Below are 72,089 nucleotides of genomic sequence, written 5' to 3' on the forward strand. Positions count from 1 at the left end.
TTTGGGAAAATGTCTTATTTTGAGTTTTAAGCAAGGAATTGAAACTTCCTTCCTCTTTAAAAATATTTTTTAGGCTGTTGCTAATTTCTGTTGAACTAAGTGCTAAGTTTTCAAATCTGCCAAAATTATGAAGACATTTATGAAGAAAAAAAAAAGCTTAACACATAGCATACGTTATCTGTAAATAATACAGGTGAACCAAACAACCTTTTAATGTTCTACTACGGTCAAAGCCGTGCGGGTACCGCTAGTAGCAAAAGAAATTTCAATAATAGTTTACCAAATTTACTTGATCCTGAAGTCTGGTCAACAAAAGATGGAAATTTAACGCATTGCATCTTTAGTACATTGCAAAGGAATGATTGAAATTAAGTACAAACATTATCGTCGAAGACATATTTTCTACGAATTACATTTAGATATTTCTGATGAAATAGAAAATAAGAATTATAAATGAGATTGAGTTCTTACTATTTCAAAAACAAAATTTGTTTTAAATATTCATATTTTTAAAATTTATTATCTATTTCCACTTTCATCCTAATAAAACCAAAGAGAAAGTTACTAAAAACTAAACCAGGTAACAATCAGTCTTTTGCGTTTTTAAAAAAACTTTTTTTTTATAAATTCGCAACTCCAGAGCTCGAACACGCTACCTTGCGCTGATTAACAATACTACCGAAAAAGGTAAAACATTCCATTCCACGTGTTTTCTTTGGGGTAAATTACAGGCTTCAAACAGTTTATAGTGTAATGTAATTTCAGATGAATTAAAAAGAAAACTTCCTACAAATACGATGAAAAGCTACTGTCATTCACTAAGCGTCGAAGCAAGTTATAAGTTACGGCATTTGTTTGTTTTGCCTTTTTCATCCGCCATTAGAAAGTGACTTCAGCGCACCCTATAGTTTATTGGAGTTGCGAATCCTGACATTATGTAACTATATACGAATCATTTTCAATTATTTCATACAATTCAGGAACGCTATCAATGTTATACTTTTTAGTTTCACATTAGAAATGAAATAATTCTCCATGTATACGTTATATGTATCTAAAAACATCATTAGCTAAGAAATTCGGCTTTTTATATTTTTCAAACTGTTTTCCTCATAATCGTGGGCTAATTTACTAAGTCCGTTACCAAACGTTTTCAACTTATTTTAGGTACACGAATAAGTAAAAAATATCCGAAACATAGTAGCATTGCTCAGGTTTTGCGTTTGTTTAACCAGGAGCATAATAATTTAATGCTTCGTGAGTGTTTGAATTTGAACAAAAATAACTTATCTTAAGATATTTGGAGGAATCAGTAAATCCATTATCAGCATCATTGTAACGGATTTGATTGCCAATGGAGTTCACAATAACAGCCAAATATCTTCAAAAAACCTTCCATGGCAAATAATAACACCTTCAAATATGGTAAAAGCTTTAAAAGAAATAAAAGTATATTCAAACAAATGGAAACAATAAATTTATACTTTTAGCACTAAAGATTTGAATTGAAATTTATTAACAACGCTTTTATATTTTCAATGACCTCAAGTAAAGAGTTAACAAGCTTATATATTATCAGAACAGTGTTTTGATCCCGGACCGTTCGATTAAAACCCCAATGCTGTACCGAACAAACTCTCCTGTTTACCATCGCAAGAATATATAACTTCCTAATTTATCCAAACAAATCCCGCCCCCCATTTTTAAGGGCATTTTCTTGAATGCACAATAGTGTCCCCCTTTTTTTAAGAGCACATTTTGACCGTTTTAAAAGAAAATAGTCAAAATGTGAATTGCTTATATTTTTGCCAATAGCAGTAAAAAAACATTTAAAAGAATATCTCATTGTGACATTTAAAGGAAATTAGGACGCCCCCCTCCCCCCCCCCCAAAAAAAAACAATTTGAGAAATAATACATGTGAGATTCCACATGCAAATCTGTTACAATAAAAGTTTTCATAAAATGCCCTTTATTTAAAAAAATATTGTACAACTTACGCTTAAAATTTCTAGTTAAATACTTTGTGGCATAATCCAGTAGTATTATTTACATCAGTTAGAAAGCTGTTCAAGCTTGAAATCTATATTAAACGTAACATAAAAGAAAAGAAAAGAAACAGGAAAGAAAATGGAAAATGCTCGTTTTCAGAGTGATTTTAAAGAATAGATAACTGAAAGTCACAAAAAACAAAGTTTGAATTAACCCTTACAGGCGCAGGTCATTAAAATTTTTGAAATATAATAAAAAAGCACAATGGATGGAATAGATTGGTTATCTGGACATAGATTTTACAGTCAAAAATTTTTTTAATTCACTCCCTCCAGCTGGGGGTGGTGTCCCCCGTTTGTGACCACCGCCCTCCTAGAGCAGAAATTGTTTTCTAAAGTGGTTATGTTTACCTCGTATGACAATTGGAGTAATTTCAAATATTTTAAGTTCTTAAGCATTTTTACTAATTATTTCAATAATTTATGCCATTAAGAATATTTAGAACACAAAATCCAACATTTTTACTATAAAAATTCCGAAATAAAGATGAAGTAAAATTAAAAAAGTTCATATAGATTATCTAAAATTATCTAAATAAGCAACTTAAAATGTTAAAAATATTTTTGGCACATTGTTCTTGCTTTATGTACATTCTTTTTGTGATATAAAATTTTAATTGAAAAAATACAACTGTATAACACCATTTACAGAAAAAATAATATCAAAGCTAAGAATAAAAAAAGTATACAACTGTCTGGTAGGAAAAGCAGTTCTCAAACGTGTGCAGTCATGGGCCTTCAAATTCACCTATTCTGGGTGAAGAACCCAAAATAAATAAAGAAAAGCCCGTTGAAAACTATTCTTTTGGGTCCCCCTTCTCTGAAATGTATCAAATTACATCTTTCACCCACAACAGTAAGATCAATGCTGTAGAAGGGCAGTGTCCACATTTGGGGACACCTGAAAAGAAACTTTATTTATGCATTCAAAAATGAATTCGAATCTTTTGCAAAATTATGATTGATTAGCTCAGGATTCCTGAGGGAAAATGGTTGACTACTTTAGTTTATGGTGTAAATTTTAAAATCTTGAGAAAAATATTGTATTTGAGCTTGAAAATTGAGGTATTTTAAACAAGAAATTAAGCCAACAAAAATAGTCATGTTTAATAGTGCTGCCATCTGTGCGCATTAAAGAGAAATAAAAGCAAATAATGCAGCGATTTTTGGAGTTTTAAAGGAATAACTTTTTTTTAAAGAAATTTTTAAAATTGGTGTCCTTTTTTGTGACCACCGCGCCAGAAAGGGTTAAGTTACTTCTTCTATGCCTCTTAAAGTTAGACAAACAAAAAGCCGGGCTGATGAGTGCTAATAAGCATGAAACTGCAGTCTTCGGCTGAAATTGACTGAGCTGGCGGTGTATTTCATGTATTTCTGCCTTAGCCCCGGCTATAGGGCGGTAACTTACTGAATATTTCTGCCTTCCCTTCAATCTTCGAGTTGAACCGAACCATTGCTTCTGTCACTCGTCTGGTAAGTGCTAATTCTTTGTATTAGCTACCAGTTTGTTTGGCACTCTTGGCTTCCTTAAGTGGTTTTTCACCTCCAGCACACTCTCTTCTATGCTAGGCGGATAAGTGCTGATAAGTACGAAACTGCAGTCCTCGGCTGGAATTGACTGAGCTGGCGGTATATTTCATGTATTTCTGTCTTAGCCCTAGTTATTGGGCGGTAACTTACTGAATATTCCTGCCTTGCCTTCAATCTACGAGTTGAACTGAACCATTGCTTCTGTCACTCGTCTGGTCAGTGCTAATTCTTTGTATTAGCTACCAATTTGTTTGGCACTCTTGGTTTCCTTAAGTGGTTTTTCACCTCCAGCTCACTCTCTTCTCTGCCGGGCTGACGAGTGCTAATAAGTACGAAACTGGAGTCCTTGGCTGGAATTGACTGAGCTGGCGGTGTATTTCATGTATTTCTGCATTAGCCCCGGCTATAGCGCGGTAACACTGAAAAACAAAAAGTTATTTGTACATTCTTTCATGTGTTACAAAACATCGTATTTATACGCAAAGTAAGTACATTGTGCTCATATCAAGCTTTCATCTTTAACTTTTACATGAACATGCTGATTGTTAAAACTAATAAAAGCAGAGCTCTTCTTGAGCGATTGGTGCTAAAATAACTCAGTATCACATCCTATCAGAAGAAATAACCATTTCAATAGTTTGTCTCTTGCGACAAAGAAGTCATTCTCAACCAGTAAAATACCCCAACCCTTGGCGAAATTTTCTTTAAAAATGTAATCGTCACTTGAAGTAATCTATCTGTGTGCACCATCATTATTCGATACCCCGGTTTACTTCTTGGAACTTAACAACCGTACTCTATTTAATGAGATTGGCGCTCAATCGTAAGAACATCTTTGGAATGGTGCGAATGAAAAACCATTTACACAAACAATTATACATCTACTTATGCACAGATGCACATTGGCACAGACATATTTCAAAATGTCTGTGCGTTTCTTTTTATACATGGGTGAAACGTCTTTACTAAATCTTCTATTCAGTCTCATTAAAACATTGCAATACATCAAAATTCGAACATTATGTTTTGATTGAATTCCAATATTTTTTTCTACATTCTTTATGCAAAAAAAATTAAACTCAGTGGCGCAAAGCCCATGGGTCCAAAGCCTATTGTGTCTTTTTCAGATTTCATGATCGAGGGCTCTGGAGGGCAAGGCATATGCTCCGGTAAGGAGGTCATCAAAACGAGGTACCCCCCAGGATTAAGTTTCCAAGCACGCTTAATACTCATTTTATCCCCCACTGTAGGGATGACAGGCTAAACCGACTGTGCCCAGCTCGATAAGAACAAAACGTAAGCAAGAAAGAAAGAAAAATAGCAATGCTTTTGAGCAATCACGATTGCTTATTGCTTTCACTTGATTGTTTTTGGCATCCTATCACTTTATTTTCCACCCGCCACCCTCAGTACCATCACCGTCGACCGGCTCCTCACGATGCTGCTCCTATAGCGAAAGCATGTCCTACACACTAGTGCATACATACACAGCTACACACACACACGCACGCATACACACACACACACACACACACGCACGCATACACACACACACGCACGCATACACACACACACACACGCACGCATACACACACACACATACACCTACACACATACACCAACACACATACACAAACACATACACACACACAAACACATACGCATACATACAGACACCTACACATACACACACAAAAACACATACACTCACATACACACAACTACCCAGACATTCATGCTTGCACACAGACACAAACACATATGCCTACACACGCATACACATAGCCCCCCCCACACACACATTCATACACACAACTACCCACACACTTATGCCAGCACACAAACACACATGCCTATACACACATACACATACCCCCTACACACAAACACACATACCCCCACAAACAAGCACATACGCCTACATACACACACCCACTCGTGATTGAGAAAAACATAATTTGAATTCAAGATGTCAAAATTCAAATTAATTTTTTTTCCTTTCTTTATGCAAGAAAGAAAGAAAATATAGCATTACTAACCGAAACATCAACTGAATAGCGCTATTGATCAATAATTGATTAATTTATAAATTAAAAATTACAAAACATTGTTTTGAGTCCGTTTACAAGACTGTTAAAGAGGCTTCAGTTATAGAGAATTAATAATAATCTGAACCGGCGAGAATAGAATATGAGATACAATTCTCTACCTACTCTAACTTAATAAGATCGTATTATTAATACTATTACAGAACTGAACCTAAGCAGATTCAACAGATTTAATTGTTTGATGCGATTATGCAGTTGATGCGAAGGGGGCCGAAAGCTAGCTGGGTAATGAATTGAAATCCCATTATGTAGCTTTCTTCTTTGTTTTCTCTATTCGCTGTTTGTGAGGAATGCAATTTCAAATGCCGTTAAAATAACTTAAGCTGCTGATGAAATGTGTGAACAGTTTCTATTTTACAGATGTATATTCAAGGAAACAAAATGTTGAAATAATAAGGTTAATGGGATCGTTTTCAAAATTTTAAAAGTGTTTTTTTTTTTTTTGAAAGAGCAAGCTTAAAAACATAGGATTTGACCATTTTTTTAAATAAATAATTTGACAAAGTTTAATATTTTTAAAAACAAATTTTAATCGGTGCGCAATTTCAATTTCCTTTCTTACGCTTCTGTACGTGACGCCACAAATAATGAAATGCCGTTCAATGATGCCATTAGCGCTGAGAGCAATATTTAATTCGCTTTTTTACTCACATGTGTTGGCAACGATATGGTTGATAGCAAGCGTAGAGCGAAATATTTAATTCGCTTCTTGATTATCATGACGTGGAAGCGCGGTGGACAACAAGCGTCAATATTCAGCGTGCTAGTGGAAAGAGAGCGAAAGTTCATCACTTGTGGCGTCATAAAGACCACGCCTTATTTGAAAAACTGAACATTTAAAAAAAGTAATAAAAAATTCAAAGTTTTGAAAGTAAAAGATTTTTCTCGCTCCATTTTTTTTTTTTTTTATTTTTTATTTTTTTTTTTTTTTTTTTTTTTTGCTCATTCTATCAACTTTGGCAAAAAATTATGCACGGAGGAAAAATGGCTGGCTCCGACTCTTGGAAATTCGACTCTGACTCCAACTCCTGTATCAAATAATAAGTCCTACTCCGTCTCTGCAAATATTGGCAGACTTGCGGATGTTTTGATTTTATTTTCAAGCTAAAGTTTTAATTTATGTATTCAGTTTTTCGCGGAGAAATTCGGAGTCCTTTATGTTTCTACAAAAAAAATATGCGCAGACGATTTTTTTTTTTTTTTTTTTTGACAATGAAAATTATTTTTTTTAAGTTGACATTTTATTGGTTTTATTTGTTTTTGAAACTACATTAATTCATTCTTAAAATTTTTTTTTTTTTTTGCAACAGGGGAAAAACAAACGATTTTTTGAGCAATCACGATTGCTTATTGTTCTCATTTGACCGTTTTTGGTGTCCGTGCCTTTTTCAACTTGGAACAGAGAAGCCTATGTAGCACCACCGCCCACCGTCCTCTGCTGGCGGCGCGACACGGCTGCTCCGGTTTTGAGCTACCCGCTTCTCCTGGTCGGAGGCGTCCATGCCCTACACACACGCACGTTCACACACATACACACACACGACTACACACACACGACTTCACACACATACCCTCACACACGCCTACGTGCATACACACAGGTCTACGCACACACACAACTATGCACACGTAACCGTCCAGGAGGACAGGCAGACTTGGGGGGACAGAAGCCGTTTCTAGAAACAATAACTCCAATGAGTAGGGTCCTGTCTCGGTTCGTGATTGCGAAAAACATAATTTGAATTCAAAATTTCAGAATTCAAATTATTATTTTTTTTTTGATATGATTATTTTAATGAGCTTTTAATTTGAATTCTTTTTTTTTCCTTTTTGAAGGCGGTTGAAGATTTTTTTTTTTTTTTTTGATGAAAAAAATGTATTTAGCTGCTTTGTTTAAAAGGTGCTGCTATTTTATTTGTCCTTTTATTTATTTTTTACGTTTCTAATTCTTAAGATGAGCAAAGCATAGGGTCTGGTGGGGTAAAGTGGTCATAAAATCGTAGGTTTTCAACTTTGGTGGATAATAAATACAACAAATTATTTAAACACTTCAACTTTTTTTGTTGTTATTTTACATTGCATTATTAAAGAACACAGTACATTGAAGTTTAGAAAAAAATATTTTAATTTAATTAGTTTTATAACACTTTCTTTTCCCTTTGTATTTATGACCACTTTACCCCATGGGATGGGGGAAAGTGGTCATAGCCTGGGGTAAAGTGGTCATAGTTAAAAATAAATGCAAAACCATATTAAATAACCCTAATATTTGTATATTTCAGTTATTTTTATGGTTACAAGTATATGCACTAATATATGTGTGTATACACGAGTATATACGTGTCATGTAAACATGAGTAAACACGTTCATATATGAGTAGATACATGTGTACATCAGCTACATGCATGCACGTACCTACTCAAGTATATACGTGCATACACAAGTATATAAGCATGTATACGTGATTACCTAAAGAAGTGTTGACGTATCTATACGAGTATATATGTGTCATGTTTATATACGTGTCACGTGTATATATGCGTATAAATGAACGTCATATGTGTGTGTGCACTTGTATCTCGAGTATACACGTGCATACCTGAATATATCCGTGTATAGTAGACGTATATACGCATATATGTACAGGTGTACATGTGGGTACATACATAAGTGTACATAAATGTATATACGGATATACACGAGTTAATTCCTGGATGTATCCAGTGCGTGTTTGTACGTATCTACTCACGTATATACATGCATATATGGAAGCACGAGTATATACGTATGTATACGCGTAAACACAATTATATACCTGAAAAGACGTATATACGTACACTTACGTGTATACACCAGTACATATATGTATACACGAGCATATACGCTTATATACATGTATGCCTACAGAGTGAATCCAAGCTCTGGAGCAAAAATTTAAGGGGTGTGAGAGGGGAGGATAAAATGCAAAGAATAATAAGGAGCTTATGGTCGCTGATGCGCTACATGCACCCAAAGCCAGAAATTGATGGATGCAAAACAGGTCACAAATTTTTTACACAAAGATGATTTTCCTCAAAATTTTAGTTTTCAGAATATTTAGAGCACTTGTTAAAAGTTACGGCCCGTAGTAGTTCGAATACACGCATCGCAACAAAGGCGCAGCGACAATGAAAGTTTTTCAAAAGTCTCATTATTAAAACAGAGAAGTCTTTGTGATTACGACGCCTGTATTACAGCTGCAGGCCACAAATTTCTTCAATCGCTTTAAAACTTTCTTACGACCTAAAATATTGTGTAAAATTGTCTTAGTGTAACAAATTTGTGACCTGTCCACAGTCTTTGGCTTTGCGTGCATGTAGTGCGTCATCATTGTGTTTGTGACCATATGTTCCTTATGATTCTTCCTTCTTATCCTCCCCTCTAACACCTTTTAAAAATTTTCCCGAGTTTAAACTCGCCCTGTATACTTGTATATCGTATGCTTGTATGTAAGTGTCTACTCGAGTACGTAAGTGTACAAACGTGTCTACCTGAGTATATATGTGTTCGTATACATACGAGTAAGAGCAAGTATATACGTGTGTAGTCGAATACATATCTGCATAGATAAAAAATACCCATATCGCAGATACCCGTATACGTATTTACTGATGCATTTATGTGAATACGTTTATGTACGCGCCTACACGAGTATATACGTAAGCATACGTATATACTCGTATATTTAACCCTACTTACTGTAAAAACAATACATATTAAGTGAAATTAATATTTAATTTATATCTGCCTTATACTTAACTATTAAGTGACATTAGGAGAACAATATTCGTTAAGCCTAATATTATGACCACTTTACCCCATCTTACTGAAATCGTTCTAAAAAATTATCTAAAATATATTCAGCTAACTGCTAATGAGTAAGCGATCTTAAGACATGTAGGAAGCTTCCTGTGCCGTCAATCTGTTCATAATTCCAACAAACAAAATTTCCCAAAGAAGTTAAAAGAGGTGTTTAGATTTTTAAAATTTTCATATTTACACAAAATATTTTTTTTTACCAAACAAAATTTTGCCAGTTTTGAAATTTTGTATTCAAAATGTAGTTTCTAACTCACCGAACCTAAAATAAAATTTTCACATTCATTCGAACATTTATTGCCAAGCTATAGTCATTTATTTGACGTATGACCAATTAACCCCATTGACCACTTTCCCCCACCAGACCCTACTTTATTTCCCGAAATCAGCTTAAAATATTTAAAAAATATGTTTGAAATAATTTACGATTTTGAGAATACTGATCAGATACTAGAAAGTCGATACTGGTATACGGGAAAGTAGGTTCGTTTAGTTCTAGACAGAACTTCTTGCTTGATTCTGCCTTGTACACAAGTTCTGGTCTACACCTTCATACGCAGTGATCGAATTAGTATATGAAACTTTATTTTTATTAGTTTTTTGAGACAAGAGAGAAAATAGGAAAGGTGTGAGCTTAAGTAAAAGATCTTGAAAAATCACCTTTCTTCTTTTCGGGGGGGGGGGGGGCGGTTTAAAAGAATAGTTAAAGTTTTAGGCAGAAATATAAATTTTGTACAGCTATTTTGCTGCTTCTGCTTCCCTTTCTTTCCTTTTTTTTTTTCCTTTTGTATACACACTTTTATTTATTTTTTATTTTTTTATTTTTTTCTCCTCTTGCCATAAGATTTTATTTTTTTTTATTGCGAGTGCATAATTTGTCAACTTACTCAGTTTCTAATATTTTGTGACAAAAACGAATTCCTAATCTAGATGGCGTTCATAGAAAAATGAGTTATAAAGTGAATACCTAATAAATTATAATGAAGTTTAAACCTTGCATCGAAATTCCAACCTGCAAATCATATCGTGCTTTTAAATAATGGATAAAGTATGGATGTTGTTGCTGCTAAAAGCGTGTGCTATTCTACCCTGTAAAGGCAAACGGCAATCTGTACCTTTTTGTTTCTCATATCCTTGCATTTTCGTCATCTATTTTACTTAAGCTTTTTTATACAACTAGCTGCGTCGCCCAGCTTTACGTTCTACCTCGAAAATAAAAGTTGTGTCAAGTAACGCGTGTTCAAAAATTGCGTTTTAAGAATAGAAAAGAAATACTGTAAAATTTCTCGTCAAAATAATGATAATTAAATTTCTTTAACGACAAATCTAAAAGTCCCGCATAAATCAAACACAACTCTCTGTTAATATAACTAAAATCCTTAATTATCTTCTGCTGGCAATAAAAATAAATAATAGTAAAATTTTACCGCAAAGCAAATCAGTATTTTTATTTGTTCACAGTCTGGAAACAAAAAATTCAACAGATCTTTCTTCACGCTAAATTAAACTGATCTCAAACAAAACTTGGCGACCAAAAGACAGGCGATATATTGCCAAGTGTCCGCCAAATTATAACACCACTTGAGTTTACATCAAAATTAACAATGATTTCCCCAAAAAAAGGGGCAAAAGACCCCCTTTGGAGCATACGAATGTAACCAAAAAGGAAGGTGCACAACTAGACCCCACTAGGAGTCTACGTACCAAATTTTAACTTTCTTGGACATTCTGCTCTTGAGTTATGCGACATACATACGCACATACACACATACGCACTTAAGCACATACATACGTATACATACAGGCGTCACGAGAAAACTCGTTGTAATTAATTCGGGGATAATCAAAATTGATATTTCGGGTGTCTGTACGTTCCTAGGCACATATCCACGTGTGGTCGGGTTGAAAAAAAAAACTCAACATTCATTCGGGGGCGAGGAAAATGGAAATTAAGGCCGATTTTTGGGTGAAATTTTTTTTCGCGAATGCAATACTTCATTTTTTGTAAAAGGAAGTAAAAAGGAGGTAATTTAACATAAAACTTTTAAAAGTCTTTCTTTTTTTTCTACATAACAAAACCTATAGTCATGAAAATAAAAATCGCTTTGGAAATTTTATTAGCAAAATTTAGACTTCTTTGAAGTACGTTCTCGTGATGAACATAGCGGAAACATGCTAAGTTTTATGCTTCGTTCACGTTTCAACAAATTGAATTGCTTTTAAGATTGACAGAAAGCTTCAAATTTTAAACCAACATTTCTACTAACTTTTACATTTGCCTACATTGTTTTCCAAACTTTTTATTGCTCAATAAACATTTCAGATGCTTCGAAGAAAATGCAACTCAACTTCTTATTTATATCCAAGATTATCAAACTTGGGACTTCTTGAAACTTGAAATATTGCGAAAGAATTCCTTTCGACTAGAAACACGATTTCCAAGCACGTTTTAAAGGAAGTTTGAGTTTTTCTAAGGTAAAAAGAATTTTTAGAAAATAAATGAGCAAATAAATATCCCCCCCCCCCCTCCCAATACTTTGGGGTTGGATTCTACAAAGACATGCATAAATAAGGAAAATAAACAGTAGGTTGTTAAATTTTTAACTGGAAAAAATGCTTTACTTTATTCGTTTTTAGCCTACTTTCCCGTAACAGTGTTTCTTACATCTTTTTACGAAGTAAAGGAAGTATTGTATTCGCGAAAAAAAGTTAACCCAAAAATCGGCCTTAATTTCCATTTTGCTCGCCCCCGAATGAATACTGAGTTTTTTTTCAACCCGACAACACGTGGATATATGCCTAAGAATGTATAGACACCCGAAATATCCATTTTGACGATCTCCGTATTAATTACAACGCGTTTTCTCGTGACGTTCATATGTACGTATGTATGTGCCTATGTGTGTATGTGCGTATGTATCTCACATAACTTAAAAACGGTATGTCCTAGAAAATTGAAATTTGGACTCCTAGTAGGGTCTAGTGGTGCACCTCCCCTTTTGGTTGCATTCGGATGTTACAAAGGGGGTCTTTTACACCTTTTAGAGTGGAGGTCATTGTTAATTTCAATACAAACTCAAGTGGTGTTATAATTCGGCAAATACTTGGAGATATATCGCCAAGCTTTTGGCCAACTTAATGACAAATTTGGCGTTTTTTTTTTTTTTTTTTAAGAATATAAGCATGAAACAAATACAGAAAGCAAAATGCGAAATAAAAATATAGATATTTTTTAATCTAAAATAAATTAAATAATTTCATATTAAAAAGTAAAGAAAAGTAAAGTATAGTATGAAATTAGGGTTAGGTAAATGATGGTGTTTCCTGTCCAGTGTTCTCTTTGGAGGGAATAGTAAGATTTAAAAAGAGTAATAATTTTTCGTTGAAAAGTCGAGGCAAGGACCCGCAGTGGTCCAATTGCCTGGTCTCGAAGAATTTCCGACGTGGCTCCTCTAGATTTCATCTTTTAGGGCTACGTGAAAGATTACTGAAGGAAGATCCGTGATATTGAAAACCTTCATGTCTAACCGTGGCTATTGCTATTGAGTCTTTCCACGTCAAATCATCCAGGGGTGGACACCAGAGGATTCTCAGATTTTGATGAAACTCCGTGAGGTTGTTCTATATTTAGATATAAGAATATAAATGGAAATTTTAATCTTAATATATCAATTTCCTAATATTTCAAATCCAGCAACCGTACATACATATACAGTTTTCACTATAAAAATTTATTTCTCGAGATAGAGAGGTGTTTCTCTCTTTTTTTTTTTGAGCAATCACGATTGCTTATTGCTTTCATTTGACTGTTTTGGTGTCCTATCATTTTATTTTTCCCCGCCAGCAGCCTCTGCAGCATCACACGGGCTTTCCACGATGCTGTTCCTATAGCGAAAGCAGTCGCCAGGTTGCATCCATATTCTACACAAACGCACATACATGCACAATTACACACATATACACATTAGGGTGCGTCTTATTTTTGAAGATGTTATTTTTTCATGAGGCACCCTGTCATTTTGTTCCTTTGGATGAAAAAAAATTCACATACCTTGAAAATAAAAATTGAATAAAATTTAGAGGTTGCTATCATTGCTGCAAAATTTAAAATCTTCCTTTTTTTCTTTGCATCTATTATTATATTATTTATTTATATTTTCTTTTTGTCATTAATTTTAATTAGTAATAAACTAGATTGTTACTTACTTTGAAATTATTTCATATTTTATTAAATCATGTTAATTAACTGTAGCTACAATCAACTCTCCACCTCTTAACTAACTGTTGGTTAGCAGCTCAAAGAAACACAAGCTGTCAGTTAAGAACTTAAAAAGAAAATTAAAAGAGTTCTATTTCAATAATCAAAAACAAAATTATTGGAATCCATCATTAGCTTATTTGCTTGACCTTGCTCTTGCTGATGATACTTTACGCAAAATTTCACTTCCAGGCGAGAAATTATTTCTGACTGAAAGAAAACTAGGTCTCTATTTAAAAAGGCAACAGAACTTGCGTGAAAAGAAGAAATTTTGAAAGAAAGAAAATCATGAAGAATCTGAATCAACTGTAATGAAAGCAGTTTTTTTAGCCTCTGTTGTAACTGAATGTACTTTGCCTGATTCTGAAGAACAAAAATTTGCAACCAAGTTTATCTAGATTTGGTCTTTTGTTGTTGAAAAGCCTTTTCTTTTACAAGAAGGAAACTGTTGCTTCAAGTAATTTTATTTGACATCTACGTGTCATTTCTGAAGAGACAAACTCCAAATTGGTCTGTTTCTTAAAGAAATCTAAAAGAACAACTCCTCCAATGAAACAATGAACAGCAGATGTTATAGAATTAAAACCAAAGGAAAAAAGAGGATTTCATTACTAACATTCAGCTTTTTCACCATAAAGGTCTTTTCATCAAGTTTTCTTGAAGAGATATTATCAAATAGTTTGGATGATGAGTAGCAATCAGAAAAAGGCTTGTATATTTCACATTACTAGAAACAAAGGGGGAAAATTACGATATTGGTGAATGTAAAAGACTGAAATTGTAAACCAATGACATGAATGGCGTAGTGGAACTTTTGTATGGTTTTTGTTTGACATTATTACACTGCATAGAAACCATGAAATGCTTATTATTTTTCTGTATGTATAGGAAATAAGCATTTCGGTTAGGTTTCTACACTAACCAACCCAATTTCATGATAATGTCAAATATTGCAATAGAAAATTGGGAATATATTTTTACCATTTTTTTTCCACAATGAACATAATTGTAATTGTAATCGCTGGTAGCAACCATAGACATGGAAACCGGTTCGCTCGCGCTCTCTTAACTAGATGGATCATCCTGTGGTAGAAAAGTGATTCCTTTTCAACCAACGATCGTCCGCCATTTGTAGGGCAAGAACTTTCCACCACGCATCACATAAGTTTACTATCGGTACGTTTTCCGCAATTTTCTGGGATTTTTCCGTTTTAAAATAGTACTTTCAGTGAAAGATTTTTTTTTTTTTAATTTGAAAAAAAAAAATCCTCAAAATCGTTTTTCTGTTCGAAATTAACTACTGGAGGTAATTTTAAAACAGAAAATAGATTTCGCATCTTCTTAATTTGTAACTCATTCGTCATTCGGAATTATGCGAAACATTAAAGTATACTTTTGTCTTTAACGAAAAATTAATTTTTGGGTAACGGATAAGTCAGTTTTAATCACTACGAGGATTTTTTAGGCTGCATCTCGTATCTTGTGTGAATTCTCGCATATTTTCAAATAAAAGGATTTTAAATTAACTCGGGTATATCTGTGAAGTTTACTGCATAAAATTTGCAATTCATGGGTAAATTTATATGTACTTTTGGTTAGTGATAAATTATAAATTTAAGAAATCAAAATTGATATTGAATGGCTTTTAAAGTCATGATAACATGTTTAATTACTCGTAATCAGAATATGTACTTTAAATTGCAAGAAGTAGAATTTACAAAATATTTTTATTGAACAAAAATGGCATAAGGTAGATAGATTTGTAAATCTCACATCCACTTTCGGATCAGAATCAATAACAAATATTATGAAATAAAATAATATGTAACACTTGCAACTAAATTGTTGATAAAACACGAAAATTTGCTATTAATTCTCGATTATGTGCAGTTTTTAATGGTGACAACTTTTCAACACTAATTTTTGATTGATCTAAAAGTTTTATGTCCTTAAAAATACAAAAGACTTTAGTTTTCGAGCGGTATCTGCCTGCATGCGCGTGAAAAATGTTATCCATTTCTCACTGAAACTTGCTAAATTTAAACTTTTCTTAAAACTACGAGAGACCTACAAACTTCATATCTCGGTTACGGAGACACGAAGGCAAAATATTTACGAATCTAGACACATGCTGTACTTAACTCTTTCCATTGCTACTAAATCATCAATATTTTTTCGTTATTACACTATCGTATGGTTTCCTAGTATCTTTGAAACTTAAAGTTGAAGCATTAGTTATCGTTATATTGTTATAAAAGCTAGTAAATTGCATAAAACTATACGTAATCAGCTTATATGTTAACTTGTTAACTTCATGTTTTTTTTTAAGCAAAATTAAAATAAAATACTGTTTGGTATAAGTTTATTTATGCTTTTTATACTTAACGGATTTTAATCGTTATTAAAGAGTATGGTTTTTGTTAATTTTTGTCTGATTCTACTACGCTTACAGTTGAGATTCTTAGAAATATGGTGACATCTAGTTTTAACATACAGTCGAACCTCCATATATCGAACTTCCACAAATCGAAATTTTCTAGAAATCGAAATCCCAGCAAATTTCTATGTTCATCATATAGAAAAATAGTTTCTATATATCGAAAAAATCCCTATATATCGATTTTTTTTTCGAGACATTCGTGGATTTTTTTTCCTCTTTAGACTGTTTGTCTCACGAAAAATGAAGGTTAGAGAAGAAAATTATATTCACTAAAGGTTGCTATGGAACACATAAGGAATCTGGGGCTATGGAACACATAAGGAATCTGGGGTTGAAGAGTGTGTAGTTAAGCCATTGTTCCGTTCTGAAGTTCTTAAATTCCCTCAAGTTTATTTAAAATCTTAGTTGTAGTCAGTAACACTAAAATCAGCTACAAGTTATCTCTTTTGTCTGTTGATTATCATTCCTAGTCTTCTTAGCTTCAGTAAAAATCATTCAAGTTAAGAAGATTGATTTTTTACTTTTCTCTCAATCACATTCTTAAAACGAAAATCCCCTAACTTTTCGATCAAGTTGAATTGCCGAAGAATATGAAGATGTATGGTGACGTAAAAATGTAATTTCTGTTAATTTTTAAATCATTGACTTTCATTTAATCCGATGCTCGTATAAATTATAAATTGGGTTCCATACACAAAAATTAGCTTTTAGTTTAATGTTTTAAAATACTTTTATGATAAAATAAGATCGTTTCCATATATCGAAATTTCTATATATCGAATTTTTTTCCGGCAATTTGCTACTTCGATATATGGAAGTCCGACTGTATTGGTTTGCAAGTAATTTTATTAGTTCTATGTTCCCTATCTTTATCATCATTGCCATGATTGATCTCTTTAAATCATGAAATGCAAGTAAAATTGGCTAGCACAAAATTGACAATTTTGGTTCTTATTTTGACCATTTTTGGTAAACCTTTGTTAATATACTTACGGATACTTTTCTGTTTCTGAGCAAATTTTAACACTATCCTTAGTCGGTTTCGTCAACCCTCCATTATTTTTCCTATCAAATAGAGCAGTATGCGTTACAATATTTTTACTCCTGTTGATTATTTAACATTATAGTAGCTCAAACTAAATTCTACGCTTCTAAATACAAACTCACTCTTATATGTAGGAAGTTACATTGCTTCCTTTCTTTGCTATATTCGTACACTTAAAGGCTGAACACGAAGTCGGCATGATTGAGTTTCATCCACCTGAAAAACTCGGAGAAACGAAGCAAATGCTGTTCAACCACCAAAATATTTGCCCTCACAATGGCGGTCGAGTCTACTCCTAGGGAGAATCATTTTCCCCTCCGAACTTCGGTAGGCTGATCCATCTAGTTAAGTGAGCGAGAGCGAACCGGTTCCCATGTCTATGGTAGCAACCTCTAAATGTTGTTCAAATTCTATGAAACTTTTAAGTGGGTGTTTTTTCATCAAGAGAAAGCAATTAAAGGGGTGCCCCATAAGGAATTCAAAATTTTTTCAAAAAGTGCATAATAAGACGCACCCTAATACACACACACACCTACACACATACACAAACGCATTCACACACAAACACATACACACACCTACACATACACACACACCTACACAAACGCATTCACACACAAACACATACACACACACACAAACACACACACACACACACATTCATGCCTGCACACTAGGACTGGGCGATATCAGAATTTTAATACCGCGATATATCGCTCACCAAATATCGATATTTTCGATATATCGCTATATTATGGGGGGGGGGAGCGGTGCAAAGGATCGAAAAACAACAAAAAACATTTCCAAATATAATATTATTTCTCCAATTCAAAACTTTCCTGGAGGGGGAGGGGAGGAGGGCGTGCTCGATAGTATAGCTCAATGCATGACAAAAGTGCTTCGCAACGAAAAAGTTTTAAATATTCAATTCAATATTTTGTTTAAATCTTCCAATTTGAGCAGTCTCAATAATTTGAATGTACTATGAACTATATTTCGTATTTATGTCTTAAATAGTTTGTTTTTAGTCATTTAATAGCTTTTGCTTTAAGACTTTTTACTTTTTAATTGAGTAAGATTAAGTAAAATACTAATAATACATCTTTAAAGAATGCAGCTATAAATGCATTGCAATTTGATATGTAACTTAAATATTTTCGAGGGAAAAAATTAAATTAAAAAATTTATTTATTTATTTATTTATTTTATTTTATTTTATTTTATTTATTTATTTTTTTCTTTTTTGAAAAATCTCAATATTATCAAAATTAATGGGGTAAACTTCTTTTTTTTGGCGTTTTTAAATAAATTACAAGATTTTTTTTATTTCAATGAAATTTTTCATAATTTTTAAAATCCACGAGTTATGTATATTATTCATTTATGTTACATTAGTAAATAAAAATATCATGCTTAAAAATTGTACTTACTTTTTATCTTCATCCGACGGTTTTAGGTAAACCATCTTGGTAAACCATCCAATAAATGTCCATTGGTAATCCATCATTGGTAATCCATCCAATAAATCGAAAAGCTCAGCTTTTTCAATCATACTTGGTACTTGTTACTCTTCCGAAAATGCGTAGAACTTTCACAAGGAACATAAGCCCGTTTATGGTAGAACTGAATTATATCTTCGTTAATGCGTAAAACTTTCACAAACAACACTATGTCATCGCATTAATGTTAATGCGTACAACTTTCACAAAAAGCACTATGTCCGAGCATTAGCAGTAATGTCTGGCAAAAAGTGTTCAGTTTCAGGGTTGCTGGAGATAACGCTTTAAAATTGGATTACCGTGTTATGATCGGAATAAAAAATATCAAAGATAAAGCTACTATTTTCATTCAGTTATGAGTTACGCTCTTTTTGACACGACAACTCGGATGGAAATGATTGAGCTGGCGGCGTATTTTATTTAATCTCATTAGGTTTTTTTTTTTTTTTTCGTTTTTCATTTCTTTTTCAATACAAACAATTCTGTTCAGTATATTTCGCAAACCTTTTATTCAGCGTAATATCAATGGTTTACGTTTAATTAGAATTATGAACCGTGTTGATACCTCCATTGGTTAATTTTTAATTGTTGCATTAAGATGCTTTTTCAACCAAAACGCATTCACTTTTAAAGCCCCACGAGAGGCCATATCAGCCTTTTCAGAAACTAGAGGAGCGCGGTCCTTAGAAGGGCCCCGTTATTGAAAACTTTTTAGGGGGATGGGATCCGGAGACCAATCTGACAATGGGTCTACCTTGACCTTCCGCGGCCCTGGTGTTAAATTTCCCTTGTACTAATTAAAAATAAAATAACTGATTGAAGAATGCAGTTAATTTCTTGAAATTTCAAGCCCTCATCCATCATACAGAACTATAAAAAGTTATGTATTTTGGAGTCAGTATTTAAATTTCTGCGTAATTATGTCCCGTATTTCTGTTTCAACCGATATATCGGACGGATAGAAATCTAAATATCGTTACCGTGGTAATAGTTATGTATCGATATATGACGATAGATCGGTATATCGCCCAGCCCTACTGCACACAGACACAAACACATATGCCTACACACAGATACGCATATCCCCTACACACAAACACACATACACCCCCCCCCGCACACACAAACACACACGCCTACATACACAGACTCGTGATTGCGAAAACCATAATTTGAATTCAAGATGTCAAAATTCCTTTTTTTTTTTTTTTTTTTTTTTTTTTTTTTTTTTTTTTTTTTTTTTTTTTTGGTGTCAAATCATGTTTTTGCTGGATGATTTGACTTGGAATCATCCTACTGTGAATACGGAAATGGGAACACGGCTAGAATTGGACCGGCTGGGAATTATATGGCCAATGAGGAAGGTCTCGTCAAAGTGTACTAATTTCGTGATAAAACTTTTGTAAGTATTGGTATCTACACTCTTAAAAATTCAGGAAACTATTATGATAAATATTACTGTAAAATAGAGTGTTAGCAGTACAGAACACATTTACAGTAAATTATACCGAAAAAAATAAATAATTGCAGCGCCAATTGATGAACCACGTTACTTACAGTGCAAAGCATATAACACCGTACTTCCCTTTACTCGATTTGCTTTAACTGTTACGATGGTTAGTAAAATCGCCTACCGGATGCAAAGGTCCCGAGTTCGAACCCGCTGCTCGCATTTCGCGTTTTTTAACTCTCGTTAATACTTACTTAAAATTTTACAGTAGGTGAGGATTTTACGGTAAAAGTTACTGGCAAGATGGATGCCAGTATTTTTTCCGTAAAAAATGTCAGAATTTTTTTACAGCGCAATTTTACAGTTTTCTTATATTTTAAAAATCTAATAAGTAAAGCGACCTCTCGAATTGTTTCGGATACCTCATATTTAAAACATGCATAATTATTCTTGATCTACAAGACAAATCTGATTCAAACAGCTTTTTAGACAGCTGTTTGTATCGAATTCGCCATGACATCTGCCAATAGGAAATATCATCAAATACTGTTCCACCGTGGAGATCCACCGAAAATTCACTAAACATCCCTGACATTTATATAGTCAAGCTTACACGAGAGTTGAAATCTTTTTTTTTTTTTAATTTTTGAGAGTTTTTTTCTTTTTAAATTTTATCGAAACTCTGCTCAAATTAACTCTTTTTGTTTCATTTTTTAAAGATAGCTTTCATTTTATTTTTTGCGATAATATACGTTAAATTTAATCTTTCGATGCAAAACCTACCCGGTAAAATGAAACGTGAAATTCGTGTAGTGCGACCGATTTTCATAAATATTGTCAAAACATTGAATACGCACGTACATGGTAAAATTATAGGACATCTAGATGGTAAAATAAACTTTTTTTTTTAATTAATTGAGATTTTTTTTTAATTCAAAAAAGATGACAACACACAAGCTCATAAAACCTTTATACTCTAGGAATTTCCTTGACATTACAGAAAGCAATATTTTAGGTAAAATCTATTGCCATTCGTGCTTGCCTGCTGAAACAATTCTTTCTTCTATCTTCTCCCTAAAATTCTGAAAAAGTATCAAAAATGGAGCGAGAAGAAATTGTTTTCCAAAAACTTTAGCAAGACTTCGTGCCCTAAAGGAAAAAAATAATATGCATTTTCCCCCAAATATATCGCTTGAAAACCTTCGCTGCTTTATATACAGGAGAGTTATATGCCTCCATTGAAAAATATGCTAAGTTTATGAGAGACATTGACTGAAATGTCTGGCAAAATTCACGAGCGTTATTCAGCTATGAACTTTACCAGTATTATTTACTTCACTTTATTTATGATGCATTGATTTAGATATTTTTCATTTATCAATTTATTTATTGACTAGTGGAACTCGCACGACTTTGCCCGTAATAGAAAATTAAAAGGTCTTTTGGTTCACCTGTATATTTACAAATAATGTATGTTGAATTTTCTCGCCAACTGGCTTGTGCCCATGTGACGGTCCCACGTTATGATAATTTCGTAATTTACTCATCTCTCTTATGATAATTTTGTTCTTAAAATTGGAATAGAAAAAGAACCGCATTGAATTTTCAAAAAATTGCTTCGAGGTGCGCACCCCCATGCTACAGACTAACTATGTGCCAAATTACATGAAAATCAGCCAAACGGTCTAGGCGCTATGAGCGTCACAGAGATCCTGACAGACAGAGATCCAGACAGAGAGACTTTCAACTTTATTATTAGTAAAGATTAATCAAGAAGATTGCTTAAAACCTTACTCTGCACATAACACGACGTTTATGTCTCATGTCTTTGCTATTTCTATTGTCTTTGTGATATTGGTCAAACTAGTCGTATGACTCTTTTCAACTTCGTTGAATATCAGATCCAAAAAACGAAAATCACAAAAAATCTAATTCTATTCCTGTTTAGAAACAAGTTTTTAAAGTTGCAAATACTTATTCACAATCCAGGTATACAAACCCTATCAAGGGTTTTGTTTTTATTTTTTACCTCTTTCATAATGAATCTTTCGTCAGGTCACATCAGAAATGCATAAATCTCCAAACTTCCCTCGGCTGCCATAAAATAAACGACCTACGGTTCTAAATCACACGAAACCATAAAAAGAAGCTTTCCACACTAAATATCTTGTTAATCGCACATTACACGCTGTTAAACAATTTACCAGCGTTGCCTAAAATGCCATAAATATATCTACCTGCTTTAAAGTTATCACATTCTCTTCACAGATTACGTAAGAATGCAAAAAAAAAGGGGGGGAATAAATAAACTTGCTCCCTGCTCTGTTAATATTGTGCCCAAAAGCATTAAATCACTCCCTTATTTGTAAGGGCCCGTAATGTGCCCTATTTTTCATAGCAGCAGACACGCAAACAGTCGCGACCATTTACCATTGATATATGTCGTTTTAGGGCGGAATTCTTGAATGAAAGCCATTTTTCAATAGAGTGCCATGCAAAAAGCTACTTTGGCGGAGTACAGATATCTACTCGTATATCTATATAAAGGAGTGAAGCATTTTTCAAGCGATATATCTAAATGTCTGGGCATGAATTTTGTCTTCAGGGCACGATCTCCACGAGAAAGTTTTGAAAATGCGGTGCGGTTTTTTTTTTTTTTTTTCCTTTTTTTGGGAAGTAGTTTGTTTTGAGTCGCCTTCTTTACTTTATTTCGGCGTTGTTTCTAAGGAGTTCCGAAGTGTATATGATAGATTCGGGGTTAGAAGGACGCACGTGGCCCGGACGAGATTTCGGCGGGAAAGATTGCTTTCCATAGCCTTCGGCGAGGAGTTACCGAAGCTATTTATATTTTATGGAAATGAAAAGTATGTATGTTCTTTGGGGAGAAACGTGACAAATTTTCGGAATTAAAAAATAAAATAAAAAAGCTTTCAAAATGTTTGCTTAGTGGGATTCGTCGAATAACTATACTACTTGAAAGGACTAGTATATTTTATTTTATTTATATTTTATTTTTATTTATTTATTTATCTTTTATTTTTATTTATTTATTTATTTATTTATTATTTTTATTTATTTATTTATTTTATTATTTATTTTGTATGTTTCTGTTTCTCTGAATTGTATTTTAATAACAACCGATGAAGTAACCACGTTTTTACTGACATATATTTAAACAATGATATTTATAACCACGCTAAAACCGACATGAAGCTTTGACCGTTTAAACATTGCCAATTTACTTGTGTTCACAGAAAAACACCTAATTTCAAGGAACAAAAAAAGTACTTTTGTGCAAAAAAGTAAATAAAAAATTTAACAACGGTAAATAACACACATTTTCAGAGAGCTACAGACGCGTGTTTTGGGCTTTGTTGGGTGTCTTTTGCTCCATAGATCACCTCTTTTGCATTGAAAAAGAGGTTCATCGTAACCCTGAAACACGTGCCTGCAATTATCTTCAAACTTGTGTTATTTATCGTTAATGTAGTTGTTTTATCCTTAGTTCTAGTTTTATACAGATCAAGGAAAAGAATAACTTTTCCTTTTAATAATTCCAGATTTAAAAGACTTTTCGAAAACAATATTTCACTTAAAACTAATATAAGCGATTTTTGTAGGAGATTAATAAGATATTGATTTTCTGAGAAAGTTGCAAATGTTTCCTTTATTTTGAGAAGCTCAAAAATTGTTCTGTAAACTTTAACAATTTAAAGTAATAAAACTACAGCCTCACCACCGATGAGATGGAAAGCAAACATCCGGTTTACAGGCGGAAATGAACGCATCTATTAGTTTTCAGGAATACTAGCTCTTGCATATGTCTGTTAGCCTCTAAATCAAGCATAGAGAGCATTGAAATTGGCGGAATATACGTATCACATTTTACTTTTTCTCCTCACTTGAAAAGTCTGTCTTAACTGGACGTTTGCCAATTGCATATTCTCCTTGGACAGACTGTATACGTGGCACACAAGCTTGATGGCAAATATTAAATTTCATAACGAGACAACAATGAAAATGTTATCTTCGATCTTGCATGCTTATGAACTAGTTGCGCTAGGTTTTTTTTTTTTTTTGAGCAATCACGATTGTTTATTGCGTTCAATTGACTGTTTGTGGCGTGCTATGATTTTATTTTCTAGTCAGCACTCTCTGCAGCACCACCGTCTACCGGCTCCTCACGATGCTGCTAATATAGCAAAAACCGTCTCCAGGTTGCGTCAATATCCTACACTTACACGCATACATACACGCACCTACACACAAACACATACACACACACAAACACATACACACGCTCAAACGTATACACACACTCAAACAAATACACACGCATACATACAGACGCCTACACATACACACACCTACACACAACTACCCACACACTCATGCCTGCACACAGACACAAACACATATGCCTATACACACATACACATCCCCCCTACACACAAACACTCATACACACAACTACCCACACTCTTACGCCAGCACACAGACACAAACACACATGCCTACACATACATACACATACCCTCTACACACAAACACACATACCCCCACACACACGCCTACATACACACACACACACTGGTGATTGCGAAAAACATAATTTGAATTCAAGAGGTCAAGATTCAAATTATATATTTTTTTTAACTTTAAGAAGCAAAAAAAAAAAAAAAAAAGGAGGTCAAATTTGAAGGAGCGAGATGCATATGTTTAACAAGAGTTTTTCAGCAATCGGTGCTCTGGTCACACGTATTTCTTTTAAAAATATCCCAATAAATCAGAATCTTCCATCTAGACTCTAGGTGCTAAAAAAATCTGTTAAAATTTCCAAATTGCATAACTGAATTATTCTGTAAGGAGTACCAACTGATTTTCGAAAGTTTAGGTCAAAAATTAATATATTTGCCAAGAAAGTTCTGCTCAGAATGAATGTCAACCACTACATGACACCTTTTAAAGTTTGAGCTTTCAAGTTTTATTTCAACCCTTTACCGATTTATTCAGCTCAAAGACAATCCTTTACTGATCCAAGTTTCGTTCGAATCTACCAAGAAGTATGGAAGTGTACTACTTGCAGACCAGCACATTCCACATACACACTGAAAAATGGCGCAACAAAGTATTGATATGTCGGAAAATTAGAATAACAATCAGTTTGCCCGCACATGATTTATCCAGGTGAATAATATTATGACATCGAAGTTAATCTTCTGTTTCAGAGTAACTTTCTAGTCGCAGCCTCGTAGAAAGTCCACATCTACGATATTTTCATCTCGCATGACATAAAATTAATCGCTCTATTTATCAAACAGACGAATAATGACTAATAATGACCGCGATGGAGCTTAACGAGCAAGACATGAATATGCATTGATTTCGAATTTTCTTGGACCGCTACTCAATCATATCACTCATAGCGGGGAAGGCAAGAATTTTCGAAATCAGAGCAAACTATCCGCCCCCCCCCCTTCTTATTATTAAGTCTTCCATTAATGACTTCGCTTCATTTCGGCTCGGTCTGCCAATTTAGAAGCGGTTGGCTTAACCGCAACTGTAACGGATATTAATCCGATCGTTCTGTTGCCAGTTGCGGACGAAAAGGTTTGTAAATGTTAAATCAATCGAAATGTTTACGCCCGAGGCTTGCAGACGAAAGATTGAATATTTCGCTTCACGTTAATGGTAGAATTTCGCAACTGATCGATATGCATTAAACGAAAGACAATCTAAATAAATATTGCCACACAACAGTTGCATTTGAAGTCAGATTATTAAGAATTTAGTACATCGCAATTTGTACATCGTATTTTGGTATTTGTTTTAGTTCCGTGGTGATGAGGCAAATAGCTATTTTTGGCACATAGAAATTCGAAAGATGATATTTAAGGGATAAATTGATCTACGTGAACGATTTTTTTTTAAATAAAAAAAACATTCGAGCTATTGCAAAAGCTTTCTCAAAGCATAAAAAAACTCCTTGACATCTTTAGAGCAGTGGAACTTATTTTAGAAGTCAAATATATGAAAACAGTGAAAACCAAATTAGTCATCAATTCCGTATCAAAAAAAAAACTTACTTCGATAAGGTGAAATTGAAGAAGGCAGGAAAAGAAGGAATGTGAAGTATTTTAAATTTAAAACTTATTATGTTTGACATTTTTATTTAATACTAGTGGCACCCACACGGCTTTTCCCGTAGTAGAAAATTAAAAGGTCTTTCGGTTCGCCTGTATATTTACAAATAATGTACGATGAATTTCTCGCCAATTGGCTTGCCCATGTTACGGTTCCACGTTTGAAATAGAAAAAGAACAAAATGGAATTTTCAAAAAACACTTCAAGGTGCACACTTCATGCTACAAACTAATTCTGTGCCAAATTTCATGAAAATCTGCCGAACGGTCTCGGCGCTATGCGCGTCACAGAGATTGTGATAGACAGAGAGAATTTCAGCTTTGTTATTAGTAAAGAAAAACAAAACATTAAAATAGGGTAAAGACCCCAGTAATTGGCACTTTAAGAGTTTATCTTTAAACTTACTTCTGTTTTCAGTACTTAGAAAAAAATATTCTCTTGCAAATATTTTTGTATCCACTAAAATCAAAAATGTTTGAATCAATACTTTTATAAAAATATGTATATGAAAAGTTACCAAAATCACCAGTAATTGGCACCTGAGGATCCAGTAATTGGCACATGTTAATAGAACTGGAAAATCGCTTTATTTTTTACTTTTAAATTACATACAAATTTTATCATCATAAGAAACATGAGTAATGTTAATTTAAAGTAGGTAATCTTTACTAATAGTAAAGCAGAAAGTCACTCTGTCGGGATCTCTGTCTGTCAGGATCTCTGTCTGTCCGGATCTCTGTCTGTAAGGATCTCTGTGACGCGCATAGCGCCTAGCCCGTTCAGCCGATTTTCATGAAATTTAGCAAAAAGTTAGTTTGTAGCATTGTGCACCTCGAAGCGATTTTTCAAAAATTTGATTTTGTTCTTTTTCTATTCCAATTGTAAGCCCATTTTTCATATAAATTTGATAATATGGGGACGAGTTTGTTTTCTTTATCTTTATCTTTACTAATAATAAAGCTGAAAGTATCTCTGTCTGGATCTCTGTCCGTCTGTCTGGATCTCTGTGGCGCGCATAGCGCCTAGACCACTCCTACGATTTTCATGAAATTTGGCACAAAATTAGTTTGTAGCATAAGGATGTGCACCTCGAAGCGATTTTTCGAAAATTCGATGTAGTTTTTTTTCTATTCCAATTTTAAGAACAAAATTATCATACGATGGATGAGTAAATTACGAAATTATCATAACGTGGAACCGTAACATGGGTACAAGCCAATTGGAGAGAAAATTCGCCACACAGGCGAACCAAAAGACCTTTTAATTTTTCTATTACGGGCAAAGCCGTGCGGGTACCACTAGTTTTATATAAATTAATGCTAAATCACTCTTCTTCATGTTGGAAAAGTATTTTAGAGAAATAAAAACATAAATTTGGAATGTTCCATGGAAAAGATATTGAAATTAATGCTGTTTCATCCTTCGGTTTACAGTTTTGATTTTACGAATGCTAGCAAGTTAGATTTGCCCCAAGTATAGTTAAAAACTCATATAGCATACTTTTTTGCATAAGTTCTAATCATTTTTATTTATCAAATGCAACAAGTCGGTTTTCTTTCTCTTGAAAAACCACACGCTGCAGGCGACATTGAGATACCGTAGGTGGCGAACGGCGGTTAGCGAGCGAATCGAGCAGAGGACAGAGCCCTCAGTATAAAATTAATTACTGACTAACTTTCATTTGGATTTTTTTCTGGTGAAAGTCACTCCAATTGACAAAAAGCCGCAACTTCAAAAATTGATGATTTTGATGCTTTTTTTGACAATTACTGTACAAAGCTACCGATTTCAATTTTTGCTTTATCATATTCGTAATCTACGCAAAAAACTGAAGATAATGACACCTCACTCAGCTTTATCGCGGAAATGACGCTATTTCCCCAGTACTTGGCACACACGCCAATTACTGGGTACTAGCAAAATTGAAGCACCAGTAAATGGCACCCATCATTATTTTAAAATTCCAAATAGGGACGAAAATATACTTCTACATAATTAAAGTAACACCTTTCAACTAAACAAAACTTTTGAGAACGAAAATTTAAAATATATTTTAAATCAGATTTTAATGGATTTATGTGCATGCTTCCCTTACGCCAGAGAAGAAGCTTTTGCAACAAAAATGACTGATTTGACGCAAGCCGCAATTGTTTCTCTTTCCTACGTACTACTGCCATTTAGTAACATGAGTTGAAGTTAAAATCTTTAAAATTAATGTACATTCAGTTGGTATAAGCCTTCTATTTTAAAAAAATTGGATACGAGTCTTTTTTTAGGACATTTTTGTTGGAAGTGCCAATCACTGGTGCCGTGCCAATTACTGGGGGTGTTACCCTATATTCTTCTTAAAATGATACTTTGTTTCACATTTACGATTCTAAATTTTTCGTTCAAAAACGAAGCATTGAAAATACGTTTCGCAAAAATATTGAAGCGCATTTAAAATTATGCTTGTTAAGGCATTCAAATAATAAAATAAAAAAACTCATATAACCGTTCTTAATCAGTTAAATGCAAAGAATTTTGCAAATGAAAGCAAGCATTGAAATGGCGAAGGATACATTAGTAAAGAAATGGCATTCACTTTTTGCATGGATCCCATGCAATCGCAAGGAAGAAAATATTAAGATGCATCAAATAGAAGTGCTACAAGATGACAGAATAAGTGACTGAAGGTATTCTTTCATGTAAAGCAATCACAGATTTCGTACAGCTTTTGAAGAAGAACTTTCACATAATATGCGGGATATGAATAATAAAGGCAGCAAAGTGAAACCCGTACAAACTGGGAAGCCAATGAGGTGTTACTTATTGTTCATTTGCAAAAGATGAAAAAGGTGCTTCGTCAAATAGACTACAAAGACGGTTGTTGCAGTGTTAAATCATCGACCTGTTTTCAAAAGATGAGCAGCAAGGAAAATAATTTCACATCTCGAGTATGGAAACTCATCACTTTTAATTTCATCATATGAAGATATACAGGCTGTTTTCGTTTGACCTGCAAAAAACCTCTATTTTCGCAACCGTTAGTCCTAGACGCATAATTCCAGTTTCAAAGAGGATCAAAATAAGATGCATTAATATGTTGTAAGTTTGAAGCAAAAAGAAAAAAAAATGAAAAATTAATTTGAATCTTGACCTCTGGAATTCAAATTATATTTTTCGCAATCACGAGTATGTGTGTGTATGTAGGCGTGTGTGTTTGTGTCTGTGTGCAGATATGAGTGTGTGGGTAGTTGTGTGTATGGGTGTGTGTGGGGGGGGGAATGTGTATTTGTGTGTAGGCATATGTATTTGTGTCTGTGTGCAGGCATGAGTGTGTGGGTAGTTGTGTGTGTACGTATAGGTGTCTGTATGTATGCGTGTGTGTGTATGTGTTTGTGTATGTGTGTGTAGGTATATGTGTGTATGTGTTTGTGTGTGTGTAGGTATATGTGTGTATGTGTTTGTGTGTGTGTGTGCATGTGTGTGTGTGCGTGCGTGTGTGGGTAGTTGTGTATGTATGCGCGTGTGTGTAGGACATGGATGCAACCTGAAGACGGTTTTCATTATAGGAACAGCATCGTGAGGAGCCGGTGGTGCTGGCAGAGGGTGCTGGCGGGAAAATAAAATGATAGCACATCAAAACAGTCAAGTGAGAAGAATAAGCAATCGTGATTGCTCAATAATTAAAAACATATGAAATCTAACTTTTTATATGGCTCCATAACCCTAACGTTACATTTGGAAAAATCACACGCAAAAGAAAAAAAACAACAATAACAAAAATCAAAATATTTGGGACAAACATTCAAGAAGAAATTCAAGTTTTAAAGTCGAAAGAACTGTGTTGAAACATCACTACCAAGAAGAAAGTCTCATCAGTGGCTACCTTAAATGAGCGACGACGTACTAGAAAACGGCCGAATTAAATCCTTATTTGGCTGTTTAGCGGTGTCAGCACTCCCTATGCGAGCGCCTAATTCAAATTAAGTTTCGAATTCTTTGTCATTTTTTTTTCACTAATGCTACTGAACAGCAGAGTTCACTCTGGATTTAGTAAAACTACTTTTTATAGTTAATCAATTATGCATACGTAAACGCGTTTCAGTAATATTACACTGTAATGAAGAATAAAAAAGAAATGAAAGTGTTTGAACTTTAATAATCTACAATGGATATAATTTACAACATAAAAACAGGTAAGAAATTTTGTTTTCTTTTTCAAGCCATCAATGGCTCGTTCTTTCTCTCAAATTACATTTTTGCAATGAAAGAAATATTTACAGAACTTTAACATTTTAGATACTTTTTTTTTTTTACATTTTGCATAAAATAAATTCTGATCACTAAATTTTTTGTCATCATTTCAATAATTTTAATAGAATGCAGCTACTAACTTCACGGAAATTTGTAAGAATTAAGCTAAAAACTTGTTTTAATTGATTGTGAAAGATGAAACCTCTGCCGCCAAGGAAAGTAAACAAGAAGAAAATATTTCACTCAAAACTGACATATTTTTAAATATTATATTCTGTTTCGCAAAATATTCATTTGATTACTTTGTGTAGCAGATAGTGACGCATTATTTACATAATTTCCATGTATATTTTCATATTTATGCAGAACGCATTTCATATTCAATTATACATTTTTTTAAAATACTTTATTGTAATAGCCATTACGGTTACTAAGTACGTGAACGCTTCTACGATAGTGGATGGGAAAATTTTAAAGTATATCGTTCTTGTTTAAATATGAGTCTAGGATAGTTAAAATTTAAAGTTTCCATTTATGTTTACTTCGTTATGAAATTGATAATTAAGACATTATTTTTCGAATCTAATAAGACTCCTTAAAAACCATATGAATATTATACAATGTATTGAAAATTTTGTTTACTGTAATATTGTTATTCACTACGTTCTTCCTTATATACGTATTTGCTTAACTTAAACGAAAAAAAAAGAGCGTTAAATTAAAAAAAAAACTTTTGATTTCTCCTTTGATCAATGTTGATATGTTTGGTGAACTACTGTTCTCAAAATAATAGCTTCGGTATTTTGAGAAACAAAAATTAAAGCGATTTTCATTGGAAAATTTCCTCTGAGTCAGCCTTTTTCGGTCATGTGACGAAACCAGTGATAGGGCTTTCTATGTAGGAGGTGGTGACTGAAAACGAGATGGAAAAATATCGCCCGAACAGGAGAACACCGATTGTGGTAATTACTAAAGCAAAAAAAAAAAAAAAATTTCGAATTTTCAAAATTAATTTGAATTCTAAAACTTTTAATTCAAATTATGTGTTTCGCAATCACGAGTTGAGACAGGACCCTACTCATTAGTTACTACCCCACTCGTTTGTTTCTAGAAACGGTTCCTGTCCCTCCTCATGGGCGTTTACGTGTGTATAATTGTGTGTGTTTGTGCGTGCGTAGACCTGTGTGTATGCACGTTCGCGTGTGTGTGTAAGAGAGAGAGTGTGTGTATGAGCGTGCGTGTGTTTAGGACATGAACGTCACCGACCTGGAGCAGCGGCTACAGGGGGACAGTGCTCAGGACCAAGGATTCGCATCGGAGAAGCGCCGGCAGAAGGCGGTGGGGTTGAAAAAGGAACCGGACATCAATCAAAGGACGGTCAATTACACGAAAGAATATCCATAAAATAATGTCGCTTCTCATTTCTCAAGCAGATGACTTTAAATATCCAGCCTGAAAACCTTCAAAACTGCCGTTTACATTGTATTTACCAGCCATCCCAGTCTTATTTAGCTTCTTCACTTGTATATTAGTTCTTTTTATTTAGTTATTTTATTGTTTGTTATCTTATTATTGTTATTGGTTTTTGTAATTATCAAAATTGTTCCAGCGAGTGTCGTTCGTGATCTGTTATGTTCCCCACAGTCACCACATCCGGTTAAACCCTCACCGGGGTTGGTACGGTGGTGATTGGTGGGGTTCTTATTAATGAAATAAAATAAAGGACGGTCAAGTGAAAGCAACTAGCAATCGTGGTTGCTCAAAAACAGTATACATTTATCCTTTTTATTCAAATTAAAAATAAAAAGAACTTGTATACTATGATATGTAACAGCACACTACAAAAGCTCTGTCAGGTTGATTGAAAAATCTGTTATTAAACCGCTATATGGCTCCAGAAAGCATGGAGTGTAAAGTGGTATTGGTCGCAAAACGCTGCGTTTCATATCTCGAAAAATATAGGTCATATTAATGTCAAGTTTTTGAGTTCGAATTGTGTTTTGATGCTTGTGATTTCCCTACATGTGAAAGGAATGAGTTAAAGGCCATAATATAAAGTTGAATTTCGTGTGATTTCTCTCATTTTCTTTTTCGCTTAAACTTTCAATATCATAACTCGGCACTTAATTTTGACCATTTTTGCAGTTGGAAGTATGCATCTTGGACTAACGGTTGCGAAAATAGAGGTTTTTGAAAGTTAAACGGGGCACGCTGAATATATACGGTGTTCCAAAAATGACTGATACATTTGAAAAATCAATAAACAATAAACGGGCAGCGATAGAAATATACCGTTTGTTGCCTTATGCTTGGGACAACAGTAAATGTTCAGCCAAACAAACTTTTAAAAGTAGTTACAATGTTCCTGAACTGTAGGTATTTTAATGGGCAAAAAAGAAAACGCAGTCTGTAAGATCGCCAAAATGACCAGTCTAGTTAAAAAAATTAATAAAAACCAAACGAGCAGCAACAGAAAAAATGCTTGGAAAACAGGAAAATTTCAAATTTGTTGTAGAACATTGTAATTAATTTCGAAAGTGTGTCCGTCAGAAAATTTAGTTTTTTAACGATGCCCGTTTAGTTTTTATTGATTCTTCAAATATACCCATCATTTTGACAATCTAACAGACTGTCTTTTCTTTTATACCTTTAAAGATACCTGCAGCGCTATCTATTGAGGAACATTGTATTTAATTTATAGAGTTTGTCTGTCTGAATTTACTGTTATCCCAAGCATAATGCAACAAACGGTACGTTTCTATCGCTGCCCGTTTAGTTACTATTGACTTTTCAAATGTATCAGTTATTTTTGGAACACCGTGTATATATATATATATATATATATATATATATATATATATATATATATATATATATATATATATATATATATATATATATATATATATATATATATATATATATATATATATATATATATATATATATATATATATATATATATATATATATATATATATATATATATATATATATATATATATATATATATATATATATATATATATATATATATATATAAATTGTCTTGGAAGAAAATGCATCTCTCACATAAGTGTCTAACGTATACGTATATAACGCCCTGATCCCTTACTAATGAATCAGTCTTCTGATTTCATTACAAATCCATTACTCAAAGCAAAATTCAATTCTGCTTTAAATTCTGTTTAAAGTAAACAACGATGCGAAGTCCCTTGAAATCTATTTTTTAAACAAAAAAAATCTACCGGGGGAAAGAAAGAACGGGAAACTACATTTATTTTCTTGTTTACACAAATTTCGAAAACTTCTTGAGGTAATTTGTCTCTTCATTTATGCACATCCGTTTTATCGGCAGGAAACAACGAAATTGATTTACGGTAAACAGATTTTGATTTTCCTTGTTTTCGAGTTGTCTTTTTTTTTTTTTTTTTTTTTCCTTTAACGAGATAGGAAAGGTTTTGTTTATTTTATATTTTTTAGCCTAAAAGAACTTTGTCCCTTTAATTTGAAGTCTGCTGTATTTTGCATACGATACTGAAATGCAAATTTCATTTTCGATTAAAAGACGAGCGTAGTTTGAATGCCGCGCATTTCTAAGTGTTTTTGGAACTCTTAGTTCATTTATAATTAATTGAGTAAATCATATAAGAATGACATTTAAAAGATCCTTTTAACATTCATTTAGCTTTTACAGTGACCTCTCACTTATACGCGACCAAAGGGGACAACGAAATTTTCGCGCACAAGTAAAATTCGCGCATAAGCGAAAACCCCAAAAATAAGCTTAAATGCAACAAGTTTACATCAGTTATAGTAACACTAATAGTACACTACTAATATTAATGAATAAATATGCACATAATTTCAGTTTATGCATTGTAATTTTTAGAAAAATGAAGTTTGTACGTACAGTTATTTTTTATACACTGTACAGCAAGTAAGCAAATTCCCCAAAACCTAAAAAATGTCACGTGATCAGAGCTATAGTCTACGAGGATGCAAAATATCCTCGAAAGGCAACGTCAATGCTTACCGCTTGACCACGACTTTTAATGACGACCACCCTTTTCGTATGTAACCCGTTCTCTCTTCTCGATGTCAATCACAAGACTAATTTCATCCCCAATTGCTCACTTGTGCAAAACAGAACGCGTGTTTGGAAGAATTCGAACAATGGAATAAAGGCGTGCGATACATTCCAAGAGACAGAACAAGAAGGGTACAAATCTTATGATAAGCAAAGCGCAAATATGTGATTCGACTAAAACTTGAAAAAATTTTATCGCCATAAGTGAAAGGTGCATTTTAGGTTTCGCGTATAAATGAACAAGAGTTAACATTGTTTCCCTATATCGCTGGCCGGGCCCGTGAGAAAAACATGTATAACAGAGGTCGCGTATAAGCGAGAGATCACTGTATATTCTTTGAAAAACTATTCCAAAGCAGATTCTGATCGTACGAGCTCGGTTGCTTCTACCTGGAGGAATACTGAGTCTAAAAGTTCTCAAGTGGTAATGGCAATTCAATGGTTGAAGTACAAATGAATAAACTGATGTCAGTCAACGGATAATGAATCACTTCTTCGAATGTCGAAGAGCTAATGTGCAGCTCTACTGGGAAAATATATACAGACGTCCTTCGTACTGTTACGGATCCGGTGCGACTTCCACTTTCTTGAAATGACAACACAGTTCTTGAGAAGAACACAGGAGATTTATTTACACTATGTACAGGAAAGATCGTTAACAATTGCTAAATTTATCATCAGCAAATAAGCAAATATCAATCAACACCGTAAACTCAACGGTTACACACGTATTTAGATCCAAATACGTAAAAAAACAAAGCGAAATGCTTCGCAATAAACAGAGCTAATACACACAGAGTAAAATAAATGCTCTCAGCCCAACGGCTCAGATGAGACTGACTTTTTATGCCGCGGAGGCTATTTATAAATCCTTGAAAAGTTTCCACAATGTTCCATTGAGAAGTTTCGATAACATTCTACAAATATCTCGTACTTTCTTTTTATTCATTCATAAATTTTATCAACGGAAAAATAGGGGGACCGTGTACTTCAGTCGAATGTCAGGGGGTTGTATATTCATTACAAGAAACTATTTACAGGTTACGTTGCTACAATAATTTTAGATGAAAGATAATTTAATAAACACCAAATTTAGCTAGATTACGACAAATTAATCATAAAAATAATTACTATTTACAGAATTTGTAACAGTATAATACAGTATAATACGGTGCAACAAGGTTTCGACATCACATTGTACGAAATTTGAGTTTGCAATAAAATCAAGATTATCCGCGGGTGACTTTTTTGAATATTCCTATTTCACCCTTCCCCCCTCCTTTCCTATGACAATCAACCTCCTGAGGTCACCAAAACCTGAATCGTTGAAAGATGATTTTTAAACCTGTACTTTAGCTGAAAAAAAAGTTTTTTTGAACCAACCTAGAGTCCAGGACACCCCCTATTTTTTTAGACTTGCTAATAGTTTTATGCTGAAAAAGTTTTAGCTTCATACTCAAATTTTAGGAGGGTGCTGCTCAATGACCCCTTTAATTTAACATTAGCCGTAGCGTAGAAAATGCCACAAATTTAGAAACATTTAATTTCTCCGCCAGTTTTTTTTTTTTTTTTTTGTAAATAATTATTTTATTGTTATTAATGTATATGATAATGTGTAGAATTGTTTTTTCAGTTCAATGATTTTGTTAACTCCCCCTCCCCATACTTTTGAAGTTTGGGGGAGGGGGTTGAGCACCCTCTTTCTGTTGAAATAGGAAGCCAAAATTCTTCCAGCATATTACTATCCACAAGTTTAAAAATTTTGAGGGGTGTCCTGTTATCCAGGAGAAACTTTTTTTACGTGTATTTTTGAACTCGCTTGCTGTACTTACTGATTTTTAAACCGTCACTACTTACGTGCGTACACAAATAACAGGACCAGTTTGTTTGAAAAAAATTTCCTCCTCTTTAGTTTTTGGTATAACCTAGTTTGATCGGTTTTAGTAAAAAGTCCTGTAGGATTTGCTCGTCCGTTACCTAAACACAAAATTCCATTTCTCATTAACAGATGGCAGTAATGGCATCACATTTTATTTCAAACGATACAAGTTCCCCCTTGTTGGTTTTAAGCCATAAAGAAGTTGTAAGATTATTGTTGAGAACAAAAACCCATGTGTGATTATTGGGAATTCTCACCTCCGTGAACTTTATTTCAGGCATGTGAATTCATGTAAAAAAAAGTGCACATGTTTTCATCTGCTTAACATGTGCATGAGTTTACTGCTTAACATGTGCATGAGTGAGTCCTTATAGCGACGCAGAAAAAATTTCTTTCCCTGGAAAATGTATCCTTTATGCATATATTAATGTGAAATTCCGCACCCTTGTGACAGACCTTATCAATGTCATTATTTCTGAGGTGAGAATAAGGGATGGAGGGGAAATGCATCAATTTTAGACAGTCTACCAAAATTATAAATTACCAGTATATTCTCAAATTTACTAATTCGGAAATATTTTAATACTTCACTTATTTTAACACAAATTTCAACTAAAAGGATGTGAGCTTAATATTAGATTCAAACTAATCATTAAAATAACTCATTGTTTGAACAAATGACAAAATAACTTCTCTGATATTAAATTGGCCTCTATTTTCAAACACTATTTTTTACATGAAATATACCGCCAGTTAAGTCAATTCCAGCCGGAGACTGCAGTTTCGTGCTTATTATCACTCATTAGCCCGGCATAGGATGACTTTGCTGGAGATGGAAAACCTCTTAAGGAAGCCAAGAGTGCCAAACAAACTGGTAGCTAATACAGAATTAGCACTGACCAGACGAGTGACCGAAGCAATGGTTCGGTTCAACTCGGATATTGAAGGCTTTTCTTTTTTTTTTTTTTTACCGTGAACAAGTTTTTTTTTTTTATCAGTAAAATAATTGGAATTCAGCTGGTTCATTGTTTATGGTCACTTCTGGCAGATAACACTAAAAAGCAAGAATGAAAAAAAAAGAAAACGAAAAATTTTGAAATTGAAAATTATTTTCGTTCAAAAGTTACACATTCTGGAGAATGAATGACCCAAAAGTGACTGCATCCGAAAACCATTCTTTTTTTTTACGGCAAGGATTACGGTAAGTTTGCCTTTAAATAATTTTTTTGCTATGCACTCAGTTAATTCTCTATCTATTACTTTGCATTTGCTTTTTTTTTTTCGTAACTGTTCTTCCTCTATTTGGTCAATGAAACTATCGATTCAGTTTCAAGAGTCGCATCAACTACTTTTATTTGTATATTTATGCATCAAATTCATGGTATTTATGTAATTGCTTCCACACCGAAGCGAACTTACACTATTTTGTTATCTATTTATTATTTTTTGGTAAACTTATTTCTTGTATTTGCTTTTGCTTGCTTTTTTTTTCGTAACTGTTCTTCCTCTATTTGGTCAATGAAACTACTGACTCAGTTTCAATTGTCGCATTAACTACTTTTATTTGTCTATTTATGCAAAAAATTCATGGTATTTATGAAATTGATTCCACGCCGAAGCGAACTTACAATATTTTGTTATCTATTTATTACTTTTTGGTAAACTTAATTCCTACTTTTCCATTTCTTGTATTTGCTTTTGCATTTATCAATTAACTACTAAACTGCATTCACTTGTTTCAATTGTCCGTATATGTGTTTAAAACTTCCCTCATTTGAGTGCTCTTAATAGATGATTTTAGATGTCTTTCTGCATAGTTATCAGAGCAAACTATAAATGCTGTCGAACCTCCATAAACGAATCTTATCGAAGCAGCAAATTGCCGGAAAAAATTCGATACATAGAAACGATCTTATTTTATCAATAAAAATCTCCTAACAGATTAAAATTAAAATTAATTTTCGTACATGAAACCCAATTTTTAATTTAATTGAGCATCGAATTATGTGAAAGTTAATAATTAAAAAATTACATTTTTGTGCCTTCATACATCTTTATTCTTCGGCAATTTAACTTGATCCGCAACAATAGGGGATTTTAGTTTTGACAATGTAATCGAGAGAAACGTAAAAAATCAATCTAAACTTAAATAATTTTTATTGAAACTAAAAAGATTAAGAATAATAATCAACAGACAAAAGGGATAACTTGAAACTGATTTCACTGCATAACTGTTTGCAAATAAGATTTGAAATAAACTCAACCCCTGATCCCTTGGGAGTGAGTTTCGTAGTAACCTTTAGTAAACATAATTTTTCTCCCCTAACCTTCATTTTTCATGAGAAAAACCGTATAAAGAAGAAAAAAACTTGAGAAATTTCGATATATAGAGATTTTTTCGATAGATAGAAACAATTTTTCTATGTAATGGACAAGTAAGTCTACTGGGATTTCGATATATAGAAAATTTCGATATGTGGAAGTTCCATATATGAAGGTTCGACTGTATACTGTCTATTTTTATGAGGAGTAACGCTTCCGTCTCTTCTAACGTTTATGTAAACTCAAAACTCTACATTTTACAGACCAACCATATTTGAGCCTCTTTTCTCCAGTGTGTCGTATGCTAACGTTTGAAAAGTTCCAAATGGTCGAGCTCTCGGTGAAAATATGCAAAAATATACACCCAATGCGTGCCAATTGAAACAAAGTAATATTTTCATTTTCCATTTCATTCTTTTCAAATCGTTATAAAAAGCATTCATTTTTTTTCTCCTCGCTTTTACGGTCAATTGGACTGGCAACAGCAGCTCACGCAAATCACGCGAGTTCCAGCCTCACGCGAGACTTGATTGATCGGCATAATTTCGACGTCAAGCCGATGTTTTAGTTCTGTTTTATTTGATTTCTTTTTTAATAAAAAGAAAGTTCCAATGCAGGAGAAATATCTTCAGAGCCTTTTGCGATGTACCTCCTCCGTTAATCGTTATCAATATTGGTCTTGTAATAGCATTGTTCGCGTACATCGATCTTTGTAGTGATTATCGATGACAGCTCCCAGAAACGCGTGATTCATATTTTTAGAAAATCATGACTCGGGTCGTATATACCATTTTTTTTCTCCTTACGCTAATGAAATCTGTTTAATGGTTTACGTACGTTCAATAATTCACTTTCTTATATGGTCGAAATTCATTATTCAATTCGTATTTCTGTACTGGAAAGAAATACTAATTTATTAGTTTTATGAAGAAAAATGCCTCAAATAAATTGACTAATGTTCGAGCCAAGTTTTGAAATTTATCAGGAAGTTCTGAATTTATGTAGCAATTAATATAATAAATAAGCTTTCTTACAAAAGTGGAAATGAAATTTAAACGATAAATTATATATATAAGAAAAATAAGATAGAAAGAGAAAGTATAATCGCTAATAAATATATGTTACACACAGGGGCGGCATTTCAGCATTTCCTTTGGGGGGTCGAGTTTCTTAAATATGTATTACCACAGTGCGGTAACAAACACATATTAGCTAACAGTGGGCTTGTCAGACGTCCCGGTTTGACCGGGATAGTCCCGGTTTTCAGACAAAATTCCGGCGTCCTGACCGGTTTACTTCACGTCCCGTAAAAAGACAAATTTTTAAAAATTTTATTTTTATAATTTATTTTTAAAAATAATTAACTGTGAAGAAATATTTAGGATAATTACTTTATCATTTGTAACAGTCACTTGAAAATTGATACCGGATTAGCTTGTGAGGATTTTTACAAGATTGAAACCGGAAAAGACTAAAAAAGTCCTATAAAATGAAAAGTATATCTAAATATTGTTCATTTTTTTTTGTTCCTCATTCAAAGTGTTTTTAAATTGAAATAAAATGTAAATATTTACATCTTATTTCAGCTTTAAAAAAATATTTACATTAAATATTTGCATCTTAGAAAGTGAAATATTCAAACCTTATCCCTTTTTATGTCATTTTTCATAACTCCTGTTTTAAGTTTATAATTAGTAACCATTTATTCATAACATTAAGAATAAACTGCCCTTTAAAACACCAAAAATCAGCCACAGGTGGGTACCTTTTGAACACTAGCAACGTTTGGGGGGGGGGATACATCCTGGTGTCCCGGTTGAACATTTCAGAAGTCTGGCAAGCCTAGCTGACAGGAAGTGGTCATAAAATCGGTTTAATATAAATAAAAATTAGTGCTTAGAAGCAATTAAAATTTTGATTCATTTTCTAATAAGTTTTCATGTAAAACATTTCGATACTGAAGTTTTTATACCTTTTGGAAAAGTTTTAATGCATGATTTTTTGGAATTCGGAAGAACAGGGAAGTGTTACTATCAGTGCCCATTGTCATGCTGTTTTGTTAGTACAGCTAAAGAGAAATGGTTTTTTCTTTTTTTTCTTTTTTTTTTGCCCATTGTGCTTCGAAAATCTTTCTCTAACCTAACAAAAATCTTTCTCTACCAGCTGAGCTGATTGGAATAGTTAAAAAATAATTGAAGATTGAAGTAACAAAGTTATGCATGAAAACACTTTTTATATCTTGCTCTTCAAAATCACACCGGCAACTTCAAAAATTGTGAGGGGCTTAATTTTTCATCATTGAATAATCTAGTCTCGTCGGCGCTCTCAGCTTCAATGAGATGTCATCTGCCACCAGCTCTGTTATTCACTATTCCAGGTTGAAGAGTCCATAACAAGGACGGAACTGCAATCTCTGGATGTGATAACCGGTCTGACGGTATATTGCTTGTAATTTTTCTTGCCTAGTGCTAAAAACTTTACTCATAATTGAAACATTTTATTTTTCGTTTTCAGAAAATCCATTCCAGATAATATAGAGCCAACCATGCAGAAAAATAATTATCATCAAATCTTGTGTTAATTTTATCCGAAAAACAATCTATTACTTCATACAAAGTATTAAAAAATCAGTGTTTGACTTCACATCGTCATGTGGAATTTTTTATTTATTTATTTATTCTATTTTTCAGCGCCTTTTTAAAATTGGCTCGGAGGAAGAATTTTTTTGAAAAAGTTTCACGATTGATTGAAATATACATCTATGTAAAATAAAATCTATTTTCAATTTCAATTGCAGATTGAACTATGGTAGTATGAACGCACAGATCAATTGTAGATTGAACTGTGGCTTGAATAGTCCGAAAATTAAGGGTAGCCGATTGAAGATGTTTTGATGGAGTAAAGCATTTTTAAAACACTTTTCTCAATACAAACAAATTGAATAAAAATTCAAACGAAGTCATACATACTGAAAAGCATGAGCTTTTCACCATTGAAAGAATCGTTTTGCAATGATTCTCACAGTCGTGAAATCACTGCTTTGAAGTTATAGAGAAAGATTTTTATGGTTTTAACTCTTGAAGACCATCTTGTGTCACTCCGAGATTGCATGACTATAGAGCCCCATAAAAGGTATTTGTTGATATGGTTTTTTTAAATTCAATAAGCACTTGAATTTTTAAGAAGTTTCTATGAAAGCAGATAATGCATTTAGCAGCTGAAACGTGTTTCTAGCAAAAGAAAGCGATGAACACTTGTCAAATAAATATACACTTGAAAAATGAGCGTAGAAGTGAATGTAAAATATCAATGAATTTTCTTGAGAAAACCATGCAGCCACACCACTTTGCACGAGCCTCTCATATTGGACATACCATCGTTACACTGGGCACACAAGTATGAAATATTTAGTCGTGAAAAGGCCGAAAAATACTTTGAATTTCCAAGTCATCATCCAAATAACGAAAAACATTTTTTCTAGTCTGGGAATGTGTCCAGTTTCATCAAATAGTTACTGAGAACCAGCGAGATTTTTTTAATGAACATTGATTTCCGACTTACATAAATTGAATTCACCCATTTTCTATCATTCTGCTCAAAAAATTTGGGGGTGCGACCGCCCCCTCTTGACCCCCCTATTTGCCGCCCCTGGTTACACATGAGAAATATTTTAGGGCGTGAATCAATAGTCAGAAAAAAAGCCGCAATTTTCGAGTAATTACGTTACAGTAAACTCCCGATTATCCGCTGGCGGATTATCCGCCAGTCAATCAACAATAAGGAGCATGTACTTTCGCAGCAAAAAGCAAATACTGTCCAATCACGGATTGTATGGAATTTTCAAATGTCCAGATAAGACGAATCTATCTGAATGAGAAGGAAAAGTAAAGTTATTACTGTCCAAACTTGGTACTACTGTCCAAACTTGGTATTACTGTCCAACCACGGATTGTATAGAATTTTCAAACGTCCAGATAAGACGAATCTATGTGAATAAGGGGAAAAGTAAAATTTTGATGTGCGTATTCCGCTTATTTGAATGAGATTCTGCTTCTGCAAAAACTGACATCGGTAAAAAAAATAAAAATAATAATAGATTCGTCCATTTCCGGCTGTAAAACGGATGTTTGTCTTTCCATACAACCCGTGGTCAGACAGTACCAATGGCTGTTACCCCTCCCCCCCCCTCAAAAAAATTGTAAATATAAACTCAGTGCTTAAAATACACCGCCAGCTCAGTTATTCCATCCGAGGACTGCAGTTTCGTGCTTTTTAGCACTCATCAACCCGGAATAGGAATCACATGAGCTGGAGGCGAAAAATCTCTTAAGGGAGCCAAGAGAGCCAAGCAAACTGGTAGCTAATGCAGAATTAGCAAACCAGGTGAACTACCGCAGCAATGGTGCGGTTCAACTCAAAGATTGATGGCAACGCTAAGGTATTTTGTATTTTGTTATCCCTTAAGAGATTTTTCTGCGGTCGCTCATCTGGTTTGCTAATTCTGCATTAGCTACCAGTTTGTTTGGCTCTCTTGGCTCCCTTAAGAGATTTTTCTCCTCCAGATCATGTGATTTCTATCCCGGGCTGATGAGTGCTAAAAAGCACGAAACTGCAGTCCTCGGATGGAATAACTGAGCTGGCGGTGTATTTTAAGTATTTCTGCCTTAGCCCTGGCTTTAGAACGGTAACTTACTACAAAATAAACTCATTGTTTTTTTTTATTTATTTGTTGTGCCTTCTTCACCGTAGATACACTTGTTCTATGTATATTGATGTCAAGTTCTGTTGTGCAAAAATACAAAACATTTGTACTGCACTTTATATATTTTCACTGTTTGTAGAAAATATTATGCATCAATACAGCTAAGTTTCTGCGGAAGGACAATTTTTACCATATTTGTCCCTCACTTTAGCCTCTTTGCGGTTTATCTGTGATTTTTATTATCCGTGGCACTTGCGCCCCCCAATCTCGTAGATAATCGGAAGTTTACTGTATTTACTCACGTTTAAAAAATTCACGTTTAAAGTAAATTTAAAGATGCATTATGAGATACATTAAGAATCAGAATTATCAAATGACTATCCATTAAAATATTTATCGAGTTAGAAAATCACGTCGATAATAATACAAAAAAAAAAAAAAAAAAAAAAAAACAATTCGAAAGTTATTAAAACTTATATATAAACAGACTGACAAAAAGAGAGATAAATATCACTGCAAAAGTCATTTTCATAATTATTCATAATATATCATAATATATGGAATATTTCTAACATACAATCCATGGAATATTTCTAATGTATTGGGAGGATACAAAAATAATGTTTGTTTAAGACGGAAAAAAGAAAGGTAATTATTTCTTGAATTATATCTCCTTTACATATTTGTCAGAACATTTTGAGGATTTTGTATGCTTGAAGTGTACCAAAAAAAAATTGTTTTCTTCATTTTTTGATAGGCTTGCGTATTCTCATCATGATTTAAACTTATAGAACAGTTTCAGTTCAAAAAAATCTTCATAAAAGCCTTCAAATAAAACGTTTGCAATTTCTGGGCAGATATTGTGAAATTCGTACTGCTACGTGGTATTAGATATTTTAAACCAAAAAAAAAAAAAAAGCTTTAAAAAGCTTTGGGTTGAAAAAAAATTCAACATTAATTCATGGTTGAGCAAAATGGAAATTAAGACCGAATTTTGAGTGAAATTTTTTTTTCGAATACAATACTTCCTTTTTTGTAAAAGGAAGTAAAGAGAAAACTGATACAAGTATTTAACCACTATATTATTTAAAACTTGAATGCAAAAGGAATAACCCAATCACTCTCTTGAATTTTTCAAAAAAAATTCAAAAACTTGAACCCAGAAAATTGTTTATTTCAGGAAAAACAAGAAGTTCTGTCTAGAACTAGACGAGCCTACTTTCCCGTATACCCATACTACTTTCTAGTACCTGAACAATGTTCTCAAAAATAGCTAAAATCGCAAATTGTTCCAAACATATTTTTCCAATATATTTTAAGCTACTTTCTAGGAATAAAATATTCCTAACTCATCTAAAAAAAATTAGATGTGTAAAAAAAAGAAAAAAAACGAACAAATAAAATAGCAGCACCTTTTAAACAAAGAAGCTAATACACTTTTTTCCATTTAAAAAAAATTCTTCAATAGCTTTCAAAACGAAAAAATAATAATTAAAATTAATAAGCTCATTAAAATAAATACATCATATCAAAAAAAAATAAGTCGTTTCTTTTTCCCCAGTTGCCAAAAATAATTTTTTAAATGAATTAATGCGCTTATCAAGATAAATAAAAACAATAAAATTTCAACGTAAAGAAATGTTTTTCATTGTTGAAAAAAAAATCGTCTGCGCATATCTTTATGTAGAAACATAAATGACTTCCAGTTTATTCACCGAAAACTGAATACCTAAATAAAAACTTTAGCGTTAAAATAAAAACAAATCACATCAACAATAATTATTTCACAGTTAAAACCATAGCATCGGAGTCGGAGTCAATCTCATTTTGGGATAAAGGAGTCGGAGTCGAATATCCAAGAATCGGAGTCAGTCATTTGTCCGTGTATAAATTTTTGCCAAAGCTAGGAAGTCATAGTCGAAGTCAGGGAGTCGGAGTCCGATTAATTGTCGGGCACAGGAGTCGGATTCGGATTCAGGTGCCCCTAAATTCTCGGAGTCGGAGTCTGGAGTTCGGTGTCAAGAGCTATTTCCAACAAAATTTGTTTGAAGTAAATCCGCCTTCAAGTACGGAATCTACATCGACTTTCAGTTTCCCCGTAGGCGCTAATATGTTAAGGGATTTGAACTGTTGAAAATTGAACAGAAAATTGTTCAAATCAAAAAGATATTTTATATGCAAGTTTTTCATCAAAAGCTTTTTCCTACAAAGTTTGTTTGAAGCAAATTCGCCTCATAGTTCGGAATTGCCTTGAATTTCCCCGTAGGAGCTAATGTTAAGTTTTTTTTAACTGTTGAAAATTGAACAAAATAGTTCAAATCAATAAGTGAAATATGGGAATGAGGTGTCCTTGCCGAGATCTTTCGAACAAAAAAAAGTTTGTTCGAATCGGACTATTCATTCAAACGTTATTGGGGGGGGGGGGGGGGGGGACAGACAGACAGACCGACAGACAGACATTTTCCCCCATCTCAATACCCTAGTTTCCAATTTTTAATTTTTCGAAATTTATTTATTTTATTTATTTTTGACTTTTTTTTGTTTTTCGGGATATTTTTAAGATGCATTAAGCCTTCTTTCATGCTTTTTTCTTCTTTTTCTGACTTTTACTGGGAAAGTAGGCTAAAAACGAAGGAGAGTTCTTTTTCGTACCATTGGGTATGTTTTCAGGCGGAATGTGTTCATTTTGTTCCTCTTTACGCAAAAAACTCCCAGAAGCATCTAATGAAAAAGTCAATTTCCTGTTGATTTTATGGATAGTAAAAAAAATAGATCCAAACGGCATCATCCACTGATGAGATCTTTAGTCACACGATATAATGCAATATCTTTCCTTATTGGTTTACATTTATGCAGTTAGGTAAAATACCGATAATAAAAATAATGTGTGATATGAATAAACAAAATTAACGCTTCGTAAAAGGATACAAGAAGTTCGGTTTTGGTATGCACTTTCGTTAGTTATTACGTTTTAATATATTTGCACAAAATCTGTTACTCAACGTGTAATTTATATATCACTTTACTACTAATAATATTATTGATTATTTATGTGAGCTTCTTTTTTATTGCAAAAGTTTTGACGGAATTCCAAAGCATTTGCAGAAACGTAAAAAAGTTAGTCTCAGGTACAATGACATGACATGTGCCTCCAGATCGGTTGTTAACTACTATGGATCCCATAAAAAGTTCGAAATTGCAGTCTCTGATTGTCATCATTGGGCTGTCGTTATATTGCATGTAAAAAGGTTAGTCCCCGGTCTTCTGCATAAGTCATTGGTTCTTTTAATTACCGCGTTTTCGTGTTGCAACTACCTTTTTCATTGATATTTTTACTCCATAACTAAAAATTACTCTCGCTGAGAAAAGCGTGGTTCGCTCGGTCGTCATTTGGAACAGAAAACTTTCGTTAGTATTTTAGTATCCATAACTATAGTAACAGTCTATTGTGAAAGACGTATTTTGTCGCTGCCGTTATTGGTGAACTTTATAAGATTTGACGCGAATAACCATGTTTCTTAATAAATTACAGTTGATAAAAAAGGTTTAGATCAAACGAAAAGTACTTTTTGTAGTTTAGAAATAATGACAATACATTTCTACAAGATACTTTATTACGTAAAATGATTGTTAGCATGAAGTTTTAAATATACACAGAAATGATGAAAAAATATCAGAAAAAGTGCATAAGCTTAATAAAGTAGAAATTCTTCTCAACCGCAGGGACCGGCATCGGTCAGTGGAAAAATTCAACTAGTCTTTGGAGATGTTTACTTGTCCACGTCAAAAAAAAAAAAAAATTAATTTGGATTTTTGGCATCTTGAATTCAAATTATGTTTTTCGCAATCACGAGCGTGTGTGTTTGTGTAGGCGCATGTGTGTGGGTACGTGGGTGCGTAAGTGTATGTATGCATGTGTGTGAGTGAATGTTGTGTACGTGCGTGTAGGTGTTCGTGTGTGTGTGTGTGTGTGTAGGCGTTCGTGTGTGTGTGTGTGTGTGTGTGTGTGTGTGTGTGTGTGTGTAGGCGTTCGTGTGTGTGTGTGTGTGTGTGTGTGTGTGTGTGTGTGTGTGTGTGTGTGTGTGTGTGTGTGTGTGTGTGTGTGTGTGTGTGTGTGTGTGTGTAGGCGTTCGTGTGTGTGGGACATGGACGCCACCGCCCAGCAAAAGTGGATTCCGGGAGTAGGGGAAAAATGAGAGTTCAACGTCAGGAGGAAGTGTGAAGTGGAACCACTTCCTCCCCACTTCCTCCCACTTCCTCCACTTCCTCCGACCTTGGGGTTGCGCCTGAATCTTGAAGAAGATGACCACCGCGTTTTCGCCCTTCCTCGTTTTCGCTCGTGAAAGGTTACGAATAGTTTTCGCGCGTTTTTAGTTTCGATTTTCGGTTGGCAACACTTGTTGTCATGACAACCAGAGTTTTTAGTTTTCGGTTGGCAACACCTGTTGCTATGCTTTAACTTATGCGGTGTTTAACGTTCATGGCGCCATCTATTGAGAGGTTTATTTTTATTTTTCTTATTTCTGCGAATTTAATTATTTTTATTTTTACAGAGTGTTGAAGTTGGGAATCGAACACCCAAACTTTGAGTTAGCAAAAACGTATGCTAACCACTATGCTATATTTTTCATTACTCTTTCAGTCTTAATGTGAATCTGTACCATGACAACGAATATTACAATTAAATTAATTTTAAAACCATCAGTTAATTCACTCTTTAGTACTAATCATGGCATATCATTAACTGTATTTCAGCTCATAATTGAAACTATCATCATTATTATTATTTTTCATAATAACAAAGTTTTCACTTAAGTAAAGATTTATTTAAATACAACCATTCGAGATTTTAGATTTGGTTCAATGCTTTATGGACTTGAAATATATTTTAAACTTTGATTTTCTTTTTCATGCATTTCAAACTTTATCATTTTTATTTTTTTCTAACTTGTTAAATTTTCTTAACTAATTTCATTTTTCTTTGTCAAATTTACAAATATTTTTTCTAACTTGTAAAAATTTCGAAGAAATAATTTTCTTAACTAATTTTTTTTTTGACTTTCATACAACAAAATATTTTTTCTTACTTGTTAAATTTTCAAAGAAATAATTAACTTAAATATTCTTTCACACATTTTGAACTTTAACGTTTTTTCCTGTCATTTAGCACTTTGATTTTTTTTTTCACTATTTTAGCGTTTTTCAATTATTTTCAGTCTTTAACTATTTTCTTAACTTTTTAGTCTTTAACTAATTTCAAGCATTTCAGACTTAGATTATTTTTTCGTGATTTCGATTTTTTTTTAGTATATTTTAGAGTTTGATCATTTTCTCGCTTGTTTTTACTTTATCGTTTTTTTTTTCCGATATTTTTAAACTTAGAAATTTTTCACAAGTAGTGACAGGAATCGAACCTTCAAATTTTTTCAAAACGTTATCATGTCTTCAATTTTTGCAATCATGTCAAACTTGCAATCAATTTACTCGTAGTAGTAATTAACACTTATCATTAACAAATTTTCTCAGATTTTAAAAAATCAACTTAATTAATTTTTTCCAGTAAGCAAATTGCGCACTCAAGTTACATTCCAACACTGCATATATGTTTCAAGAGTTTCATTGAATTTATCACATTCCATTTAATTAACTCTAATAATTACTTTTTCATTAATACTTAACTTAATCATTTTATCATACATTTATTCCAGTTACAAAATTATGCTTAAAAGTTATTTATTTTTCTTAGCACAAGAGATTTTAACATGTTCCTACTAAAATGCTTTTCACTCTAGTTTGAGTTTACTAAAATAGCAACTCATTTACGATTTAGATTCATTTAATCGTCTTTGATTCTTTTTTCATTGTTAATATTTTAAATTATCACATACGTTATTATTTTTATACATTTATCCATTTAATTTTCGAAAATCTACAATCAATTTACTTTTCGTATTAATTAACACTTATCACTATCAAATATTTTCATGAATTTTAAAAAATTATCTTCTTAAATAATTTTTTACTGTAACCAAATTTCCCACTCAAGTTATATTTTATCACTACATATGCTTTTCATGAGTTTCACTTAATTTATCGCATTTCATTTAATTAACTCTAATAATTATTTTTTATCATCGATATTTAAGTTAATCATATTTTCCTTTCTTTATTTTTTTTTTTCATGCAAACACTCTTGATGGAATAAAACAAAATTTTCAACTTTCATGAATTAAATCCCCTCTGAATATTTTATTTTACTTTACCATACTTTACTATTTTACTTACTGCGTTTTACTATTTATCATTCATTACAGCTTTTCCAAAATATTACTTTACAACCAACCAATTTCATTAACAGAATTTTCATTACAATTTATAAATTTCACTTTTATTTAATTATTTTTACCTACGGTAAAATAAAACACATAACACAAAAATGTTAAACATCAATGAAGTACCCAAGAAATGTTAAAATTATAAGTCGAGTATCAAAACTTCATGTCAGCAAATTTTAAAAATAGACTTACCGAAAAATAACTTCTACTGAAATTCATTTCAAAACTTGGAATCAATTTACTCTTAGCATTAATAAACACTTATCATTAAGAAATTTTCATGGATTTTAAAAATCAACTTATTTAATTTTTTTCCAGTAAGCAAATTTCGCACTCAAGTTACATTTCATCACTTTATATGCTTTTCAAGAGTTTCATTTAATTTATCACATTTTATTTAATCAACTCTATTAATTATTTTTTTGATTAGTATTTAACTTAGTCATTTTATCGCATAGTGTTTTACTTTATTATTTTTTTTTCATACAAGCACTCTTGTTAGAATAAAACAAAATTTTCAACCTTCATGAATTAGAATCACTTTGGCTATTTCATTTTCCCAATAATATTTTACTTTAACAACTAATTTCTTTAACAAAATCGATATCATTTATTTTAGTCTTTATCCTTTTCGAACGATACATTCAAATGGACAGCTATACGTTAAATTAAGAAACTTAATCTAAATTTTGACAAATTAAGTTATAGTTAAATACTGACTAAAATTAAGTACAAAAGACTAACCTTTTTGGGGTGAAATCCCTCAAGTACCAGCTATCGCGAAGTTATTTAAAAACAGTGAATGAAATTGTAATAAGTGGATTGTTAATTATAACTCAATCTCACAAAATTACAATTACATGCATGTTTTATTTGAAATCGCTGCATACGACTGGCTGCCCATCGTCGATTTGCAGAACGCATGCCGTGATATCGCAAATCAACTCGGCTGTTGAAAAAAACTACCGTAATCCCACAGCACTTCGGATCGTCCACACACACACATCGAGGCGAATTGAGAAAATGACTTTATCAATATTGCTATCTACCCCTTTACCGATAACAGATAGCAAACCCCACGTGCTAGTATTATTCACCACCTGGCCTACGTCTTTCAAGTGATGTCACTGTTTCTGACCAATTAAAATTAGTTCACGTTTCTCAAATATCAAGCACATAGATCGGCAATAGCCTGATGTCAGGTTTTCCAAACAAAATTTTAGATTTTAATTCGTAGTTTCGAATTAATTTCTTTTTCATTTCAAACTTATAAAAAAAATTTCCAGCTTGTAAGAATATTTCTTTCAAAAACAGATTTTTGATTCAAAACAGTATTTTTTCAAACTTGTAATATTTTTCTACTTAGAAAATGAAATCAAAAATTTTTGTTTTCTTTAATCATATAAAATGTTTTTAAGAAATAATTTCTCAAACTTGTAATATTTTTCCACTAATTAAAAAAAATCAAATTTTTTTTTTCAATCATATAAAAATAAATTTTTAATCTTACAACAGTAAATTTTTCCGCAAAAATATTTTTTTCAAATCAAAATAATAATAATATTTTTGTAACATATTGTTTTTTTTCCTTTCAATCTTTTTTTTTTTTCAAAAATTTTCAAACTTACAAAATAAAATTTTTTTCAACTGAATCTTCAAACGAAATGCTTTAATTAAATTTAAAACTCAATATCACTTTACTCTTAGTATTAATAACCAATAGCACTTAACCATTTACTCTTTGCACTCTTAGTATTAATTAACACACACGCATTAGAAATAATAATAATAATGTTTAAGATACTTACAAATCATCTACTCAAGCTTTCAAATATCCATCTAGCATGTTATTGTTCATTCGTGTGAGGGAACTTGTAATAAAACTTTACTTATCAACCGAAATTATAAGCGAAAATATCGCATTTTTTAGCACTTAATATAATCCTACAATTAACAAATTGGTTTTAACTTTGAATTTAAGAAAAATAAAAACTATTACACACTTAGTAACATATCTATCGATGTATATTATTTCATGACAAATCACAAATAGGTGAGGATCTTTTATCGATCATGTGACCAACTAAGTTAAGAAAGAGCGTTCTTATCTCATATGAGAATTTATAAGTCTTTAATATTTCTCTTTAATGTAAGTGTATTGATACGTACGAGTTTGTGTATGTGAATATAACTGTGTATTGTTTTCAAACCATTGTCATGTTTAAGCTTTACGGTTCTAATTTTGACTTTCCACTTAGCATTATTTGAAGTCCTTCGCATGCATTAAACTATAGAAATATTACAAAAATTATATTTTCATTCAGTCTTAATTACAAAACCATACAATAAGATGAAGACAACACCGATAGTATAAAGATTACTTACAATAAAGTGCATATAAAAAATATATGTAAGAGTGATTTCAAAGTATAATCCATCAACCATATTCAACAACTCAATCAAAACACAAGTCTCTTTTAAAATGATAAACACAATTTATTCACACACACAGTAAAAGACAATTAAAAAAACTTTCATCTTTAAGTAAAACTCCTCAAAACTTTCAAGCGTATTTTTAACATCGATTGCATCAAATATATCAGACACATGACATTTTAAACATGGACTATCAACATTCAAAGTAACGAAGTCACGAGTCAAGTTTTCCCAATTAACATTAAAAAGAGCCCGTTCGAAAAAAGTGTCGAACTTTCGACCCCTTGTTAATGATTCACATTCATGCACTCTCATGTAAAAAATGAATCCATTTTTACAATCCACACATTCTTTTTTAGAAAGGTAGTTTATGTTGCATATGAGCTCATCAAATAGTCACTTACGTAGAGAATCAGCCAGTTTACGAACTTCTTGTGATGTATATGTGCTGATTTTATCACATCGACAATCACAGGGATATTTTTTCTCAATTTCCGAAAGGATGTACTCTTTTAGAGTATAAGTCATAAGTTTGTCTTTGACACTACGTGAGATACAAGGGGACGCGTAGCACAATTTGTCAATCTGGCTTTCCAAAAGTAGAACTCTATCAGGCATCAACTGGAACACTTCTCGTTTCAGTTTGAACAATCTTTGCACACTAACACAGATGTTACCATTCGCACTCGACTCTCCTTTTTTATAACAAAAGCGAAATCACGGTCTTCGATTAATTTTTGATTTACATTTTTACGTAGGCTTGAAATAAGTGATCTCCACACATCTGGTTCTAAGGAAATACCATCCATAGTTGGTCGAAAAATACCATCTTTCCCACACGTATATCTTCTAATATGCACGCGTGTACGTTTCCGAAAAGTATTCACCTAAAGTGAAAATACAATCACCCAAGTGTATCATATCATCAGGCTGTGGAGAAGCCTCAATGTTCATTTTCATGTTCGTTGCATCCCATCTGTTCATCTTCAGGCTTCAAAGTTTCAGAATGATTTTCACCAGCGTTAGTCATTCTTAACTCTCATAGGATTAGGAGTCACAATACTAAAACAACTTCCTGTGAACTTAAAAAATAAATCAAACTAGGTTTTAACACTAGCTGGTGAAGAAAAATCCTAAGTACATAGAATAAAATTTCACGATCTCTTTCAAAGCTCAGAATCACCCTGAAAATGATTCTCCAAACATCCACTATAAACCAATGAATATTCACTTTAACCAATGAGAAGTGTACATAAATCTCTTGCTACTGACGTCATAGAATATCACATGAACTTTTGAGCAGAATTGAGTTGTTTTACACAGTATTCAGATTTTTAGAAAATGCTAACACTTTGACTTCCAAATTCATCCTGACCTACTACGAGTAATTTTAAGATGGTAGCAGGTTTTCACATCACATCGAATGCCGATGACGGTTTTGCATCTCATGCAAATTGACATGATCAATTACACGTGATTAAATTACAGTTGATTAAATAAAATGTGATAAATTAAATGAAACTCTTGAAAAGCATATAAAGTGATGAAATGTAACTTGAGTGCGAAATTTGCTTACTGGAAAAAAATTAAATAAGTTGATTTTTAAAATCCATGAAAATTTCTTAATGATAAGTGTTTATTAATGCTAAGAGTAAATTGATTCCAAGTTTTGAAATGAATTTCAGTAGAAGTTATTTTTCGGTAAGTCTATTTTTAAAATTTGCTGACATGAAGTTTTGATACTCGACTTATAATTTTAACATTTCTTGGGTACTTCATTGATGTTTAACATTTTTGTGTTATGTGTTTTATTTTACCGTAGGTAAAAATAATTAAATAAAAGTGAAATTTATAAATTGTAATGAAAATTCTGTTAATGAAATTGGTTGGTTGTAAAGTAATATTTTGGAAAAGCTGTAATGAATGATAAATAGTAAAACGCAGTAAGTAAAATAGTAAAGTATGGTAAAGTAAAATAAAATATTCAGAGGGGATTTAATTCATGAAAGTTGAAAATTTTGTTTTATTCCATCAAGAGTGTTTGCATGAAAAAAAAAATAAAGAAAGGAAAATATGATTAACTTAAATATCGATGATAAAAAATAATTATTAGAGTTAATTAAATGAAATGCGATAAATTAAGTGAAACTCATGAAAAGCATATGTAGTGATAAAATATAACTTGAGTGGGAAATTTGGTTACAGTAAAAAATTATTTAAGAAGATAATTTTTTAAAATTCATGAAAATATTTGATAGTGATAAGTGTTAATTAATACGAAAAGTAAATTGATTGTAGATTTTCGAAAATTAAATGGATAAATGTATAAAAATAATAACGTATGTGATAATTTAAAATATTAACAATGAAAAAAGAATCAAAGACGATTAAATGAATCTAAATCGTAAATGAGTTGCTATTTTAGTAAACTCAAACTAGAGTGAAAAGCATTTTAGTAGGAACATGTTAAAATCTCTTGTGCTAAGAAAAATAAATAACTTTTAAGCATAATTTTGTAACTGGAATAAATGTATGATAAAATGATTAAGTTAAGTATTAATGAAAAAGTAATTATTAGAGTTAATTAAATGGAATGTGATAAATTCAATGAAACTCTTGAAACATATATGCAGTGTTGGAATGTAACTTGAGTGCGCAATTTGCTTACTGGAAAAAATTAATTAAGTTGATTTTTTAAAATCTGAGAAAATTTGTTAATGATAAGTGTTAATTACTACTACGAGTAAATTGATTGCAAGTTTGACATGATTGCAAAAATTGAAGACATGATAACGTTTTGAAAAAATTTGAAGGTTCGATTCCTGTCACTACTTGTGAAAAATTTCTAAGTTTAAAAATATCGGAAAAAAAAACCGATAAAGTAAAAACAAGCGAGAAAATGATCAAACTCTAAAATATACTAAAAAAAAATCGAAATCACGAAAAAATAATCTAAGTCTGAAATGCTTGAAATTAGTTAAAGACTAAAAAGTTAAGAAAATAGTTAAAGACTGAAAATAATTGAAAAACGCTAAAATAGTGAAAAAAAAAATCAAAGTGCTAAATGACAGGAAAAAACGTTAAAGTTCAAAATGTGTGAAAGAATATTTAAGTTAATTATTTCTTTGAAAATTTAACAAGTAAGAAAAAATATTTTGTTGTATGAAAGTCAAAAAAAAAAATTAGTTAAGAAAATTATTTCTTCGAAATTTTTACAAGTTAGAAAAAATATTTGTAAATTTGACAAAGAAAAATGAAATTAGTTAAGAAAATTTAACAAGTTAGAAAAAAATAAAAATGATAAAGTTTGAAATGCATGAAAAAGAAAATCAAAGTTTAAAATATATTTCAAGTCCATAAAGCATTGAACAAAATCTAAAATCTCGAATGGTTGTATTTAAATAAATCTTTACTTAAGTGAAAACTTTGTTATTATGAAAAATAATAATAATGATGATAGTTTCAATTATGAGCTGAAATACAGTTAATGATATGCCATGATTAGTACTAAAGAGTGAATTAACTGATGGTTTTAAAATTAATTTAATTGTAATATTCGTTGTCATGGTACAGATTCACATTAAGACTGAAAGAGTAATGAAAAATATAGCATAGTGGTTAGCATACGTTTTTGCTAACTCAAAGTTTGGGTGTTCGATTCCCAACTTCAACACTCTGTAAAAATAAAAATAATTAAATTCGCAGAAATAAGAAAAATAAAAATAAACCTCTCAATAGATGGCGCCATGAACGTTAAACACCGCATAAGTTAAAGCATAGCAACAGGTGTTGCCAACCGAAAACTAAAAACTCTGGTTGTCATGACAACAAGTGTTGCCAACCGAAAACCGAAACTAAAAACGCGCGAAAACTATTCGTAACCTTTCACGAGCGAAAACGAGGAAGGGCGAAAACGCGGTGGTCATCTTCTTCAAGATTCAGGCGCAACCCCAAGGTCGGAGGAAGTGGAGGAAGTGGGAGGAAGTGGGGAGGAAGTGGGAGGAAGTGGGGAGGAAGTGGTTCCACTTCACACTTCCTCCTGACGTTGAACTCTCATTTTTCCCCTACTTCCGGGGGACAGTGCACAGGACCAGCCGCGCCGCCGCCGGTGGACGGTGGTGCTGCAGGCCTGGTCCAAGCTGAAAAAGGCACGGACGCCAAAAACGGTCAAGTGAGAACAATAAGCAATCGTGATTGCTCAAAAACAAAACATATCACAATGTATTTTTAAAAAAAAATGTCAAAGAAATCATCTGTTCTTGCCCCACGTCCGAAGGACCCCATAGCACCTATAACCTTGAAATTCGGCACAAATTACTTCGAGATCGAGAATGTGTGCACCTTGGCACGTGGTTTTAAAAAGAAAAAATCGGGGTTTTTTTTAAGACTACTTTATAACTTATATTATCTGTCACAATCCTGCGTTTTGCTTCCAGTTTTGAATTATTGCCAGAAACAATGAAAAATGAGAGTAATTATAGTTTTAAAATACTCCTGCTTTTTAATTGTTGCCGTAAACAATAAAAAAATGAATTGTAAATAAATTTAACAAATCAGTTTCGAGACTGAACTTAAACATTCTAAGTACGAGCATATGTGGGTGCATTTAAAAGTTTTTTCATTTTTATTCACTACTAGTGGTACTCGAACGGCTTTGTCCGTAATAGAAATATTTAAAGGTCTTTTGGTTCGCTCGTATGTTTACAAATAATGTATGGTAAATTTTCTCGCCAGTTGGCATGTACCCGTGTTACGGTGCCCCGTTATGATAATTTCGTATCTCGCCAATTGGCTTGTGCCCATGTTACGGTTCCACGTTATGATAATTTCGTAATTTAATCGTCCATCTTTTGATAATTTTGTTCTTAAAATTGGAATTGAAAACGAACCACATAGAATTTTCGAAAAATCGCTTCGAGGTGCACACCCCCATGCTACCAAATAACTTTGTGCCAAATTTCATGAAAATCGGTCGAACGATCTAGGCGCTATGCGCGTCACAGAGATCCTGACAGACAGAGATCCAGACAGAGAGACTTTCAGCTTTATTATTAGTAAAGATACTTGAACTGCTTTTAAATTCGAGCATACAAACCAGCAATACTGGAAAAATATTAATGAAAAAAAATATTCTTTCTTTATGCGCAATACATTTGCATTAAAATGAAAGTCCATACCGTTTTTTTTTTCTTAAGAAAGATCGGTATTAAGAAAAAATGTTTTAACTTTCAAAAATTCTTACCTCACGTAAATTTTAAAACGAAAAAACTTTAAAATATAAAAAATGTATAAAAAATGTTTTTAATTCCAAAGACTTTTTTTTATAATCTTGGATCGCACTAAAAGTATAAAATAAACTAAATGTATGATTTCTTGATAGCAACACCCAAAAATTGAAGTTGATCTTAATATATGTATATTTATGTTAATTCTAAAGCAGTCAATAAAATTTAAATTAAAAGAATGAGAGAAGAAATACTCGTATACGCGGTATAATAAAAGCTATTCGTACAGATCTGCATACCGCCTGCTTCTTTACTGAAATGTTTAATTTTAATTTTGTTGGCTGCTTTAGAATTAACATAAATATAAATATATTAAGATCAACTTCAATTTTTGAGTGTTGCTGTTAAGATCTCATATACTTAGTTTATTTCATAAGTTTTAGTGTGATCCAAGCTTATAGAAATAGTTTTTAGAATTAAAAATCTTTTTATATATTTTGTTAATATATTTGTAAACCAAAATTCACATAAATTTCCTCAATAGAATGGGAAAAGACTCTTACACCTTTTAGCACCTTATGCCATTCAAATGGGCTTCTTTCACTGCACAAGAATAGGTTCATTCCAGTTTTGTCTATAAGGAGGAATAAAAAATAGAAGCGTTTCTAGTTCAGTCAAAATAAAAGGCTAAACACAATTCAGACTCGTAGCTACTGAACAAAATGTTATCGAAAACCAAGAACTTGATAATCTACATTGTTCAATATAAATACATAAATAAAATAAATTATTGTATGCTGTTATTTTTCGTACGTAAGAGCAGAGCACCTCTACTCAAAAGTTTGAGTGTTGGTAACACACTTTTCAATCAATTTCTGCAAAACAGAGCTATTTTAGTTTCTTTCTTTCTTGCGTATACGATACCAGTTTCCACTTTCCATGGCATTAAAATGCTAGCCAATATTGATTTTTTTTTTTTTGCTAGTTTCATGGAATTTCTGAAGTAAACGTGCATAAGGTTGGTGTCGGTTTATTTATTTATTTATTTTATGGTAAGTTACATCAGTCCCCTCTTTTTTTTTAATCATTTGTACGGTTCGCGAACCAAAAAGGTAAAGAAACGCTGTCTAATAGTACACAATATATCAAAGTAAGTTTTTTTTGCATTGAAAAAGGCGTTCCCTGCAACGCCAAAACACGTGTCTGCTGTAATCGGCAATTTGTGCTTTTTTGACGTTGTTTTTTCTTATTTTACTGTTCAGCACAAAGGTATTTATTTATCTTATTTATCTCACACAATATATTATTTTGATTGGCTAACTTACCCCAAAACCTATTTCTCCCGGGGTTATACGAAAATTTCAAATTTCATAGTTCGAATAGGTTAGAGGTAAATGGGGGAAAACTAATAAAATAGAACACTTTACAGTTTACTTCTTAAACTTCAGTATCTGAGAATAAATGCATTGTTCATACATAAAATTCAATATTTTGACACCAAAACATTGCATGTTATGGAGTAATGCGCAAACGGTATTGCCAAGCATCATCCCTCACAAAGAAGCAGCAATGTTTGCTCTTTTTCATACATCGAGAGCTGCCACCTCATCATGGAGTTATATTTTCGTATTCCCTTCTCTATACATAATAGAGGAATTCCAGATTCTCCTAAGTCAGTAAGGTAAGCAGTAATTGTTATTAATGTTTCTAGTATATAGAGGCTATTTCCTACTTGCAGAACGAATGATTAATGAAGGACAGCAGACCCTAAGACAGACGAGAGAAAACACGCCATTGTTAGCCACTTTATTTGGGAAGGAAATAAACTCCACTTAGGAAATATTTGGATACTTTTTTTCCACTCCCCGAACGGTTACCCAGGTTATACTTGCTGCTGAAACATTACTTAGAAATCACTGCATTTTGGGGTTTTTGTTTGAATGCGTGAGGCTGAAAAAAACTACGTGTAAGTAAAATGCGTCAGAATACCTAAACCTTCCTGAAAAGCTTTGTAAAAGTCTTGTAGATTGCCACGGAAAAATGTTTAAAAACTACAATAGTGTCACCAGCAAAAGAACACCTAAATACAATTTAATTTTCAGAAAGCAATGCTATTGTTAAAAGTTGTAGTGTGTGGTACACGACTGTAAACGTTTTTTTACTGATAAAATATTTTTTTTACTATAGTAATTTTATTATTTGCTTCAGACTTTTAGTTTTAAATGAAAAGTGCTGTCACAATCAAGTAAATAAACCTGTCTAAACAGTGGACAAACACAGAGTTTTCTGTTCGGTTCCTGTCAGGAATTGTACATTAAGATACAGAAAATAAACTTGTCTAACCAGTGGACAAATCCAGTGTTTTCTATTAAGTTTCTGCCAGAAATCATGCATTAAAATGCAGCCTGTGGACAAGAAGTTTTCTGTTCCGTTCCTACCTAGCATTGTATAGGAAGAGGCAGTTCCATCTTCTCTTATTCATTCATCTAAGAAAACACTTTTAAAATATTACTTTTCAAAATGAATTTGAACTGTCCACGTCCTAAATTATGCTTATTCACTTGCGACGCTAACCTATTTCACCATAATAGAATTGAAAAGGTATATAATTCTAACTCTTAAAATATTGTTCGATTGACCAATCTCTCCTGGAACAATTTGCAGTTGAATTTGCATATTATATACGACTTTATATGAGTTGAATTATATTTCTCAGTCATCTTTTTCCGGCTTTTTTTTTACAATTCGGACAAAGAGAGCAGTCTATTCAAATTTCGCAAAGTCGCCGAACTTCAAGTTTTTATATTTATTTACATTATCTAAACTAAGACACCTGAGCAGGATACCGTACGATGGTGTAATAATAAAAAAATAATTAAGTAGTTTTTTAAAGAGCATAGTAAACCATGTTTCTGGAAGGCGGAATTATTTGCCCTCGTGTTCCTGTTACCAAAAAATGAGGTCTTTAAGTCTGCCAAAGTTTTGGAAAAAAGTCGCCACATTTAGGAAGTTTCGGTAAATAATGGAAAACATGTTTCGCATGCTTTGCGGATTCATGTCGGTAAACTATATGCTGCCACATGCAGACGGTGAAATCGTCGACGAAAAGCTTGGTATCTTCAAGTTCTAGCCAAGTCTTTAAATTTGGCGCTTTTCTTAAAATTTCGACAGTTCTTAAAGCCTTGCGTCTCTAAAACGGGGTCACAAGGGCAAATATTTTTTGAGTAAAATAAATTTCTCAATACGCTCTTTCGGTTGCTACCTATTTGAACTTTTTTCATTATTAAGCTTTTCGCATCACTATTAACAGCCAAAGTCTAAACCACCGTGGAAAAAGGGAAAATATGTGCGTAAAATGTCACACCCGTACAAAGGAATGGAGTAATATCGTTTCTATTTTTATCATGGTGCCAATGGCATAAAAATTAAAAAAGATGCAAAAACGTCAAATTTTGAAAAATATTTGCTTATCTTGCATGATTTTTTCAACTACGGTTTTTTAACATATTTCACATTGGTCTCTTCAGACGCAGCCAGTCAGCCAACAGTCGATTTTTTAGCCCAGACAATGTTGTTTGGTTTTTATCCAGGCAAATTTGAACTTGTTAGCCCAGCCAATAGTCGATTTTACATTAATTGATCTGTTGATGGTTGGGTCAGGCGAGAACCACATTAAATTCCTAGTGCAGTTTCGTATAGAAGAGAGTCTTCGTATAGAAGCGAGTCAAAGTCTGGTGAGGAAACTGCTTCTAAATTATCGTTGTTATGACATTTACCAATTTAGGGCTGGATGCTAGATCGGGGGATGGCACTTGTTCTGAAAAATATAAAGCCTCTAACGCAGCCCCATTAGAAAGAGGATTAACACCAAACCAGTTGTTTGCGTGATTCCTTAGCAATGTGTAAGACATGCATCTTCATCTAGGCCATGCTTCACATTTTCGCTCATTAAAAAGATTTTATCGTAATCGCTTAAAAGTCAAAACTATTCCTAGACGATCTTTAAAATGAATCATGTCAATCCAAATTTATTCTTCTTTTCTCCGGAATTTTGCCTTTTCTCTTTAACTTAGAATGTGTCCTTGTGTTCATTTTATATTCTTATCACTGAAATTCTTATATTAAAAAAAAAAAAAAAATCAGTGCCCTCCTTTTTTTTATACGTTTAAAACCACGTCTGCTCAATTTCACTCAAATCTTACGAAATGTTGATTATTTTCTTACATTTTTGTATGCAAATACAGTTGGCTCTCTGTTCAACGACGCTCTATTTAACGACTTTCGCTATTTAAAGACGGCTTTTTACGGTCCCAGATGGTCCACTATAGTTTTAAAAGCATTCTATTTACGGACGATTTCTACTTAGGGACAATTTTCTTTTTTGGTCCCTTGAAAGTCGTTAAACAGAGAGCCTACTGTATTTGTTTCTATTTATTACACTTTCTTAGTAATAATAATCTTATCATAATTAGTCCATTTTGGTCTTTGTAACAGGAGCCCGAAAAAGGAAATCCAACAATTGAAATGTCCCTCAACAAAATTACCTCGTAAAGATAGCAACGCTGAAACCCATCAGCGTGGTCATAAATGGTCGAGCGTTGGAAATTCTGTTTCGACGCACATACCTGGAATTCTTCCAATAAGTTGAATATCGCACATTCCTACAAGAAGACAGATACCGTTCGGAAGCTGTATTCATCACTCGGGCCTTTTCCTCTGATGGATAACAAGTAATGGAGACGTTTTTGACCCGACTACAAATCATGTATAGCACAAAAGAGTCGGAAGCTTAATTCTTTGTACGCTATTTGCAACATAACTGCGAAAATGCGAAACCGATCCAGGTGATTTGTAAAGTGCTGTGTTCGCGTAAAGTCTTCAGGCAGTACGTTGTTTTTTACTTCCTTTTACAAAAAAGGAAGTATTGTATTCGCAAAAAAAATTTCACTCAAAAATCGGCCTTAATTTCCATTTTTCTCACCCCCGAATGAATGTTGAGTTTTTTTTTTTTTTCGACCCGACCACACGTGGATATATGCCTAGGAACCTACAGACACCCGAAATATCCATTTTGACGATCCCCCGAGTTAATTACAACGAATTTTCTCGTGACGTGTGTATGTACGTATGTAATTGCGTATGTGCGTATGTGTGTATGTGTGTATGCGTGTATGTATCTCGCATAACTCAAAAACGGTATGCCTTAGAAAGTTGAAATTTGGTACGTAGACTCCTAGTAGGGCCTAGTTGTGCACTTTCAATTTTGGTTGCATTCGGATATTTCTAAGGGGGTCTTTTGCCCCTTTTTGGGGGGAAATCATTATTAATTTCGATGTAAACTCAAGTGGTGTTATAATTTGTCGGACACTTGGCGATACATCGCCAGTCTTTTGGTCACCAAGTTTTGTCGCCAACTTGGCGACAAATTTTGCGATGTTTTTTTTTTTTAATTTGGTTTCAATATGGCCACTGTTGGTGATATTTAGAGAGTAAACAATTGAATCACATTAAAATTGCCAATAATGGGGAAATGACATTAAATTGGAGTAAAAGGAAGTCATGTGATGCACACATCAGCTCGTTTAATTATCAGTTAACACTGCAAGTTTTTTTTTAAGCGAAAATAAAATTGTTTGCATATCAGGAAGTAAAGCAAAGTATTTGTAATGGAACTTGCTACGGTTGCAATGTAACAATGGGGTCGTTTCCAAAATTTTAAAAGTATTTTTTTCTGAAAGAGCATGCTTAAAAAACATAGGAGCTGACCATTTTTTAAATAATTTGTTTAAGTTTAATATTTTAAAAAAAAATTACTTAAATCGGAGCGCTTTCCTTGTTTAAGGCTTCTGCCGATGACATCACAAATGATGAAATGCCATTCAGTGTTGCCATTCACGGTCCAAAATATTTAATTCGAATCTTTACTCACGTGTATTGGCAACAATATGGTTGATAGCAAGCGTAGAGCGCAATTTTAATTCGCTTCTTGATTATCATAACGTGGAAACGCGATAGAAAGATGCGCCAAAGAACATCATTTGTGACGTCATAAAGACCACGCCTTGTTTTCAAAACTAAAAAGAAATACAGTAAAACCTGTGTAAGTTGACCACTCGCGGTGCAGTACTTTGGCGGTCAACTTAGACAGGTGGTCAGCTTATAAAGGGGGTATTTTTTTTTTTTTTTTGTCATTTCTTGCACCATGTATTCATTTTTTGAGGAATTCACCCTTACTCTTTCTGTTCAACACACTTTCATTGTTTAACATTATTGAAAGTGAAACAATAATTAAAAATACTATTCAAATAATTTTGTTATTTTTTTCCTTGTCTTTAACTATATTAGACACTGTAGTTTTAGAAAATTCATATATGCCAGCTTATTTTCTCTGGTTTTCTCCATTTTCAATTATTTTTAATATTTCATACTTTTTATTAATCTCAAGTTCAACTAACTTTCTTTTCGAAGCCTTTTTATGTAAAAATTATAGCACAAAAAGCAACAAGCTCGAATCTCCTAGTTCATAAAGGCAAAATTAAAATGTCCTATCTCTTAATCCCTTGCACCAGAAGCATGTAACTTTACTCATTAGCAGGTCCAGATCTGCATACCCGCAGTGCGAGGGGCCCGCGTCCTTATAGGAGCTAACGACCCTAGAAATTGAAGAAAAAATAGAAAAAACCTAGCACTAAGGCTTATTTGCTTTACAAAAATGGACACTGCTGGCCACTAGGGAGGAGGCCTACATATTTTGTTGCAGGGGGGCAAAAATGTATAGATCCGGGCCTGCTCTTTTTAGCAGAATTCCTGTGTTGCTACAACATATTGCAACTGAAAGAAAAGACTTTGAACTTTTCTACTGACACCTGTTTTCATTGAACAGAGTACAAAAAGCTATCTCAAATAAAACAACAAATGAAAAACAAGTTTGGAGAATAAAGAGCAGCATAAGCTTTATGCTGCTGTTTAGTTAGTAAAATACTAGTATGTCATCAAAGCATTAAAAACATTCTTTTAAAGCTATCAAAAAAATAATAATAATTATTATTATTATAAATAAATAAATAATAAGATAAAATAACATGCTGAAGAAAGCTAAAGAAAAAAAAAATCCAAGTGGTCAACTTACAAAGGGTTTTTTACAATACTCCAAACCAAATTTGGCATGCATTAGTGGTCAAGATAGACAGGTGGTCAAGATAGAGAGGTGGTCAAGTTACAGAGGTTTTCCTTCATTATATGAGATATAGGACTAATTCCGTTCCTGATAAAAGTGGTCAACATAGACAGGTGGTCAACTTACAAGGGTGGTCAACTTAACAGGTTTTACTGTATATTTTTTTTTTCTAATTTTGCTAATAACATCAAAAAACAACATTTGGTCGAAACTTCAACCGAATTGCGGCAGATCAAGAAGTTGTCCAAAAAACTTCCAACTTTTATTCGCACTTTGCTCCACCATTGGCATTTTTTCCGCACTACCCTTTTTCAAAATAAACAAAAGTGTTTTTCGGTCTACCCTAATGGACAGTTGCCTCATTTTCGCTGACGGACAATTATGAATGATCACCATACAAATTAGATTGCCTGCTGAGATACACTCCTGTTTGTGAAAGTTGCAACACCACGAATGACTTACGCGAGTGAGCTGAAAATTTCAAGAAATATAAAGTAGGGCATCATATGCAAATGATTAGAATTGCAGACCGGTGAAGTATGCAGAGCAGCGCTCTCTGAACGCCGGATCGAACCGAATATAAATAGACGGCTGTAGCGAGGCGTGTATAATTATCGGTGGTTATGTTCTAGAGTAAACGTTATCTGAATCTTTACTATGCCTCTTCGACGAAAGAAAGCGAAATTTGAGTTTGAACGGGACAGAATCGTCGACCACCGTGAAGTTGGATTGTCTTATCGTGCAGTAGCCGCTCGTGTGCAGCGTAACAGCAGCACAATAAGGGGTGTTTGGAAGCATTGGACGGACGAGGGTTGGACAGCTTGGAAATCCGGGAGTGAACCCCGAAATGTGACGTCAGCTCGCGATGACAGACACCTGGTGTGAATGGCGCTGACGGACCGAACAGCTTCTTCTAAACAATTGGCAGCACAGTGGTCAACAGCTACAGGTGTTTCATTGTGTGCTTCATCAATTCGGAGACGTCTGCTGCAGCGTGGGCTGCGCGCAAGGATTCCTTTATACAGGGTTCCTCTTATGAAAAACCATCGCCGCCTGCGGCTACATTTGGGTCAATGTGCATAGGAGCTGGCGCACTGATTGGCAGCAGGTCGTCTTTTCTGACGAATCCCTCTTCAATTTGTGGCACCATGATGGCCGAATTCGTGTCAGGTGCTATGCCGGTGAACGGCACATTCCGGAATGCATTATCGAACGCCACAGACGATCGAACACCCAGACACCCGTATCGCTACGAATTGTGGGCAATTTGAACAGTACCCGATACATAAACAAAGTTTTACAGCCTCAAGCTATTTCTTTCCTGCAAGGACTGCCAAGGACTGTATTCCAGCACCTTGATTCGCAGCAGGTGCAGCTTCTTCCTTGGTCTGCATATTTCCCGGATATGTCAAAAATTGAACATGTGTGGGATTCCTTTGGGCGACGTCTCGCTCGTGATCCTCGTCCTGTTGCTTCGACCGACGAACTTTGGTTGCGCATACAAACAATATGGAATACACTTCTGCAGGCAGATATTCAAACTTTGTTTCACTCTATGCCGAGTCGTGTAGCAGCTCTTATTGCGGTGCGTGGTAGCCACACAAAATACTAATTTCTATCTTTTTTTATTGTTTGTTTGGTTTGAAAATGTAATCATTTATTTGTACCATTACCTTCCCTTGTTGAAATTTGGTTGTTCCTGATTTCTTGGATCACCTTTTCCATCAGTTCAGGCGAATAGTTGACGTAAGGACGGCCGCTTATCTTCTTTCTTTTCCTTGGATTTATCACTAAAACCAAAGAAAACCCGAAAACTAAAAAACTGCTCAAGACAATACAAAATTTTTCAAAAAATATTGAAAAACTATAGTAAAAATGGGTGGACTAAAGTTGCAACTCGAATTCCCGTACTTTGTTAACTTCGAAACAACAAGTAAAGAAACCAACATCAGGATTCGCCGATAAGGATAAATCATCTTAGATACCTAAGTAATAATTTTACCTTAGGAGAATTCAATCGGCAAATATAGGTTTCGAAGGAGAGTTTGAGAGCTGAAGCAAAAATTTCAAAAAACCTCCCAACACAAATAAATATTGACACGAGAATGATAACATTGGAACTTGGGGATAAACAACATAAACTTCGCTGAACAACACTTGCGAAACTTCTGATTTTTTAAAAATACTTTAGCTTTGCTCCAACGACCACTACATGGCACATACTACCAGATTAATTCAATGGTCTAAAATTGTACGGTTTTACGGTATGTACACTCCTGTTTGTGAAATTGCAGCACCACGAAGGACTTACGCGAGTGAGCTGAAAATTGCAGGAAATGTAAAGTAGGGCATGATATGCAAATAATTAGAATTGCAGACGGACGAGGGTTGGACAGCTTGGAAATCCGGGAGTGGACCCCGAAATGTGACGTCAGCTCGCGATGACAGACACCTGGTGCGTATGGCACTGACGAACCGCACAGCTTCTTCTAGAAAATTGGCAGCACAGTGGTTAACAGCTACAGGTGTTTCATCGTGTGCTTCATCAATTCGGAGCCGCCTGCTGCAGCGTGAGCTGCGCGCAAGAATTCCTTTATACAGGATTCCTCTCACGCAAAACCATCGCCGCCTGCGGCTACAATGAGCCAATGTGCATAGGAGCTGGCGTGCTGATTGGCAGCAGGTCGTTTTTTCTGACGAATCCCGCTTCAATTTGTGGAACCATGATGGCTGAATTCGTGTCAGGCACTATGCCGGTAAACGGCACATTCCGGAGTGCATTATCGAATGCTACAGTGGGCGAACACCCAGAGTCATGGTCTGGGGTGCCATAGCATATCATGGGCGATCACAATTGCTACGACTTTTGGGCGATATGAACAGTACCTGATGCATAAACGAAGCGATATAGATAGGCCGAAGCATCATCTTAAGTTTAGCCATTTTGGATCGGATTTTTCATAGTTGCGCTGCTAGGGTTACCACAGCAAAGTTTCGGATTTCGCCAAATTTGCCAACAATTCACGTGCCGCTAATAATTGCTTACAGTGAACAATTACTAAACGTGATAATTCGCCAGAAAAGACAACCACTCAAACACGCGCTCCAAAATGGCTAACCTTAAGCTGATGCGTCGGCTCGTATATATAGCGGCCTTAATTTATGTAAAGTTAGAAATAACAACGTCAAAACGCACAAATTACAGATTACTGCAGACACGTGTTTCGGCGTTATAAGGGACGCCTTTTTCAATGCAAAAAGTAATAAGCATGGATGAAAAGTCATCCGACAAAAGCCAAAAAATTACTTTTCATCCATAACCCTTTTTAGCCTACTTTCCCAGTAAAAGTCAGGAAAAGGAGAAAAAAGCATGAAAGAAGGCTTAATGCATCTTAAAAATGTCGCGAAAAACAAAAAAAAATCAAAAATAAATAAAATAATTAAATAAATATCGAAAAATTAAAAATTGGAAAGTAGGATATTGAGATGGGGAAAAATGTCTGTCGGTCTGTCGGTCTGTCTGTCTGTCCCCCCTAATAACTTTTGAATGAATAGTCCGATTCGAACAAACTATTTTTTGTTCGAAAGATCTCGGAGAGAACACCTCTTTCCCGTATTTCACTTTTTGATTGGAATTATTTTTAGTTCAATTCTGAACAGCTCAAAAAAACTTAACATTAGCGCCTACGGGGAAACTGAAAGTCAACGTAGATTCCGTACTTGAAGGCGGATTTATTTCAAACAAATTTTGTTGGAAATAGCTCTTGACGCCGAACTCCAGACTCCGACTCCGAGAATTTAGAGGCACCTGACTCCAACTCCGATTCCTGTGCCCGACAGTTAATCGGACTCCGACTCCCCGACTTCGTAGCTTTGGCAAAAATTTATACACGGAGGACAAATGACTGACTCCGATTCTTGGATATTCGTCTCCGACTCCTTTATCCCGAAATGAGATCGACTCCGACACCGCAGCTATGGTTTTAACTGTGAAATAATTATTGTTGATATGACTTGTTTTTATTTTCACGATAAAGTTTTAATTTAGGTATTCAGTTTTCGGCGAATAAACTCGAAGTCATTTATATTTCTACATAAAGATATGCGCAGACGATTTTTTTTTTTTTTTGACAATGAAAGTTATTCGGAACTCCAGCGCTCGAATACGCTACCTTGCGGTGATTTACAAAACTGCAAATGAAACTAAAACATTGCCACGTTGCGTTCCACGTGTGTCTGTTGACGTTAACACAGGCAGTTTGTTCTGAGTATTTATTAACGCAATCGATGTGTCTTAGTTTGCTTTCAGCTACAGAAATTAATTCGTCCCTTAGTAGTATTCTCGAGCTTCTCAAAATAATGTTAGTTTTCATTATTTCCTTAATAATTGGTGAAAGCGAAAATTCTGGATTAACAAACTTGGATAACGTTATACAAGGTAAAAATTTTTATTGTTTTGTATGAATTTATAAGAATATGGGTTTTTTTTAAATCTTAAATTAATTAAACTTACCATATTTTACAGCAGCATTTAGTTGGAATGGACAGTATGCAAAATATTTTCTTGAATATATTATCGTAGAACAAAATGAATAACCGAGAAAGAATTTACTTTATTCCTTTTATTCTCAGCTGAAAGGTTTCGCCAAATTTGTTTAGGGTTATAGTTTTAGTATAGTGCGAGCAAAGTAGCCTTGGCGAGATTTCGCGTTTTTAGTTAAACCATTTTTAATTTTTATCATGAGTGGAATAAAACGGTAGTAAGATTACAGAATTCGATAAGTGAAAAGAAATAATGGTCAATCAACTGAAAAGAAAACTACCACCATATATCCGTGAGAATTTTGTTGATGATTTGCATAACATGACACAATTAAATCGTAACTCAGAAATTAGAAAAATCGAAGCAGAAAATTTTTAAATTAACCGATTCGGGAATTCGAGAGAAATAACTCAGCTACAAATGGAAAACAATAAGCGCTAGCCAAGCCAAGCAAAAAAGTATCATCTTCTTTCGATAACAATTTGTAATGTCATATTGAATTTTCTAGCATTAGTTGTTGTTCTTGTCAGGCTACAATTATTATTTAGATTTATCAAGAATTTATAAATATCGAATTCAACATCGTGGAAATAGCTGCTTAGAACTACGAACTACGTAGTTTGCATTAATCTTTGACGTTTAGTAATGCTTCTTGAATTCTCATTTCTTTCTACGTGGGCCAGAATATCCACAAGACTTTAAAAATTAATTTAAAAAGAATAAAGCGAAAAAATCATACGTACGAACAAAAATCACAACACTTTTAGCATTTTCTTCGTTACCATGTGCGTTTGTTTTAGTTTTTAAGTCCGCCATTAGACAGTGACTTCAGTGCCCCCTATAGTTCGTTGGAGTTGCGAATTTCATTAAGTTGACATTTTATTGTTTTTATTTATTTTGGTAAGTACATTAATTCATTTAAAAAATTATTTTTGGTAACAGAAGAAAGAGAAACGATTTTTTTTTTTTTTTTTGATATGATGTATTTATTTTAATAAGCTTATTAATTTAATTATTACTTTTTCGTTTTGAAAGCTGTTAAAGAATTTTTTAAGGGAAAAAAGTGTATTAGCTGCTTTGTTTAAAAGGTGCTGCTTTTTTTTTTTTTTTTAGATGTGTGAGCAATACTTTATTCCTAGAAATTAGAAAAAATATGTTTGAAACAATTTGCGATTTTAGCTATTTTTGAGGATATTGATCAGGTACTAGAAAGTAGTATGGGTATACGGGAAAGTAGGCTCGTATAGTTCTAGACGGAACTTCTTGTTTATGGATGAAAAGACATCCGACAAAAGCCAAAAAATTATTTTTCATCCATAAGCTCATCACTTTTTGCATTTAAAAAGGCGTTCCTTGTAACGCCGAAACACGTGTTTGCAGTAATTTGCTCGTTTTGGCGTCGTTATTTCTTACTATTCAGCACAAAGGTATTTATTTATCTTATATTATTGATGGTCAAAAATGGAAGTTTTCAATGGAAGTTGTTTTATATCCGATGGATGTACCTGAATCCATTATTCTCAAAGGTGTTTATTGCTCTGTATCAGATCAATCTTGAATGATTATTACTCTGTTTCTGAAGATGTGTTCCTGGAAGTTTACGAAACAAGCTCCGGCAGTTCATTAAAATTTGCGTTGTGTGTCATTTCCACGACAATGCAATATTTTCTAAAACTCTTAGTCAACTAACGAAGACGAGTGCGGATTTAGTTATGGTTTAACTTTTAACGAGGCCTATAAGAGGATCGAAGAAGTTTTCACACAGCACTTGCTCAAGGGGTGTAGGATATGGATACATCATTAAAATCCTTTTGCAAAGTAGAGTTTGCGGTTGCAGATTATCACTCTTGTTAAAGAAAGTGTTTTTGGTTTTGGAAAGCTACTTTCGTTTAATGAACACTATTTTCATTTATTCGGCAGATGTAATATAAATGTTTGAAAAGATGCTATTGAGAGTTGCTGTGAAAGATTTCTTTAATTGCCTTTAAAGGTCAAAGTCCAAACTCATCTTCGATTTTGAATTATATTGCTTTTAAGTAACGAATATTTCAAACCAGGGTTTTTTTTAATTAATTATTTTAGTTAAAATTTCATAAAAAATTTCTATTAAAGGGATGAAGATTACCTACACCCTTCAATATTTTATGCCATTCAGAAGATATCTTTTTTTTTTTTTTCTGCATCAGATTATGTTTATTCCAATTTTTTCAATTATTGGAATAGCAGATATTTTGGTTTCAAATATAGCGAAAGACCTAGTCTAAACTCAATGGGATCGTTTCCAAAATTTTAAAAGTTTTTTTCTGAAAGAGCATGCTTAAAAACATAGGATCTGACCATTTTTTAAATAATTTGTTTAAGTTTAATATTTTTAAAAAATTACTTAAACCGGCGCTCTTTCAATGTTTATGTTTCTGTCCGATGACATCACAAATGATGAAATGCCATTCTGTGTTGCCATTTTCACAGAGTAAAACATTGAATTCGCATCTTTACTCACGTGTATTGGCAACGATATGGTTGATAGCAAGTGTAGAGCACAATTTTAATTCGCTTCTTGTTTACCATAACCTGGAATTGCGGTAGGAAGATGCGGCAAAGTGCATCATTTGTGACGTCATCAAGACCACGCCTTGTTTCAAAACTCAGACATTTAAAAAAATTAATTAAAAAATAACTGTTGGCGAAAATAAAAGTATTTTTTGGGTTTTTGTTTTTCTTATTCTATAAATTTCAGTGACAAAACGTGTTACTTTTG

This window comes from Uloborus diversus, chromosome 1, assembly GCF_026930045.1.
Source record: "Uloborus diversus isolate 005 chromosome 1, Udiv.v.3.1, whole genome shotgun sequence".
Classification (NCBI taxonomy): domain Eukaryota; kingdom Metazoa; phylum Arthropoda; class Arachnida; order Araneae; family Uloboridae; genus Uloborus; species Uloborus diversus.